The following is a 55,783-nucleotide window of genomic DNA, read 5'->3' on the forward strand; positions in this document are numbered from 1 at the left end:
CCATATTATGTAACACTTGTCGTGTGTGTGTCATAACTGCTGTTATGTTCTACAGTGGAAAAAATAAAATTATAAGGCAACTTGATCACTTCAATTACATTAAAATTTAAATTAGAAATAAATGGTCATCCAAATCCCATTAGAAATTCCTTTGGGACTAATTGATCATTGATCAGATTACATTAACTTCATTCTGTAAGACATTACAAACGCAAAGTGGATTCACATGGAGTCGCTGATAAACCCAGAAAGAGCCATAGGTTCTTGGAAGCTGCTGTTTATTTGGGACAAATGTGCAACAACCTGCTCTGAAGTTCCCTTGAGCTGTTATGAGAATTTCCATCAATAGAACGCTCCAACAAACCTGAGGAAGAAGCATGTTTTTGAAACAGGTTGTTACTTGGCTTGTGACACACTGGCTGCAGTTTAGGAGAAGGCTTTTACGAGGTGAGAGTTTTGGTCCAGAACTCCCCACCACCCACAGGATATGCATCAGGCATAACATCAGCAGCCAACCACAATGAAGAGTGAAGACAATTGCATTTTCTTTAAAAAAGAAGAGAGATCAGAGATATTTATATATATACACATATACATATATCCCCTAAATGCCCAACGCGTTGTCATCGCTTAAGGGCTTAACTGTAGGTAAAACTACGGGACTAAGTTTGGGCAATCTGCCAATACGCATTGGGCCAGCATGGCACATTAAGCCCTATTCCTTCTTCGTGGCAGTACAACAAAAAACACGGCCCTCATTCCCCGGAGGCCAAAGAGTCTCTGCCTATGGCAGCGGGCAGACAAGCTTGGCGGAAATGGGTGCTAAGAATCACCGGGTTAATTCTGGCTGCTTACGGACAACGGACTTGGCTAGGCTAGACCAGAATACGGTTAGTCCTACAAACATTTTAAGTCAAACCAAAGGACAATCTTTAGAAGTAGCAAGAAAGAAGCAAACGCACGAAATCTTATTTTTGGGACGCTCAACGTGCGAATGCTAAAGGACGATTCTCGATTAGAAGAGCTCGAAGCCATCAAATGGGATACAATTGGACTTGGTGAAATACGTCGGAAAGATGAAGCTATGTTGACTCTCGATAATGGCTATCTATTTTCTTACAGAGGATCAGAAAGCGGACCCAATGGTGGAGTTGGTGTCATTATTAATAAAAGTATCGGCAATTACTTTACCAGCGTCAAAAGTGTTTCCGATAGAATCGCCACATGTACCATCTCTATTACAAAGCGTTACTTCAATTGAAGAAAGAAAATATATGCGCCGACCATCAGCCACACCGACGATGAGGTGGTAGCATTTTACGAGGATTTATTCCGTCTTTATAGTCATCGAAGCACACATTTCAAATAGACATGGATGACTTTAACGCCAGGATTGGCCTTAACTCTGCCGAGAAATCAATTGGATCCTATGGAATGGGATCAGGAGACGAAAGAGGAGAACGCTTCATAGAATTTGCTGAACAAGAAGGCTTATACTTTATCAATTCGTTCTTTAACAAGAAATGGAACAGAAAGCCCCAAAGGTAACACTAGCATCATAGACTACTTCGTGTCCAACGATAAAGGGGTATTTACGGATTGCACCACCCTAAACAAATTTGACATTGGAAGTGACCACAGATTGGTTCAGGTCAAAGTGCAAATCAACTCCCAACTTGAACCAAAGAAACGTCTAAAGAGCAAGCTTACCAAATTAAACTTAATTCAAGAAAGAAGCGACGAGTTTAAAATACCTTTGGCTAATCGCTTTAAAGCTCTTCTAACGCTGGAAGACACAGATCTGTCAACACACAACGAAATTGTAAATGGGATTGTTCAAACTGCACACAAAGTCGCACCATCAACGAGAAAGACGACAACATCCAGAATATCTAAAGCTACTCTCGAAGTAATGAAAAAGCGATGAGAAATGAAGAAAAGGGGCAGCATTATCAACAAAATTGAATATGATGAATTGTGCAAAACGATTCGGAAGAAGATACGAGAAGAATTGAGAACTTACAATGTTCGGGTTGTTCACAAAACGCTTGAAGCTGGACACGGAATAAAAAACATAAAACGTGCATTAATTCGCCACAAGAAAATAATTTTTGCTTTGAAAATGGAAGATGGAATGATATGTCACAGCCGCCAAGAAATCGTACAACGAGTTAAAGAATTTTATACAAACCTATACAGTGACCCTCACCGAATGATTACTGGAAAGCTAGAAGCAGACTCAGTTCCATGTACCCTGAATGAAGCGGTTGAAAATGCTATTAGTTCACTTAAGGCCGGAAAAGCTTGTGGTCTGGATGAAATTTCTGTTGAAATGCTTAAAGCGGGAGGGAACAAACTTAATAAGATCCTTGTAAAACTATTTCAACGCTGCTTGGACTTGCGAGAAGTAACGGCGACATGGAAAGACGCAGAAATAATTTTACTATCGCTCAGGTCTGAAAATGAACAAAAGCAAAACGAAGGTCATGTTCAATCGTTACTGTCCACAAAAAGATATCAAAATGGAGGACTACGCTGTCGACAACTACATCTATTTAGGCCAACTTGTAACAATGCATGGAAATACAAGCACTGAAGTTGAACACCGCATAAAGCTTGCCTGGCATGCTTATGGAAGGCTTAGTGTTATATTCAAGAACAATCTTCCCATTTGCTTGAAAAGAAAAATTTGCGATCAATATATTTTACCAGTTCTCACTTACGGTAGTGAAAGTTGGACTACGAATGCCAAAGTTATACAAACACTATGTGTAACCCAAAGGAACATGGAGCGCCAAATATTAAAAATAAGCATTCGCGACAAGAAAAGATGCAGTTGGATAAGACGGCAGACGCGAGTTACCGACGTCATTCAAAAAATAAAAAGCCCTAAATGGAAATGGGCTGGCCACGTTGCCCGAAGAGCTGACAAAAGGTGCACCACAGAAACTATCAATTGGATACCACTGGACACAAAGCGACCACAGCGAAGACCTAAAAGTAGATGGATAGATGAAATCATTAAACACACCAGAATACACTGGCAACAAATTGCAAAATGTTGTAGTAGTTGGAAACGTGAAGAAGAGGCCTTCATCCTGCAGTGGATAGCTAATGGCTGATGATGATTATGATATATACATATATATATACATACCTTGTCACTATGAGTCAGTAGCAGCATAGTGTGAATACTGCATTGGTAATAAACAAGCAGTGTTGATGTTATTCATGTATGAATGATAACTACCTGGCAGGTAGGTATAAGTAAGGATGACTTCATTCTGGATTTTACACATGCCACAGGTGTCTTTCCTTCCTGCCTGTGTTGGACTGAAACCTGACGCATACCTCACCGGCCACTAAATTACGTGTCAAATGCTCAGCTGAAAACTAAGTGATGACAGATATAAGAGGTTATAAATAATATTATTGGTCTCTTTGGAATTCACCAGTGGCAGGCACATGCAGTGCGCAACAGAAATCTTTGATCAGTAAACTTTTTATCCAATTCTCAGTGAACACATAAACGCTTCCAAGAATATTGATAATGATCTGTGGTTGAATTCTTTGTTTTCTAATTCAACATTTATCTTTGTATACTTATTTTTGCAACACAAAACGAAGTGACATTGCCAAGTAGTATTTTGTAGTATAGTATGCATCTATTATACTATTCATTCTGAAAGCGAAGTCAATGTTTTTAACAAATCTGTTGGGGTTTCTCTCATCTTTGAATTACAGAACTGAGAAACATTTTCGCCATCACAGTATTTAACTTGGCAAATATAATAATCCAAGGCTATTTTTTATTTAAAAAAAAAACAAAAAGACAGATGGGGCATTAAACATGTTAAATGCAATCAAATAAATAACGTCATTACATACAGACGTTGCCAGCAACACTGTTGTGGTTATTTGCGCCTCATTGAATGACCTATTATCAAATTGGAGCCTGTATAATGAGGAACTCCAGTTTTGAGTTATATAAACTGTGAGTGTGAATGTTTGCTTATCTATGTTTCCTGTGATGGACAGTAATGAGACTACTTCAGAGCAACACAACATGGTAAAAAATAAAGACATTTTGTCAGAGAGGTGATCCAGATTCAGGTAATACTATTTGTGGGTGGCAAGATGGCAGTTGATGTTACTCTTCAATGACAAAGCTGTATATGCTCTCTACACTTCCTTGGAGAACAAGTCATGTTCTTACCAAAAGGTTATTCGGTCAAATATATACACACATACCGATAAGTGGTCCGGATTCGAGCATTTTTCCTCTCTTTTGATACAAGCTGGCAGTACATACTGTAAGTAACATTAAACAACATGAAACATTTGTCTTAGCTGAATAAAGCACCATTGCTTTATTATTTATGGGGAAAATCTTTCATCATAGTTATCATTTTAAATTAAGAAAGTCTTTGTACAGTACCCGGTTACTTCCCACCACAGGCTGTATGGTGGTGTGTGTGGTGAGCTGTTTTGGTCACATCGAGTACACCAGACATTAAGAGTATTAAGCATACATTTGCCACTTTTTTTTCCTCATGTGTGGTGTCTCTCACATTTTAAAAACTGTTAGTTTAAGTTAAAAGTTGGCATGTGAGTACTCCATTTAAATTGCTTGTTATTTTCAGAGGCGGGAAGAGTAGCCAAAAATTGTACTCAAGCAAGAGTACTGTTACTTTAGAATAATATGACTCAGGTAAAGGTAAAAAGTAGTCCTCCAAATAATTACTTGAGTAAGAGTAAGAAAGTATTCAGTTAAAAAACGACTCAAGTACTGAGTAACTATTGAGTAACTTATTTTTTAAATCAGAGCATGAGCTGCAAGTAAAATAAACTAAATAAAATATGAAGTGTAAATTCAGATATTGCCGAACAATATCACTTAATCTAGAACATAATAAATAAAATCTTTATGAAATAAAACATTTGTAAAATAACAAATTCAGGCAACTTCAGCTCCAAGAAATGGTATTATACTATATTGTTTCTACTTGTTAAACAGCACAATACTTTAGGCTCACCAGGCAGATTATAAAAACAAGAACAAGACTGCAACGGATATAAAAAGTATACACACCCCTGTTCAAATGCCAGGTTTATGTGTTGCAAAATAATTTTGACCAAGATAAATAATTTAAAAACTTTTTCCACCATTAATGTGACATAGAATTAGTACAACTCAATCTCCTTGAGAGGCGAGGTGAAAATTAAACAACTGAAATAAACTTGAATGTTACTGATTTGGACTTCACGTTTAACTTTCTGCCTTCTTGGCCAGGTCACCATTGCAAAAGAGATGTTCTGTTTTAACTGGTCTTTTACCAGGTTATATAAAGTTTAGACAAAATCAAAATAAATCTGGTTGCACAAGGACACACTCTTATAACTGGGATGTGGCTATGTTCAGAAGTAACAGATAACATTCAAAATCATGTTCAATGGGAGTCCAGACACACCTGCCACCATTTCAGTTTTTAAAATAAAATAAACAACATATGCATAGGGCCTTACATAAACATTATTTACATTATCCACTAAAATTACTCAATGAAGAAGCTGTTTGTTGACCAGACATATTGCTAGTGTGTCTGTGCCTGAAAGAGAGAGACAGAGAGAGAAAGAGGGAAAGTGAGAGAGAGAGAGAGAGAGAGAGAGAGAGAGAGAGAGAGAGAGAGAGAGTGAACAGAACATATCCCAAATGATGCATGTTTTACAGTTACTTGTGTCCATAAAATAGTGCAAATGTTGCATAGCACAGCCAAAACAACAGCAAAAACATCTGCAACTTACCGCAAGGTGTTTTCTCAAGTTAGAAGTGGGTTGAAATATCCAAGTTTAGGCAATGACAAAACTATGCTGCATGTTAAAGCTGTTGTTTTTCGTAGTCTGTAATGTAAACATGAGTCATGCATGGCTGTCACGACTCACTTTGATTGGCCCGCGAAGCCCAATAGAAGAATTTGTGTGCTGACGTGACTTTCTTGTGTCATGTGATTGGTGAACCAACGTCACTGTGGCAATCACGATGGATTGGAGCAACCGCACCCGATGCGGAAGTCAAAAACGAAAGTGTAAAAATAGATCCCGCGCACGCAATTATTGATAAATAAAAGCAGCGAGCGGCATGTAGGTTATTGTAACAAAGTAAAAGTACCTTTTCTTAACAAATACTCGAGTAAAGTAAAAAAGTATGCTCCATTATAACTACTCTAACAAGTACAATTTATCCAAAATGTTACTTGAGTAAATGTAACAGAGTAAATGTAGCGCATTCCTACCCACTTCTGGTTATTTTGCTGATCAAATTAGGTGTAGTGTGCGATTAGGTAACTAAAGACAAGCATATGTTCTTAATAAAACAGAAATTTATTGTTGTCTGAAAACAAACTGTCTGAACAGCACATTACAAGGGCATCGTTAAGATTTTTCTCCAAGGCTCAGTGATCACTTCCATACAGTACACTTGGTATGTACACAGCATCTCCTTCAAATTAAACAAAAAAGAAAACATAAACCAATAATTGAATTTGTCACCGAAAAAAAGCAATTGTCCATTCTCTAGCAAGATAACTCATTGTACAATCACCAAGTATTTTGGTTTGGTTCTAAGCCACACAGACCGCATCAGAATCACCTGACGACAGGAGGCACAACAGACAAGACAGAACACGAACATCCCAATTCATAGATTCTCTCTCAAGACTGACTGAGTTCCAGCTTCAGGTTGAGAAATGTTTAATAGTTCCTTGTGGTTTGGATTTTGGAAATTGGTACGTGTGTTTTTTAAGGGTGTGTTGGAACGCTACAATCAAAATCTGAATGCTGAATTTGCTAAATACATTAAAATCTGTTGGGTAACAAAAATGGCTCCTTTTCTCAACTTCTCCTTGACCCCTGCTGAACTTGTTCCCTTTCACGTTCATCACAACTATAGCCACAGACAAACACATTGACAGAGAAAACTGAGTGCTGGATTAAAAACAGGACTTGAAGAAAGTGGTTTGATTATAGGGCATGCAGGTCATGCAAAAGAGTCAAAAAATAAAGGGAGAAAGTGTGCGTTGAAAAATAATAATAAAGGGGTGAAAACAGAAAAAAAGACTTACACAGCTTTGCGTCTTTGGTTATAAAGTAGGTCCAACAAATTCACAGCTTTTCATCCCCCAACCAAGCCCCTAACCTTTTTTTTTGTGTTTGTTTGTTTTTTTACCCATTTAGACAAAGACCATCTAGAGAATTAAGTTTGCTTTATCAAAACCTCCCAGCACATATTCCATATCTTATCAGGTTCTCCCCTGTACTGTACATACCTTGTTCACTCTTAATACTTTACAAAATATACATTCAACCTGGATTTCACAACTCATGTAAATTCTGCTTTAGTGTTTTCTTCCAACTGTCTGCTCTATTTACTGACTTGTTTGTGAGAGAATACCGAAAAAACCTGACCGATTCTAAAAAGACTATAGATTTTTTGTCTTTTGTGACATTGTTTGTGACATTATGAAAATAGCAGCCCTGTAATAAATAAATCCAAATACTAAAAGTGAATTAATGATGAAAATGGTACATGTCACAGGATGGTGGCTCTGAGGAAACAACAACAAAAACTAACATAAGCTTTTTGTTGCAGCATATCATGAACGAGGCACTCGACTTGCTCCGCCGGACGCCTCCGCTGATGACTCATCCCTTGGTCACTTCCGGCCCTCATGAGCGATGTGGCATGTGGAAGCCTAGAGGCCATGCTGGACATTGCGGGAGCTCGATTTCCCACTGGGGATTTCCCGCATGTGATGCCCTGTCCTTTTGAACCACTTGTTGCCCCCCCTGCAGTGTTATGGCATGCTCCTTCTGCCTTGTCCTGCCATCTACTTCAGCCAGTAGGCACAATAAGACTTTTTAAGGGGTGATGACGGCTCTCTTTTAAGATTATGTCCTTATTTTCCTTAAATGGAGCATGTGTAACGCAGCGCTGTAGGGACGGTATACGTTTGTCTCTGCTCAAGAGAGGTGTGGAATTGAGCATGTGGATCAGTGGATGCGCTAGGGTGCGTGGGGGTGGGTCACGCCGAGGTGATGTTGGGCTGGTGGGGGACGCTCTGACTTCCCTCGTGGTGGGTCAAGGGGGCGCTGTTGTTTGTAATGGCTGAGTGTTGTTGCTGCTGCGGAGGAGGAGATGTGCTGCCATGGTTGGAAAGGTGGTTGAGCTGATCCGAGTTGGCCAATGACTTGAGCACGGCATTCTCCCGCTCTAGCATCGAGTTCCGCTCGTACAGCTCCTTGATCTGCTCCTTCAGCACTTCTACCTCCTCGCGGACGGCATACATCAGGTGACTTTTCACCAAATCCTGAAGAAAGAGAGATAATTATCATCATCATCATTATTATTCATACGACTTAAGCAGGGTACACACATACAGCGGTACTCTGACTTCCGGTTTTTCAAGCTACAAGCCATTGCTTGGTTGATTTTTTTGCTTTGTGTTCCGAGCCAAAATGTGAGTTATAATCGAGCATCACTATTTGCGGCTGGCCAGACGCCAGTTGATTTCCAGGAAAAAACTGTCACTATGCTGGCTACACTTCCTTAAGGCATCCTAATGAAAACTGGACAGTCCCTGTTTTTAACAAAGTTTATTTAGAGAAGCTGGTGCAAGTCAGCAAAGGGACGATTATCAGATTGCTTCAAGAGTATCGTGAAGGTTTATCAGCTTTGTGGATTTTGTGAAGAATATTTCCTCCCAGATTTACTGGGAAAACAGCCAGGGCTGACAATTGTAAATGTAAAAGCAGTTCAATATTTTCAATCATAAATTGTTTTGGCCGTGTTTGTGAAATAACACATAACAGCCAATTAGGAAGCGACCTGAAGCTCGTGCTTCTGGATGATATAAATAGAGGAACAACTGGTTGTGTTGAGTGTTTGAATAACTGGTCTCAAGTTATTTGGCGCAATAAAAATTAAAAGGAGAAGAATTTCCAACTGCGATGTAGTTACAAAATAAGACAACAGTTAGCATAGCTTTGTCTATTTCTTCTTCTATTACTAATTTCTTCTTCTTGGTATTTTCCCGCAGTCTGGATTCCCTTTGGCACCATGCTGCCTCCCACAGGTCAGATTTGGTACTAGGACAAACATCGAGTTTAGGGGAAGAGACTCACGATTGTCGGTGGAGATATCGTTATACTCTACATAATATTAGAGTTGTAAGCAACCACATACATGGTGATTTCTCACATTTAAAAACAAATGTTAAAAATCGGAATGCGTGTACCCTACTTACACTGTGTTGTGTGTGAGGGAAAAACTCACCATGGCCTGCTCGATCTTGTTGTCTATGGCGACTACGCTGGCACCGGATGCACTGGAAAGAAAAAAGAAAAAAAACATGAGAACCACACATCTTACTACATGCTTCACATCGATACTGTACAGAAGCCACATTCACATTATCACTTCCTTTGAGCAGCGCTCGACCAGCTGCTAGCGACTTAAGAGTTACACAAAGAGATTTATTGAGGATTTTGCTAGGAGTCGACATGAAGTCATGAATAAGGACACACACAAATAGTTATGTCATGGGTATATATATATATATATATATATATATATATATATATATATATATATATATATATATATATATATATATATATATATGTGTGTATATATGTGTATATATATATATATGTGTGTGTATATATATATATATATATATATGTATATATATATATGTATATGTATATGCGCCACACCTTGACAGCCGGTCTGTGAGAAAAAATGCCTACTTTAAACCGATCCGCGGTGCAAAAGAGGTTGGGGAACACTGATGTACAATCACCCTCTGTTTCTCAACAAAGATGTCGATGTAAAAAAAATAAAAAAAATAAAATGTTTTTAAATACAATGAATAAACTAAAATAAAAACATACATCCCCGACTGGGCAGTAGAACTAATTAAAATTTGTGGGACTTTTATATCAAGTTTAGTTTTATCAAAGTTTGTGTCAACACCAACATGAAGCCACACACGAAACAAATCCATTTCTACAATATCATTTCAGTGGAGTTGCTACATCAGAATCATCTTTATTTGCAAAGTATGTCCAAAAAACACACCAGGAATTTATCTCCGGTAGTTGGAGCCGCTCTAGTATGACAACAGACAGTCAATTGACAGAGAACACTTTTGAGACATAAAGACATTGAAAGTACAACACCAAGTCAGTCAACCCTGTGATGTGTCTACTACAGCAAATACAGAGCCTGACTTTTTCCCAGTTGACTTTGGGCGACAGGTGGGGGATCACCTAGTCGCCAGCCAATGGCAGCGAATAAAAACCCAAAACTATTGCCACAAATTGAAAGCATGAATAAAATGAAAATAATTTTCTGGCCAAAACAGAAGAGCCCAGGTTAATTAATCATTTTATTACTACAGATATTTGAGTCCATTCGCCATTCAATTGCTGTTGCACTTGTCCTCAATTAGGGTCACAGGCGCCTATCCCAGCTGGCTTTGTGTGAGAGGCAGGGTACACCCTGTACTGGTTGCCAGCCAATTGCAGGGTACTTACAGGATTTCACATTCCCACTTATGTACAATTTAGGCTTTAATGGACCTTTAGAATTTAGTGCAGTTCACAAAAATAACAAATGTATCCTCTCCACAACAAGTCAACTTTCAGATCAAATTTCTCTGTTCAAAACACAGACAAGATCCATGAGGGTGGAAAAGAACGACGCCTTTTAAAGCTGTAACTCCCAACCAGTGTGCTGTGAGAGATCATCACGTGTGCTCTGGAAAACAGCTAATTTCATTTAATTAGTCAGAAATGTATTTACTGAAAACACTATGTTTATCAATGCCAGTGATGTATAGTGACAGGCGGAATAATTACACTTTCACTAGATTGCAAAAGGTACAATTAACCTGTGTATCCACCTGCAGCTGTTCATAAACAGAATAATCTGTCACTTAGTTCAATTCTGCAAGCATATAAACTTTGTGTTCAATAAACAGGCCCAATTTCACACTATGCAGATTTGCAAGACACTTGAGACAGGTTAATCATTATTTGAAAATACTGTATGTACTTTTTTGACATTTTTATTCGGTGTTGTGCCAAGAGATGCATCTAGTGTAACATATTTGCTTGGCCCAAATACAGTTTGGAAACCAGAGTCACTTGAGCACTGATTGCCAACAACTGCACTGTGAAATTATCAGCTGTTCCTCAGGAAATCACCAAATTTCACTTAATTCTACTACATGGCATAAGAGCCAAAATTAACCTGTGTATCCACATTTTGTGACATTTTTGTTTGCTCACGTGCTGTGAGAGTTATCTAATGTAAAATACTGTATGTCAGTCTCAATAATGGTTGGGAATCACTGAAGTATAGGGCAAAGTTGCCACTAGGGGTAGTTGTGAGACATGATGGTGAGTGACAGGCACAAGGGTCATTCAAATTCCAAGTAGGGTTGCTGAAATAAATGGGGAGATTTTACTGTACGTGTATGCGTGTGTGTGTGTGGTGGTGGTGTGTGTGTGTGTGTGGGGGGGGGGGGGGGGGGGGGTGTTAATAAGTTGAAATGCAACGACTTTGGTTGTTTATTGAGTTAATATTTGAATGCTCGAATGTGAGCATTGATCAACATCAACAACAACACGCGGCGTGCTGGAGCGCTCACGTCGAGCGCGTTTGCACGACCACAGCACGGAACACGCGTAGAAGACCCTCTCACACACACACGCGCGCGCGCGCGCGCACACACACGCGCGCACACACACACACACGCGTGCATACACGGAGATTCAGGTTATACGGAGCGCGGCACAAATTATGAAAAGTCATTAACGTACACTGCGATAAAGGAGAAAGACATCTCAAAAGTATAAAGTAATGTGTGTGTGTTGTTTTTTTTTTTTTACCTGCCGCATCTCGCTCGATAGGACTTCAAGCGTCCCGAGTAAGTGGGAGAAGACTCCGGCGAGCACGATAGACTGTAGCTCATTATGCAGCGCATTTTCGTAGCGCTTCAAAAAAATAAATAATAATAATAATAATAAAATAAAAGGTTTCCAGCTAGTTTTCAGCTATTACTCAGCTACTCCGCCGTCCCGTCGCTGTGTGTGTATCCAACAGCCTGGTAGACGAGGGCTGTCTTAAAAGGCAGCTCGCGTGGTCACATGAGACGTCAACACAGGGGTGGAGCACAGGGAGCAGAACGCCTACCGTACACTGAAATTGATTTCTTTCGAACAGGTTAGATTTTTATTCAGCAGCTTGACAGAAATAGTCCATTGTGACTCCCGAGGCCAAGCGTGATTTGTTACTTTTTGATCTAACGTCCTTTTTTTCCCATTCAAAAGAACTACTTTGTTTTCTTATTGTCATGCCACAAACAACGATGTAGAGGGTCATTACTTAAAATATTCACTGTTCACATTTACATAACACTGAGTTAGGCTTAGTTTATTTTATTTCAATTTAAATGGCACAAATATAATTATACTTGTAATCTCATATTTCTGTGTAATGACACGATGTAATATATCGAGTATGTAATTAAATAAAATAATACATAGGTGCATCTCAAATGATAAATTACTTCAGTAGTTCAATTAAAAATTATTTTACTTTATAATAATTGATAATGAAAACCCCAATTTATAATATTAAAAAACAATATTTTTAGCATTGAAATTATGTAGAAATGGGCCATCTGAAGAGTATTTCAACGTGTTTAATGAACCTGTATTAATCTGTAGCTGGCTCCTGCGTTGGGTTCTGTTTTTGGTTGGGGCCCCCATGTTTTACGGGCATGGTGGGGCGGTGTCAGCAGTGGGGTACACTGGGTGAGGGTGTGGGGGATTGGGCGTGAGGGATGGTGGTCCGGTCCCCTTGCCTCTCTCCCTTGGGGGCTGGTCGGGACGCTTCATTTAGGGGGACCGCCCTGGGTCCTTGCGGGTGGAGGGGGCTGGGCCTTCCCTTCCTCAATGTGCCGGCACAGCAACTCCGTAGACCAGTTGACAAACATGCATGTGATATGGTGTTTATTCACTAATAAGTCCGGCGGGACTGTGAAGGTTGAAGGAGTGCGCGCCGGTGCGAGTGTGTACAGTAGCAAGTGCAGTGACGGCGACCGGTGAAGAGTAGCGATTAGCGGAGCTAATAAAGCCATTAAAGCAGCAAATCGGTGCTTCGTGCCTTTATTGTTGCCGCCACCCAGCTCAGCTGTGCAACGAGTGAAGGGAGTTAACCCCTGCGTCTACTGACCACGGTCAGGTGACCGTAGCAGCAAAGGTTAACACTTCGTATAAAGAAACTAAAATTAAAATAAAAAAAATAAGATGCTGTACTTACCATTACTGCTGAGAGTGTGAAAAAAGGAGAGGGAAAAAGGCAAAAATACTCCCGGCGCACAAACAGACAAGCACTATGCACTAGCTAAGCAGAAACACTATGGTGTTGGGACAAAATGGCGGACGAGGCATGGGCGTCGTAAAGTCGAAACATCGTAAGTCGAGTACGTCGTAACTCGAGGACTTCCTTTATAAAAGCATTCCACACCGCTCATCGGTAGCACTGCCTTGCTCATCTCCCATGTCCTGTCCTACCGACCCTACTCTGTGCTCTCTCATCTTGTCCTATGAGTGAACTATTGCACGTCCTCACCGGGTTTGCCCCCCCAATAATATATAATATTCAGCTTTTACTAAAGGCAATCATGTTCAGTTTTAATTGACATATTCAAAGATATCAGTTGAATACATTTATTACTGGGGTTAGTAGTAGGTAAGTTTGCAGTTGTGAACCGTACTGCATCATGCGAGCTGTGACCTCAATGAGTTATGAGTGTCAAGATTATTTGAAACAGCTCTCAGTACGATGCAATGAACCAATGTAAACTACAACCACATTAACACATTAAATAAATATTGGAATGGGATTAATTAAGTATTTACATCCTTCTGTGAAAATGAGGTTATTTTTGTTAAATGCACACCATGTGGAAAATGTGTCTGGGAAAATAGAATGGAAATGTCACAGCTGGTACACTTTAGGTTAGTAGTAGTAGTGGTGGTAGTACATTTTAAGTGTACCCTAATAATTGTAGTGGATGAGCTCCTTTTACACTGCCTGTAAAAGCTTCCATTTTTCCGTCCCACTGTTGTATATAAACAGCACCAACAGAGAATGGGGGGGAACATTGTCGACAAGGAATTTGAACACTTAACACATGCATGTCCTCTTTTTGAGAACATTTCCGTGTTTAAATGGGAACAAAAATAAATGTTTTTAGATCACTCACAGTTGACCAATTTGTCTCCAAAATGCCCGTCATACAAACAAGCCTCTAAAAATCACAAAAGTTCTGAGTTCATACAGTGTATTTGCATAATTTGAAGACAAAGCAAACGTGAGGAAGTAAAACATGACAAATAGCATCTAATTTTTAATCTCACCTGAGGATTTTTTTAACCCCATGCATGTTGACAGCAGGTTAAATGTGTCACATTTGGGAGTCTGATAAACAAGGCGAATACATTCCAGCCTTTTCTTTTTTCTTTTAAACATGTGGGTGTCAATGGGAGAGAAGAATGTAAACAACTTTGCTTGAAATGTGTTTTGTTTTGTAACAAAAGCGACTGACACACCAGTTGGATTTAAATTACTTTAGTGATTGAGGTGACGACACGGTGGGCGACTGGTTAGCAAATCTGCCTCACAGTTCAGTATTGAGTTGTTTTTTTGGGATCAATGGATCATTTGACAGTGGCACTTTGGACAACTGCGTCACGGTTCTGAGGACCTAGGTTCAAATCCGGCCGCGCCTGTGTGGAGTTTGTATGTTCTCCCCGTGCCTGCGTGGGTTTTCGCTGGGTGCTCCGGTTTCCTCCCACATCCCAAAAACATGCATGGTAGATTGACTAAAGACTCTAAATTGCCCATGGTGTGAATGTGAGTGCGACTGGTTGTTTCTTTGTGTGCTCTTTGCAATTGGCTGGCGACCAGTTCAGGGTGTACCCTGCCTCTTGCCCAGAGTCAGCAGGGATAGGCACCAGCACCCCCGCAACCCTAGTGAGGACAAGCGGCAAGGAAAATGGATGGATGAATGGATGTATGGATAGTGATTGAGATGCTTCTTGCCTAAAGGAAGACAAAATCCCCTCATCTAATTTGTTGCCATTCCGTTTCCAACAAAAACAAAGTACCCAGTACATTCTATTCAAGAGGGAAGACGTGGTGGTTTATATAAGGACCTCTTACTGCGCTAACCTCCACATGGGCCTGCCCTGCAGACTGCAGCGGCATCCACACACGCATCCTCCAACGGGGACCTTAGCACATTCCATCCGTGGACACCTCCGGCCTCAAGGCCAGTGCCTCTAGAGCCAGACATCTGTGTCAGAGCCAGCATCATGCTGTGACACAACACGGTAAGATCCTGCACAGAGTACTCGAGGGCATCCAAGGCAATTTGTTTCTACAAGCTTTTTAGTTCAGAACCAACTTTTCTAGAGAACGTATCTTTAGGAGACATGACCTCCAGGCACACTACAAGTTGACCACTGTAAATAGACTTCACACAAGTATGACAGGAGACAAGCACATGCCACCACATCACATGACTCACCATGGCGTCACATAAATCAACGAGCTCTCCACTATGCTACAGATGGACCAGCACACGTCCCCGTCCCAAAGCATACAAATACTCCCAGTGGGGGGGAGGCAGCTGGATAAATGAGACCTCAGTCTTTGAGAGATAACACCCCCAACAGTGACCTGATTTCAAAACAATAGTGGGAGGGTGGGGACGACATCAACAGAGGAGTACACTCACTGATGACTCACTGTTGCTCTTTTTCATTCTCTTCAAGGTGCAGTTTAGCTACATTACCATATGATGTCAGCAAAGTTTCCAATTATATGACCCAAAGTATGTCTTCCAATATTTATCACAATTATTCCTATGCCTAAAACCAGAGGGAAAAAATGTATTAAGGTGTTAAAACACGTCTTAGGTTTGTTCATGAGAACTTGAACATTAACGTCTAATAATACTTATTTGCATTTTGTGTTGATTATGGTGAACGACAGGTTAGCACATCTGCCTCACAGTTCTGAGGACCCGGGTTCATATCCGGCCTCGCCTGTGTGGATTTTGTATGTTCGCCCTGTGCCTGTGTGGGTTTTTACCGGGTACTCCAGTTGCCTCCCACATCCCAAAAACATGCGTGCTCGGTTAATTGAAGACTCTAAATTGCCCCGAGGTGTGAATGTGAGTGCGAGGGCTTGGTTGTTTATATGTGCCCTGTTTTGGCTGGCGACCAGTTCAGGGTGTACCCCGCCTCTCGCCCAAAAATAGCTAGGATAGGCTGCAGCAAGCCCTCGACCCTAGTGAGGATAAGCGGTATGGAAAATGGATGGTGTTATGTTTTTCAGAAAATGTAAATGCAATCGTAATGAATGACAAAAGATTACATAAACCAACCAAGCCAGGTCAAGTCTGACATTGGCTGCTTGGCGATGAATAATCTTATCAGGTAACAAGGAGACCATTTCTTAACGGGGGTCCTCAGAGCCCCTCATGTTTGCCAATTTTGCTAGATAAATACAACAGAGGCAGGGGGCGAACCCAGCCTTTCAACTTAGAAAATAGGTTTGAGTGAACGGAATCCTACAGGGTTTAGGAACCGCTTTGCACCGCGGGCTGTGGGCATGTTTGATGGTACAGAGAACATAAAAACACCTTGCAGTCACTGTGTAGCCAATGCATAGTGAAAGACGCTAAAATGTGAGAAGGCAAAGGCAATTTACAGAGAAAAATTAGACCGCAATGTCAGAGACTAACACTTGAGAAAAATAAACAATGGTTTGGATCGGTGCAAAATTTCAAATACAGAGTGGAGCAGTGACCTGGACCAATTACCTTTTCTGCGTAAGGCAGGTATTTTCACATACGTTGTGTGTGGGGTGAGTGCCTGGTGCTGGGATCAGCAACATGGCGCCTGTAGCCACCGGGTAGCCCCTAACGGCCATATGTGTAGCCTGCGGGCCCGTTTTAAAATTAGCCCACCAGTGAAGGGACATTGTGATTTTTCTAGGAATGTTGTAGAAGTGATCAAATGTAAAACGCTGCAGAGACTTATACAAACTGGACTATGACTGTTGTTGATAAATATTGTGAGAAAACATTAATATGATCAGTGTCTTCACATAGATACCATACCCAAGAAGTAGCTCTCTATGTCAAAAAGGTTGCTTTTTAGACCCTGTCCCCGAAAAGAATCAGAATCAAGAATTATTTGGAACCGGAATCGAAACAAGGAATCGGGACCGGAATTGTTCAAATTCAAACGATGGCCGACCCTAATCGGCGTAGAAAGCAACTGAAATCAGAAAAAAACAAGTTTCATTTGTTCTTTAAAATAAGCTGAAAAGTACCTTAACTTGAAATTGTATTTACGTCTTACAAGAAATTTCTCAAGGCTACTTATTAAAATACAACACTCAAACAATTTCATGTCTGAAGTACGAGTAATGTGGAGTTATTTTACTGACGTGTCATGGACATGATGCACACAACCTGAAAGTGTAGTCATTAAACAATTTTTTTTTAAAAACTGATTACAAACATTTGTTGAATAAATAACCTGTACAAACGGCTGCTGTCCTCAATGTAACATGAGGTTAACAATGACAATTGCAGGATGCTGCAACTAAGTTAATATGTGCCTATGAACAAAAGGATTGCTGGATGTGTTGTCTATCAAAAGGGGAGGTCCGAGTATAGACAGTAGAGACTAAACAAAAACTTACATGAGGGACGCCTTGTCTGAGGGTGTACGTTTTATTTTCCTTGCACAAAATCAAGTCGTTAATAGGTGTGCCTAAAGCCCCCAAAGCTTCCGCTCAAAATTATACAGAAGGAACGGTCCCACTAACCCCCTTGCTCTTTACATAATCCCCAGACTTGTGCATAAACAACGCCTTAGTGCTACATACTGTAAGTCTCAAAGCCCACCAATGAAACTCCCAAAGGACACAAGGACCGGATGATGAAGGGCATGAGAAATTCAGTAATCAAAACCCTTAAGTAGTCAATGAGCTGATAAAAATCAACAATTTTGAGAATGTGGATGAGCTTTCGCCATCATGTTGAATGGGTTATGTTAGGTCCTGTTATTTTAGACCCCTTGCATAGGGAGAGGAATGTTTGCAACTTGTGGGGGGGAAACGAAAAAATTAGCAGTTAGCACTCCACCACTTGGGCTCCTGAAGACGTGAGATGTTGTGTGACCATCAAGCTCCATTTGCAAACATAGCAGGGGTCTGTGTTTATGGTTGTTTAGCCTAAAGTCATCAATGTCAAAGTGGTGCTTGACTAAAACCAGGTCTGATTGAAACCCTACTGGAATCCATTAGCTGATACACCAAAGTTAATGTTGGGAAAATGCAGGGTTCACGGCAAAGGAGCATCTGTGCTCTGCAGCAGCATCACGGGATCAAGGATGTTCTCTGGGTACCCTCTCTCAAGAAGATGCATTGTCCGTCTAAAATCATTAGGCATGGCGTCCTAACATCTTAAACGAACGTTAGGTTGGATATTGCTTCAAAGTCACAAATAGAAATCGGTTTGTGAACAAATGTTTGATTCCTAAAATCTAAGGGTTTATGGAAATCTTTGCTAATTCCAAGATGCACAGAGAGAGAGTTTGCCAAAGGCTGAATAGAAACATCTATGCTTGTAATAGGTCTTTCATGAGCATCAAGGCCTTTAACTGACCAAGTGTGAGGCAATAGGATGCTGTAAGGAGGGCATGTGTGCGCAGTAAACGCTTGTGGTATAAATACAAGTCAAATGTCATCCAGGTTTCCAAAGATAAAGTTGACAAGATGCAAATGTTGCCTCCAATCAGTAGCAACTTTGAGACCTGTGGTCAGTTACGCAAGTGGACCGATTTGGGGGGATGGTTAAGATAACCGCCCATCAAGTCCTCCCTACAACTTAAAAGTCTTTGCTTGTTTAAAATCACAGTTTGGCACAATGTACAAAGGAGTGTACTTCAACCCCAGTAATCCGTTCAAAATTATGTACTGAAGGTCTTTGAAGAGTGTTTCAATTGAATTTGGTTGGGTACTTTAAGTATGCCCCACAGCCTGTTAGTAAATGTGCTTCTCATTTTTACAATGTGATTCCAATTCAGTTATGTTATTTCCAATTCAGTTATGTTATTTACATTCAATGTTATTTAGGCCAGTAGATCATCAGTGAAGCTGCTGATTTACAGCAACATAATACTATATGTTTAAATGTTTGTTACCTTAACTCATAACTGTAAATGGACATTTAGTAAATGTTAATTATATAAATCTTTTTACTGTTATTTATACACATTTCCAAAGTAAAATTCAAGCACTTAAAGTCCTTAACTCCTTTCCAGCATCCTTCTGTTGATGTAAAGCATAGATCATTTTATACTTGAGACTATAGGAGTCACAGGATGTATATATCTGGAAACAATGAGTACCAGCCCTAGAACAGTGAGTCCCTGGAACTTATCACGGAGTACAGATACAGCAATCCTCCGCTATATAACGGTTGTTGCTTCACGGTCCCGCTATATTGCAGATTTTTATTTGCACATTTGTACAGTGTTGTTTGTGTTATCCATTGCTCTTGCTCTCTCTCAGTATACCGTAATTTCTCGTGTTTCGTGAGGATAAGCGGTAGAGAAAATGGATGTATGGATGGATAACGCGCACCCATGTATAATACACACTCCCAAAGTTGACCACAAAGTTCTGGAAAACCCTTCTACCTTTGTATAATGCATTTTTAAAATGCATGATTTTGCTTCTACCCATATGATCAAAACAAAGTATTATCTGTATTTTGTTAGTTTTTTTAGCCCTACCTTTATTTAGTAAATTAGAAAACACACAGTTGTGCTCACATGTTTGATTACTCTGGCAGATTTGTAAGATGGGTACAATTCTTTAAAGAAAACATGGAGGACCAGGCAAAACACATTTAATTTTATATTAATGAGATTCAAATTAAACGGTCAAGCATTTCAGAAAGGCATTAGCATTAAACAAAACATAACCTTCAAGTAATGATGGTTGTTGTTCAGTTGTTTAAAAAAAAAACAATATTTCACAAATTCTGCCAGGGTATGTACACCTTTCTCATAACCTTAAGGTGGCGGTGGGATTTTGGAATGAAAGCGTACAGCTTTTTCATAACCTCTAGATGGTGGCATACATTTATAAAATTTTAAAGTTTTTTTCCATTTCCCCCTATACCTATGTATAATGCGCACTACTGACTTTTGACATTTTTTGGGGGGGGGGAAATGCGCATTATATATGAGAAATTACTGTATTATTGTTTCAACCTGCCACGATACCAAATTTTTTAGGGAGATATATTTTTCCAAAAACTATCACAATAAACAATAGTATCTATGTTTTTTATGCCACTGATAGAATGATATTATAGTGCATAGTAATTCAAGTAGATCCTTTTTCAGAACAATTATCTTTCAATTCTAAAGAAGGTTGACCATTGGCTTTGTAATGTAGAACAATAAATAAAATATCTTAACTAAACAAGACTCAGGCTCTGTTTGCAAAAACAGCACTTAAAACAAATATTAAACATTTAGCACATTGGTATAGAGTCATTAACCAACTAAAGAGATGCAAAAAATGTAGTCTTTGAATGAATTAAAAAAAATAATAATTATGTACTCGAAAGCATTTGGGATTTGTCACTGTTTTCAAATCAGACGCCATACATTTTAATATCACTGTTATTTTATAGTCTTTATTTTTATTTATTGATTGAATGTTGTCGTGTAATGTACTGTATAATTTCTGCTGCCTCTTGGCTTTTGAAAAAGAGATTGTATCTCTCAATAAGCTTTTACCTAGTTAAAGGATGAAATATAAAATAAGGCCTGCCCTCGAGCTGCTGGACTGTGATGTGAGACCACCTGTCAATCCAATGACGCTGAAAATGAGTTCGCTGAAGTCAACTACTCCCTGAATATTGATAACATGTTTATAAACAGTTAACTTTCACATATATGTGTGTACACACACACACGCGTGCACGCACTCAGACAGACATAAATAGGGTGAGTCTTAACCCATGAGTCTACAGACGCAGAATGAATATGCTTCTTGCGTGCCTGCTCATTTTTGGGATGGACATCAAATGAGAAGCCTATGTAAGTAATATTTACGAATGTAAAATTTAACTTGTGAAATGTTAGATTCATTTCATCTAATAAAGGACAGGCTGAATTTTTTTTTTTTTTTTTAAAGCGCTGGGAGGGAGCAAATATAGATTTCCAGGAATGCTTCTGTTTGCCCTCAAACACTTTTAGAGCTATCCCACTGCACCTCTCGCATGTCCAACCTTGCAAGTCCAACCTTGCAGATGACTTTTCCCCAGACAAAGGGAGGTTTAAAGAAGCAACCTCCTTTCCCTGCAATTAGGTGGAAGTCATAAATACAGTTCAAGTGTTAATCAGCAAGCCCACAGGCCACAAAGAGCTGGGTGTGAAAAGAAACATAACCACTAGTTTGTCAGGTAAAATGTCAGTCAACAATTCATGTTAAGACCCCCAACCAGCCATGAGACTGGACTGAATCATATATATATATATATATATATTTCCAAGTTAATAAAATCAACACTGATTTGGCCAAAAGTAACAAAATACCAGGTTCCATCCAAAAAAAAAATGGTATAATAATAATTTAGCTCGTCGTCTCGAGTATGCATAAAACCAAGGGCACAGTCACACTTGGCAACCTGTAACCGTGGTTAAGCAGACCTCTAAAGTCTGAAATGTTGAAAGTGTGAGTGATCAAGCACATGCGCAGGAGAGCAATATAGCAAAAATGGGACTCAAGCAATAGTGACTTGGACAGGAGTTGGCTCAAGTCATTGTGATTTAGACTCAATATGTCTCAAAACACTGTTTTGATTACTTTTGACTTGACAAAAACTACGCTGAGGTTGCGTTCACACCGCAGGTCAATTCTGATTTTCTTACCCAATCTGACATGTATCAAATGCTTCCATGTCAAAGTGAACAGTAAAATTATTTTTTTTTTCAAATCCGACCCAGGCCTCTTTCATATGTGGGTATAAATCGGATATTGTATCCGACGCAAGTGCAGTATGGACGCTCATGGGGCGCACATCTGACCTGTACATCAAATGGCGAAAAACGTCACAATTGTTGGACAAAACAGACACGCGACAAAAGCAAACGGCAGACGAAGGAGCAGAAGACAGCCAGTGGCGAAAAGAAGATGCTTTAGAACTGATAAATATACGAAAATGTCACCAGCTCTTCCAGCTCCTTCCCTCAGGTAGGCGCAACCGATCAATGCAAACTAGAACTAGAAGACATTCCAACAGCTTCTTCCCTCTTGTAATCAACTTCTTAAACACCTATCCTACAATTCCATTGCAACATGCTGGCAATTTTTTGTCTTTTTGCCTTGAGTTTGTTGTCACATTTCTGTCGGGCCAATTATATATTACTCGTGCACTCACTGTAGTAGTCTCACCATGCTGCACTATTTGCATTTCTGTTGTTGACCAATACTGGCCACTCATGCCAGAGTAACATTTGCCCCATTTGCATACTGACTGAGGAGTATCTGCAACATTTGCACAATCAACATTGTCCCAGACTATCGTACTACTCGCTTGAAGTCTCCTCCCTTACTAAAGACAAGCAACTTTGTCATGTCCACTGGAGCGGTAGGACAGTGTGATGTAAAACGGAAAGCCAGACTACATCATCAAACTTTGTTCACCATTTGAAGACCCATTTTGCAGAGTAAATATCTATAAATTCCATTGCTTGTTCTTAAAATCAGTCAGTAGTTAGCGAACGTTAGTTTGACACATGATAGGATACAAAGTTAAGGGTTGCTGACGTTCAGGCACTGACTCTCAAGCTGTGTGTAAATATGCTTTGAAATGGTCAGTTAACAATTGAGTGAACATAGTAATGGTTTTAAAATGGGGTTAGTCAGTTAAAAACAGTAGGCTACGTGGAAACAAAATTATTGTAAAGTTTAAAACAATAGGTAGTATAAATACGGTTTTAAAAATGAATTAATGAATTTAATAAATAAAAAACTAATTTCAAAACTCATCCAAAAACTATTTTTTGCAGTTGCAGTGCCAGAATGACACGCCCCAGTTGATCAAGTCTTCAGTCATGGTGGAATCATTATAAGGCCACATCATGCTTGGTTTGCAGGCAAGACCTTTTATATCAGTGGTACCCAACCACCGGGCCGTGGACCATCTGGTAAAGGGCCGCAAAGATACTGTAGGTTTGAAAAAAAAAATAAAAAATCAAAATAGTTTTTTGTGCGGAGCGGGAGACAGGGCCACCCCCACCCCGTCGGGGACACTCCGTCCACCCTCTCAGTCAACAATAAGCTTCATGATTAGTGTAAATGCAGCCATTTAAATTTGTTTTGAAATACATGCTTTGATTTTTAAAATATTTACAGCGAAGGGTTGACCTGCTACTGTATCGCCGTAAGCTTGACGCAGAGTGAGAAACACTTTGTCAACAATGTCCGAAATTAACTTTTTGACTCACCGACCAAGTTTGAAGTCCTGAGTATTTTTGGAGGTACAAGATGCAAAATAAACTGCACCCTCAGGGATAACAAAGATACCTTGAATCATAAACACGATCATTCTCCAGTTATGATTGTACATATCCTGTTAACATTATTGCTACTTTCATATGTGCATCATCTTTAATAACAATACAGATGAACTAGTTTTGGTCATTTTACAAACCACCTGAATAATGATGACACGATTTAGTGGCTAACTGCTAATGCTACTTGTGATGGCAACAGAAAACAACAGGCTGACTGCAATCGCATATTTTTATTTTTATTTTTTTGCTTTCCACATAATCACTAGGGTGGTACTTCTTCAAAAGAATAAACATAGTGTTGTCCGTTTTTGAGGGCGGCGACATACCTTACACATTGGCTAGCATTGCCCCACGTCGCTTTGGAGACACCACTACATAACCGACGTCGCCTCCATTACCGGCCCGAGGATGGGCCGCCACCGACTCAGGCTCGAACTCGCTATAAGGCAAGCCAGTCGAGGAGGTGCAGTTTCTGTTTACTCCCGCTACTTGCGAATGGAAGTGGATCATGAAAAGGACCTCTCTGATGAGCTGTCGCACACATTCATGTCATTTTAGGTCGAGGAAATATGCACATAGCTGATAACTGAGATCGCCGTTATTAGGAATCCCACACACTTTCCTGGCAGGACACGCCAATATTATATTAATATGCTCCAATATAACTTGCTCCAGGACACACACCGCTGCACTATGATTGGTGCGTGTATGTTTGTACACGTAGGTACAAACATTCACTCGCCACGTGGCGAGGAGCGCTCTGAGATGCACCCGCCAACGGATAATTTAGTCGCATTCTGCGCATGGCAACTGTTAATTTCGGACCCTGCTTGTCACATCACTTGCGTGTGAATTACTTTTCTCCCCCTTCATCATTGCTTGCTACAGCTGTGTGAATGTACATTATTAATAAGTTTGTTGAATATCATGTTTATCACTGTGAAGATTATTTCTGGGAGATGACTGCCATTGGTTGAGAAGCAGGCTTAAAAGGTCAAGTATTACTTTGCATTGGCTATCGCTATTAGCTTCAGTGCTAATTAAGCAATGCTAGCTTCGTCATAATTGTAATATCTTATGTTTTCCTTTTTTGTAAGTTTGAACTTTTAATTCTACGGTGTGGGGTGGTGTGTTGAAGTGTAAATAAACATATGTAAAGAAACTAAAGCGGTCAGCAAACCCCTAACCCCCCCTGGATGGTTGCTGGTCCGCGAATTAGATGTACATCCTTGAACCGGTTCATGACTGGAAGGTTGGGGACCACTGTTTTTTTTTATTAATATTACATCACAAACAGACAGATGTTGTTGTATTGTCATTTTTTTTTTTTTTTTTTGGAAGGAGAAAAAGAAGCTGAAGTTGTTTGGATTGTAAAACAAGTTTTGATTGACAAGGAAATCGCTGTGTATCATGACGAGAATGTATTGTACATAAACAAAGTAACCAAATATAAACATGGTTGAATCTCTTACAGTGTGAATGCAGGGCAGCGAGGAACAGCGGAAGGTGAGGGAGCCATGTGCTTCAGCAACAACTGGCCCAGTGTGATTATGGAACAAAACTGTCACAAAGGGTTGATCAACAACGTACTTAATTAACAGAGTTTGTAACTGCAAACTAAGACACACCTTTTGAATATTGAGCAGATGAGTTGATCAAGTCTTGTTTCTGCCAAAGTGGGCACACTCTAGTCACCACTCCTAATTCCAAAGGGGACAGCACAATGTGTTTCATGTTTCCCACAGGTGTCTCTCCATTCTTGTCCTTTATAAATATGTGCCTCGTCTATTTCTGATGGCAGCCATGCCTGAGCAGGATCTCAATCACGGGACTAGCACATGGCATAACTATGTAAACATAAACGATTGGCAGCAGTCCAAAATTCAACTGGTCAACTTTTTTTTTTCTTGTCAACACAGCAAAAAATATTTTACATCTCTCATTCATAACAGAACCTGAGTGCATATTCATTTTCTGCAGCCTACTCCCCAACACCCTCATTGCTCCCCAAAGCCTCACATATGAGGTATTCGTGTAACACAAGAGAACCAAAGCATAGGTACAAGGCTGGCTGGTATAACAGTTCAAGAATGCAACTCAAGTTATAATCAGCTTCTCATCTGAGAATAGAATACGGCACACTTCAGGAGAAAATACATGATCTATTACAGCCTTGGTCGTGTTGTTTTAATATGATCTCTTTGCCGTGCTAAAACCTCCTGGCTCTACGCTAGGCACATTGTAGGGAACGAGAAATCCAACCACCAGTGACTCGTGACTGACAAAACGTTATCACTGAGGCCTGACAAGCAGCCAGGAGTGTCACCGAATGCACTGACGTTCACGAGAGTGCTGTGCTATCTATCTCCATGCACTTTAAGAATTCAGTGACCGAAATACCCACCATGACAAGTCATTTCATTTGGCAACTAGCCCTTCAATAAACCTGAAATTCTATTAAAGGAGTAAACTGTTCCTAATAGTTGCTGAGTCCCAAAAATTATGAATGCAAATTCTAAAAATAATTGTGCAGTCATTTGTTAATAAAAATAAAAAAAAACACTTAACAAAAACACCACAACTACAGAATGGTGGGTAAAACCCATTAATAAAGTTTGTTAATCATACAAGTAAATCTAATACGTATACCATACTGCCATATTAAAAAAACAGAATGACAATACAGGTGAAAATAGTGAAACTCGCAACTGTTGACGTAGCCTGATAGTCCCTATTTAGCAACTGTCAACAAATAAAATTACATAAGATTTGTGACATAATATCTTGATCTGTTCTCACATTGTCAAATAAACTGATCTACTTGTTAGTAAATTACACCTTTGGATGACATAAATGTCAAAGTAATAGAATAGTAATGGTGGACAAATTTTAGTAGGTTGCATAAGTGCATTGAATGGGTTCTGAGCCACCCACTCCAGGTAACACAAACATGTAAACACACCCAAGCTCATACCTATCGTTGACAGGCTTTGAATCTCGCAGTCTGCTAGGCTGAAAAGCCTGGTAGAAAACCGTAGATGGGTTTCTGCATTTTTTTTTTAGGGGGTGAAAAAAAAAGGAGAAATATGAGTGAAGGAAGTGAGACATTCTTTGAACGTGAAGGGAAGAAAGTCAATGAGTAAGGATGCGAAAGATGCTGAAGCACCCCAGGAGGTCAGAGAAAATGGTGACGCAGCGCAAACGGCTTTCAAAAATTGCATAATATAAAACCAAATCCATCTCGGGCACATTTTCCATTTTTAAAAGCGATGAGTTGTTCCCTCACTATTTTTTTCTCATTAAAATATGAAGAGGGAGCTAATCCAAATGAGACATTTCTGTATTTGAGCAATTCACTGCACCACCACCATCTGTTCACAGTTTAAATGATGTGTTTTCACAGCAGCAGTGAAATGATCATCTGGCAGATTTGGTGCAGAATAACGACTATGAACCGCATGTTTTTTGTTTTTTTTAGTCCATCCTTAACTGGGAATCCCCCAAAAAGATGACTTATCTCCCAGGCTGCTATCAGAATCGAGTATTGAATAATATAAAATGTTATTGGTTTTTAACTTTGATGACTGCGTAATTATGGAACGCAAACTGGCATGCCATTTTATTGACACTATTAAGTTTACTGGGCTTTACACATTCAGGATTTTGGGGCCGATCACCAATCAGGGAGTTTAAAATAAAAATGATAACCGATCATTTCCGATCATGGAGCAATATGTCTATTTAAAAGACTTGCTCATTTACTGTATATATCTACATATACATCTACATATTTGCAACACGTTCCAAAAAAGCTGGCACAGGTGGCAAAAAAGACTGAGAAAGTTGAGGAATGCTTAGCCAAACACCTGTTTGGAACATCCCACAGGTGAACAGGCTAATTGGGAACAGGTGGGTGCCATAATTGGGTATAAAAGGAGCTTCCCTGAATTGCTCAGTCATTCACAAGCAAAGATGGGGCGAGGTTCACCTCTTTGTGAACAAGTGTGTGAGAAAATAGTCCAATATTTTAGGACAATATATATATATGTGTATATATATATATATGTATATATATATATATATATGTATATATATATATATATATATATATATATATATATGTGTATATATATATATATATATATGTGTATATATATATATATATATATATGTGTATATATATATATATATGTGTATATATATATATATATATATATATATATATATATATATATATATGTATATACCTCGCCCCATCTTTGCTTGCGAATGACTGAGCAATTCAGGGAAGCTCCTTTTATACCCAATTATGGCACCCACCTGTTCCCAATTAGCCTGTTCACCTGTGGGATGTTCCAAACAGGTGTTTGGCTAAGCATTCCTCAACTTTCTCAGTCTTTTTTGCCACCTGTGCCAGCTTTTTTGCAACGTGTTGCAGCCATAAAATTCTAAGTTCATGATTATTTCATAAAACAATAAAGTTTATCAGTTTGAACATTAAATATCTTGTCTTTGTAGTGTATTCAATTAAATATAGGTCGAACATGATTTGCAAATCATTGTAATCTGTTTTTATAAATGTTTAACACAACGTCCCAACTTCATTGGAATTGGGGTTGTAAAAATGGCGGCTTACGATGCAGTGTTTCCAAATTATATTTTAGAATACATACTTTGTAGATTTAAGTAAACTGGAAAAGATATACAAGATAAGGACATTTAGAATATAACAGGAAGTTTTTACCTCAGGGTTTACTTCCACTTTAAGTCATAACTGATATTTGTAAGAAAAAGACTTCTCTGACATAACTATAAAATAATCAATATAACTGAATCAAATAAAAAATAAGTTTGGCAGTGAGAGTATCTTCCTGTGACTGTCAGTTCTGAGTCACTTTCCACCAGAATTAATGGATTACTGAGATGTATTAATCGACTCGTAATCTTTTACACATCTGTGTATCTAATAATTATTGATTATTTCGCTCTTCCCTTTATAGTTATGATAAAATAAAATTATTATTATCCTTACCGTTGGTAAAATATCAAGATTGTATCAAAAGTTACCGAAATGAAAATAAGTGATCACCAATTGATTGTGAACATCCCTTGGAGAAGGTGTGACATTCACATTGGACTGGAAAATCACGTAGGGTTCAACATAGCTCTACCTAGGTAGCAAGAACAGGCTGGTAACAAGCAGCTGTCAATTTCTCTTTGGGCTGAGGACTCCCTTTGAAATGAGCTAGGCATACTTAACATACTTTAACCACTCAAAAGAGGGGTCGAACCAGTTCTGGCTTAAGAGCATTTCGGAAAAGCCAATAAACACCAGTGGTTTACACATAATTCTCATTCCTGGAACAGCATGCAGGATATTCAAAGACCTGGAGCCTTGTGTACAAAGACTTGCGTGGATTCTCTACTGAAACATGGCATACGCTCAAATCCATAAAACGTCGTACGCACAAAAATATCCATATGTATGAATCTGTGCGTAAGCATGAATCCAAGCACATTTCCTTCGTACATCCCAATCACCGTAGAATTGAGCGCACGTGTTAAGAGTAGTTGACCTCTCCCTGTCCACGCCCACATTTAAATATGCAAATCATATTTAAATGAACCCTGCACCTGTGATCCTGATCTCTGCATGATCAGAAAAAAAGGAAAATGAGCAAGGTAATGAAGAAAAATATTTTTTATGAATGGGAAGTTGCTCAATGAAGTGGAGGTGCGGAAGAAAATCCACTTTTGGCACGCTGTCCTCCGGTGTTAGCAACAAGCGAAAGAGGAGTGAATGGAACAGCGTGTGTGCGGCTGTCAATGCTGTGGAATCAGAATAGCGCACACAAAAAAAACAAGTGGTCAGACATTAAGGTGGATGTGAAGCGGAGGACAGCTGCCCACCGCCAAAGTGTGGCCAAAACAGGCGGAAGAACCGGCGCGGAGGGCCTCACCCCGTTTGACAAGAGAGTCGGTGCAATCATGGGGGACACTACTCTCACATGTGGCTGACTCGGATTACCCCAAGGTAAATACCATATATTTTTATAACTCACAACAGAAGTGTTCATACAGTAACCTACACTCAGCCCTATGAGAGAAAGGTCCAATGTGTAAATGTTGTATGTATGGTATTTGTAATAAATCTTTTGAATTCAAATAGAAGTAAGAAAAAATATCAGCAGAACGAAAAAATAAATTACACATATACGTAGATAGCTGGTCACCTTTCCTCAACATGCTAAATCTAGACTCTTGATTCCTTTGCCTGAGTAGGGTGCCATCTGACATTTGACAATAGCAAGACTATTTTCATAAGTATGAAAGTAAACAATGGACTTCTATATTCTTTGTTGTCGAGGTTGTTGTTGTTTTATTATTCTATTTATTTCCTTTTATTTTCACACATTTTAGATCGGTTTGCATGGTGAAAAGACACATGCATGCTGTGGGGATCTTCTCCTCTTGTCCCTGTGTTTGCTGTTCCGGAGTCTGTGGGGGCGGGACTTTTCTTTCACTCCTTCCTGATCTCGGGGGTCGGGGGGAACCACTGGGGTGACCTCCTGGGGAGTAATGGTGGTGGGATGGTGACTCGCCCATGTTCCGTGGGTGCTCCGTTCCTTCGTCCCGCTGCGGTCGCCTCTTCCTCTTCCCGTGGGGGAGACGGGCGGTCCCCTGCGGGCTGTGGGGTTCTTTTCCCTGCCTGGTTTGTGGGGCGGGGGGGTCCAGCTCCTACGCTCAGGGGCGGGTAGTGGGTGCTGGCGGGGTTGGTGCTGCGGGTCTGGGTGGGATGGCCCTCTTCATCGGTGGTTGTCCGGCCTAATGGGCCCGACCTGAGAGCCATGCCTGTTAATCACTCACTTAGCACACACTCACACCATTCACTGTATATATTTCTCACTAATCACATCTGGGCACATACACATATCAAAGGGTTCCTGGGGGACTGGTATGGGATCGGGAGCCTGTGGGTGTCGGATTGGGTTTCACCACGTCTGTGCTGTTTCCCGGTCCGTTCGCCTTGCCCCTCCGCCCTGCCTCCCCCCCTGGATTTTAAATACATCACACACACTCCCTATGTTTTAATACACCACATACACCTATCTCTGGGGGGCGGTGGGTCGTGGGTTTGGGGGGGTGGGGTACATGGGGTAGGGCCAATGACTGCCAGTCGGGGAACTGACAGTCATAGTAACGGGGGGGAGGTGGATCTCACTTAGTTGCATGGCCCTGCTCCTGAGGCCGGGCCCCCCTGGGCTGGATGACTGCTTGGTGTTGGGGCTGACCTCTCGTGCCCTGCGGCTGCTCCTTGGGTTCCCCCCCACGCCCCACCTTAATTGTTCCCTTGTCGGGTGCCCCTATCCGCCCTCCATTCCAACCAACAAGGGACACTCTCCCGCCCTCGGGGTGGGCGGGGACTGGCTGCATCGCGGGCCCTGCGGGTTGTGGGGGGGCCGTGGGGGTCGGTGGGTGGGGTGGGGTGGTTGGCTTGGAGGGTGGCATTGGGTCTCTGCGGCCCCCGCTGGGTGGCCAGTTTTCGGGGCGACTCGGTTCCTCAGCCGCGGCAGTGCGGCCACAGCAATTACAGGACACTTCTGTCAGTCTTTGTGCATGTAAACTGGTATCAATTTACTTGCATGTATCCGCAGGCACACACCCCTCAGACTCTTTCACTGGGTGTGGGGTCACGCACTGCAAGAAATAACTCATGAATATGCAAATCGCTTGTGTATCCCCTCTCTTATACTCTCACTCTGTAGACTTTTATAACTTACATAATTAATGCCACCGCACTTCAGTTGTACAGCCAGGTTCACGACACTTGTCCTGCATGCTTCTTCTCCTGTCCTTGTCCTGTTCTATCTTGTCCTGTCCTTCCCTCACAGGGTGTAGCACTACAGTCCCATGCAACACTCATATTTAATGTTTCATTGTTGTAGATAATGTAATGATTTACTTCTCTCATCCTGTTTACAATTAGTGCTTTGTCTTTTGTCTTTGTTTCTCTCTCCCTTCTAGAAACTTTGTTCTGTTCGACTGATCAAGTCTGATTCTCAATAAACCTCAATTATAATACCACAGCGGAAGCTTAAAAACTCCACTGTGACACAGTAAAACTGTTCCGGCATTAAAGGGATACAGATTTTCCATTCTGCTTGACCTAACAGCCGAACAGGACAAAAAAAAAAAAAAACACACAAATAGAAGCATGTCAGCATATTAAATAGGTTATCAAAAACTTTGACTCCTGTTTCATTACTCGATTTATTATTTGAATACACAGGAGAGGTCACGCAGTCGAAGCCACGCGCTACATGTTCAGAGGATTCGTCAACATTCCCCGGTGTCTCTATAGTGTCATAGACGGGGGATGCATCCACCGTTCTTGCCGTCTCCTCCGGCATCCCCAGCGTCTACGACGCTCCAACAACCGGCTGCTACTGCCCGCCCGACTGGCCGTGTCCTCACCCATGCACACTGATAAAGAGTCCTTTGAATTTACTTAATGTGAACATGTACATCGGTTGCACATGATTAAAATGTGTTAAAATGACATAATTGACGCCTTTTCTCCAAAATGTAATTTTAACACATTTTAATCATGTGCAAGCAATATACATGTTCACATAAAGTAAATTCAAAGGACTCTTTTTTTTTTTTTTTTTTTCCCAGTGCATGTGCTAGAGTCACAAGAAGCGATTGTGAGGGCAACAGGAGGCATAATTGAGCGCCTTGATCAATTAATAGGTGTCCTTACAAATATCAGTGATTCATTAAATACACTAGTTAACAAATAATTTCTGAGTCCTTGCCTCTTTTACATTGTTGAAATCAAATGTTGCCGGGTATTAATTGTTCATCAGTCCTAATTGTTCACGTGTCTCTGATGTGCAGATTTATTATAACAGTTTCCCAGCATAACCTCTAAGTGTCGCCAAAACACCAAAAGCTGTAGAAACGTGCGTACGCCAGCGATGAAGTTGGCGTGATGCACCGCACATTTCCTCGGTCATTTCTTGATACAACTGAACTTTGCCGTGAAAAAGAACGTACGGCACATTTTTGTGCGGACGCACCTTTTGTACATGAGGCCCCAGCTTCACTACAAAGAGAGGTAGTTATAATGGGCTCTTAGTTGTTTACTCACTTTGGCTGGTCCAGTCTAATTGGACGTAAACCCTGATACCTTGCTGACATAATCGGGCAGGTGCTGTGATCAGAAATTATTCAACCACTGATCTGTTTGGAGCTTTAACATACTGTATACACTACAGTGTTTACATGTAGGGGGCAAGTTTAAGAATGTGGCCTAAGGCGACAAATTTAATTAGCCCCAGAGGCCCAGCAAAGGGTTATGGAGTGACTTTTGCCCCATTTACAGCTAAGGCACACATACACACAAACACAATCTGGCTGCTTTTGTCCAGATTTTGCCCCTTCCTGACAAAGGATGTCAAATGCCAGACTATATTATGTTTTATAAGATCATCCTATAAGATTATCCTTAAATTTGAGGTATGTTAAGAGTGGATTTGTCTAGATAAGTTTCCGAAACGGGCCGGGGCCGACAATCCCAAATAATAAATGTGTTCAATATTTACAACCCAAATTCCTCGTGTGTGTGGGCAAAGTCGACTACTCTCAAGTCATGAATCCGTGAACTGCAACATGGTACGGAATATAAAGTGGTAGCCCTGACTTACGAACACGTTAACAACCTTAAATAAAAACAGACTTTTTACCTAATCTCTTTTTTTTTGTATAAAAGTGGGTTCCCCGGACAGCAAGAAGTATTTTCCGCAATTTTGCATGGTCCGGCCTTGGGCAACCTTGAGAAACACTCTGGAAACATCAACTCATATTCACAAGACAAAAGGTAGAAGCCACGTTATATATACAATACTGCAGATCAACTAGAGTAAAGTAGAGAGTGTTTCAGAAGAATTAGGACTATGGGGGGTATATCAGATTAGCCACATTCGGCCAGTGTCCCAAAATCAAACTGGTAGAGATCCATTAGCTCAAGCTGACAATCCATGCCATTCAAGGCTCCAGGAATTTGTCCCATGGAAGTTAACACAGTCAGGCTATCAGTGGAAAATGAGATACTCCCTTGTGTATATGCCATAGCAGCAACCCATTTATCAACCATAACACATGTCCCCAGTTTGAATGTCCACTGCACCCCATCCACACACCCTCCCCCTAAACTGTCAAACTGCCAAGAGGGAGAATGGAGGGAGGGGCAGGCACGACATTATAAATACATAACATGCACATTCTGATACCCCAACCTTTTCCTCATATTTTTGAGATTGTAGGGTGAAAGCTGCAGCTGGACCAGTGTGGACTGAATGGGTGGCAACAATGGGGAAATGAAATACCAGTATTTTGAGGGTAATAGCCCGTCAGGAACATAATGAAAAAAAAGAACTATGAACTAGTTTGTTTTTGGACTGGTGAACTTAGTTCAAAATTCTAAATTATGAACTATTAACTGAACTAGTTCATTTTGGAACAATGAACTGAACTTTGAACTAGTTTGCGTAGAAAATGAACTTTCCCAACGCTGATCCTGTATTATTTCACATCGCAATAATATATCGCAGGTTTAAAAAAAACAAAAACGCAATGTCATTTTTTACAATACCGTGCAGCCCTAGAATATACTGAGAAAAAACTTTTTACCATTGTATATTTGGCAAGGCAATGCAAAATATACAGTTTTTAGCAACTTGGAGTCAGTCCATCACAGAAGAAACTAAAAACTACTGTGGTGACACAGGATCCTTGTGGCCATATTAGTTGTTGCTGCCTTAAATGGCCATTATTAAAGATCTCAATGTTTCCCCTGTATTCACCATCCCAATTAACCTCAAGTTAAACAACAGCAAAATCAAGACAAGCTCACACCTTCCACTGTGATCATGGAACCCAGTTTGCAACTTGACATTTCAAAACACTCCTTATCAGACTGGAACTTTTCTTGACATTCAGTACATGTGGATGTGCAAGGTTTCGTGGTGACATCACACGCCAGCTATCACATATGTCTGGGCCCAAGTTCATTGCCTTGTGGGTGGAAGACTTAACCTGAGCTCAATCATTTTAATGTAATTGTTCTGGTGGTTTGTTCTATCCCACCCTGGATAGAAAGGGAAACTTAACCTTTGCACAGGCATTGATAGATGTTGATTGCTGGCCGAATATGTGCTGGGACACTCAGGTTTAAATGAGTATTTATGCGCAAATATATTTAGTTATAATTTCTTTAAAAACCTGCACAATTACTTTGAAAATATCTGGTTTGAACGATATTCCCAGGAGGCCATTTACAACAGAATTCCAGCTTTTTTAGCAGAACCTGGATGGACACAGTAACCGATTTTTCATTTAATCAAGTGTTAAGTATTTTGTCAATTGGCTGGAATTGATTTTGTAATGGTGGCTTGAGGGAAATGAGGAAAAATGGAGTGCGCCACTTGGCTGCAACCAGCAAAGACCCTGTTGATTCAGTCTGAACTAGTTTGTGGCCGAAAGAATATGACAACTGCGAAGGCATAAAATCAGCAGCTCAGAAAACTAAGGGGAAAATAAGAGAACAGTGTGAGTTTATCCAGGCTTTAGAACGCAGGCTAACAAAGCTACCTCGTCAGTATCTCATCATTATTTCAAATGTTTTTACTCGGTTACTTGTTTAATTTCTGGTGACTCTATACTTTGTTCATGTTGTTTTGCTAAAATGTCTCAATTGTAAACAGGTGTAGTTCCGGCTCAAGCTTAGCTGTTTTGATTATATTTTTTTTTTTTTAGTTAGAAAGTATTTAATGTAGCTGAAATGTACATTTTATCCAGCCAGCCATCCATTTTCTTTCCGGGTCACGGGAGCAGTAGCTTTAGCAGGGAAGAACAAATTATTTGATAATCCTTAACAGAAGAGTGGCACGGTGGACAGCTGGTTAGAGCCTCTGCCTCACAGTTCTGAGGACCGTGCTTCAATCCCCGGCCCCGCCTGTGTGGAGTTTGCATGTTCTCCCTGTGACTGCGTGGGTTTTCTCCGGGCACTCCGGTTTCCTCCCACATCCCAAAAACATGCATGGTAGGTTAATTGACAACTCTGAATTGCCCGTAGGTGTGACTGTGAGTGCGAATGGTTGTTTGTTTATATGTGCTCTGCGATTGGCTGGCGACCAGATCAGGGTGTACCCCGCCTCCTGCCCGATAATAGCTGGGATAGGCTCCAGCACGCCCGCGACCCTAGTGAAGAGAAGCGGCTCAGAAAATGGATGGATGGATGGATTAAAAGAAGACAAGTTCCTGTGCCAAAACTCAGAAAAGGTGATGTCAAACTAAACTTTGACAAGACTGACAAATTACAATGTCCAGACAATTTTGAAAAAAAATCTGTCATGAATAAGTCAACACCTAGTTACGCTGTCAACAAAAACACTATGACGACTTGATTTGAGCATCAGACCACAGACCAGACATCATCCTGCCATGTCATCCTATACTCATGCACACATGCGCGCACACACGCACAAACAAACTTTAGATGCTCACTGTGGTCCTCATTGATGTGTGCATGTGTGTGTGAGTTATTTAAAAGTGATCTCGCTCTCTCTACGGCCATTAAATGCCCTGTCCAGCTGCCAACATCGTCATAGCTACACAGGCATGCAGTGTTGTCAGTCCACTTTCCGCTCTTTCCCTGTCTTTCCGAACAACAAAGGGGCACCGGTTGTTCCTTTTATGAATATATGGGGCAACACACAGACACAGTTCCTGACTTGTGCACATTATCAAGTCAGTTGCAGTGATGCTGCAGGGAGAAAGTATCTTAGTAAACAACAATAAGCTTCAACAGTATCTAGAGCCAAGGGTGTCAAACTCATTTTTGTCACAGGTCACATTGTAGTTATGGCTTCCTTCGGAGGGCCGTTATGACTGTGAACCCATATAAAATATTGTCTCATATAATGACATATACACAACAGATTGATGGATAACTAGTTTCAAAATCAGAAGCCAATAAATTTTTTTTATTTATTTTATTTATTTCAAAAAGGTGACTGTTAACATAAAATGCTTACAATATCTCAACATTATACAAGACACCAATTTTGGTATTTTCACAAGAAACATGAAGTCGACACACATGATTTGCTTTCGCGGGCCACATAAAATGATGTTGCGGGCCGGATCTGGCCCCCTGGCCACCAGTTTGAGACCTGTGATCTAGACAGTGGACAATACAGAGCAGGCCTCCCTCCACCTTTGAAAACTTAACCCTCCTCCTTTTCCTATGGCTGTACCAATTGATTAAGCACTAAAGAACAGACCATTGGTTAACATGTACAGGACGCACATATTTATGATTTGCCAACTGTGAAATTTGTGGTATCAACATCCTTTTTTCCAGCTAATTTTTACTGCCAAATAAAGTGTGGCAAGTGGCAACATTTTAGTTCAAGGAGTATGGGAGCCCTGTGAAAGCCCCTAAAAATAGCTGCTGTGTGTGTGAAGGGGTATTGTAAGCAAGTAAAGACTCGACATTCACATGGTTTTACAGCTAATAGGGCAGAATAGTGTCTCTCATAGTCACACTCGGAAATACAAATAAAAATCAGGCCCTTAAATACTTCCTGCTGTGTATCTTGCTTGTTAACACCTCTCTAAACTCCACCCACCCATGGCTGAATAGAGTTTTGCATGAGGGGGCTGAGAAGATCTAAAAAGGATATGTTAACCATGCAGTGCTTTGAACCTTTTTAATGTCAAAGACTGAAAATTCCTCCCGTCTCTGCCAGTTTCATTGGAGCATCAATCAATCATGACCCCCTTCAACACAACAGCAGAAAAATGCCTATGTCTTGAGGAATAACCCCAGTACTTTCAGTGTGCCTAATTATGGTTGTGGTCAAAAGAGAGGCATGTAAGGCATGCCCACACTGCTGAAGAAAGAAATGACAGCATTTAAATTGTTGGCATCTCCCCAGATACATACACACATACATACATACACACACACACCCACACACACATACAGCGGCTGAAATATTAATTTTACACGTCACCATTTTTCTCACTAAATATACTTCCAAAGGTGACCTGAAAATCTCACCAGAAGTTGGGAACAACCCATGTAATCCATACATAAAAATATGGTAAAAAAAAATGTAACTGAGAAATTAAGTTGTGTGTAAAAATGACAAATGACAGAGAAAAATTACTGAACACATGACGAAAGAGGGCGCCACGGTGGACGACTGGTTAGAGCGTCAACCTCACAGTTCTGAGGAGCGGGGTTCAATCCTCGGTCCCGCCTGTGTGGAGTTTGCATGTTCGCCCCGTGCCTGCGTGGAGTTTCTCCGGGCACTCCGGTTTCCTCCCACATCACAAAAACATGCATGAATTGGAGACTCTAAATTGCCCATAGGTGTGAATGTGAGTGCGAATGCTTGTATGTGCCCTGCGATTGGCTGGCAACCAATTCAGGGTGTACCCCGCCTCCTGCCCGATGATAGCTGGGATAGGCCCCAGCACGCACGCGACCCTAGTGAGGAGAAGCGGCTCAGAAAATGGATGGATGACGAAAGGGAGGTGCAAAAAGGCATGGAAACCAAGACAACCCCAAAAATCTATCAATAATCAAACAGCAACCCAGCCCCTTGTCAGTGCCAATGAATATCAGCTGGTTCAGTCCTAATTGATGGCCTACAAAAAGGTCTTATTGCCAGGGTGTGAGTCAAGACACATCACATGATGGGTAAGAGCAGAGAGCTGTCGCAAGACGATCGCAAATTTAACTGTTGCAAAACATAATGATGGCATTGGTTACAAGCGCATAACTAAGCTTCTGAACGTTACAGTGAGCACGGTTGGGGCCATAATACGCAAGTAGAAAGCCAATCATACACCATAAATTTGCCTCGCAAGATTTCTGATAGAGGAGTGCAAAGAATTATCAGAAGAGTTGTCTAAGAGCCAAGGACTGTCTGTCTCCTGTCTGGGAGAATATAGTCTGGTCGGATGAGAGCAAAATGTAACTGTTTTGATGCCATAATGCACACCACATTTGGAGGAGAAATGGCACTCCACATCACCCTCAAAACACCATACCAACAGTGAAGTTTGGGGGTGGGAACATGATGGTGTGGGCCTGCTTTTCAGCAAATGGTACTGGTAAACTTCACATTATTGAAGTAAGGATGAATGGGCAAATGTACCAAGACATTCTTGACAAATATCTGCTGCCATCTACGAGGATGATGAAAATGAAACGAGGGTGGACATTTCAGCAGTATAATGATCCAAAACATACTGCTAAGGAAACTCTCAATTGGTTTCAAATAAATAAAATAAAGCTGCTGGAATGGCCCAGCCAATCACCTGACTCGAATCCAATCGAAAATCTATGGAAAGAACAGAAACTCAAGGTCCATAAAAGAAGATTTGAAGACTGCTTGTGTGGAGGAATGGGCCAAAATCACACCAGAGCAATGCATGCAACTGGTTTCTACATATATGAGGCGTCTTGAAGCTGTCATTGCAAAAAAAGGCTTTTGTGCAAAGTATTTACTAAATACCAGTCGGTGTATTCAATACTTTTTCCCTGTATCATTTCACATTATTACACACAACTTAATTTCTGAGTATATTTGTTCTACTTTCTTTGTATGTGTGGATTACTTGGGTTGTTTTCAGGTCAATGGCAAATTTGGAAATATACTTAATGAGAAAATGGTGACGTGTTAAATACTTATTTCAGCTGCTGTACATACATACATGCATATATATATACAGTATAAATATATATACATACATACAACGCGAATCACACGCAAAGCGCCAGGTGAATCGACTGAATGCTTAATCTATATTGATTAGCGCGGCAGAGAATTGCAATGCATTGACGAATTGATATATTTTTACTCTATGACTGCAGAGCTGCCAACCTATAGAAATTAACATCATCAATTAGTTTGAATTTCCATATTTTTAAAATTATGTCAAGAACATTACCATGAGAAAGTTATTCCAGTATGTTTTATAGTAGGATAAAAATAATTCTCCATACTGTTCAGTTTCACAACATAATCATTACTCTATAATTGTAATAGTTAATAAATTATACCTTCAATGTTATTTTACTGTATTTATTGCATAAATCTTGTAATGGTGGACGCATTTGCAGCCAAATGTCTTCTCTTTCATGCTTTTTTTGTATTTCCTGTATCCACTATTTGCTGAAGCACTTCAGCAACACACACACACACACACACATACACACACACACAGGTAAGCAATGCTTGGCAGATTGATCATGTTTTATGCGACCCTGCTCATTTTTGCGCGTCTCGGAAGCAGGACCCACATCAACGAGATCCTTGCATATAGGTTGTTTTTTTTTGAGGGGGGGGGGTAGAGAGAGAGAGAGAGAGAGATTAGAAAATACAATTTTGATTAAAACTCCCAAAATAATCCATCAATCATTGCTTTTCCTGTTCAAGGCTGCAGGGAGGTGGAGTCTAGCCGAAGTCAGCCAGGATTGATCACAGTCAATCACAGGCCACATATCGAGAGAGACAACCATCAACACTCAAATTCACACCATCACTGTGTGACAAGTGAACCCAAGCTGCCTGCAAGGGACTCAGGCGAGGGAACTACTAAACCATCAGTGACTCCCAAAACAATCTCTTTGTTATACTATAACAATTTCAACAGCCTAACATATATGATCACAACACAACTTCTTACCTGTCCTCATCGCCATCCATGGTTATATGGATGCCAAACAGGCTGTTGACAGCAGGACTGGGAAGGCCGAGACCCTCCGTGATGAAAGGCTTCATATTGTCTTTCCCTGGCAACACACTGCCACTGGGCTGAGGTAGGACTTCAGATTTGGGCTGACCATTTTCTGCCTGGTTACTGAATCCAGTGAGAAGGCCTGTGGTGGCACCTCCATGGGCCCCTTGGGGCTGAATAATGATGAAAGGCGCCTGACTCGCCCCACCTGTAGGGGTACTGGTGGTAGTGGGCAATGTGACAGGCACATTCAGGACACCGCTGGTGGCAGAGGATTTGGGAGCAAGGCCTAACCCTCCTGAGGGCTGTGTATGGTTGACCAGCTGCTGCTGACCACCGCGTGGTGCCATGTGCAGCAGGAGGCCCTGGGCAGAGGGTGCCTCGACCCCTAGTCCCTGGGCTAAGGAGCCAGCTGGCAAGATAAGAGATGAGGGGCCCACAGAATGAGGAGTTATTGGAAGAGGGTTTGAACCAAACTGCTGTTGACGGTAATCTGGCTGGCCCACGGGATGGTTAGAATATGGAAAGTGCTGGACTTGTGTGGCAGGAGGCGGGATGGGAGACTTCTGCTGTAGGGAACCCTGGTGCACACCCTTGAGGTTATTTGAGAGGAAAGTTTGGGGGGCAGCAGGTTGCATACTGACCAGCGCGTGTTGCGTTTGCTTTGATGATATTGTTGAGTAACCTGTGGGCTGGAAGGCACTTGCCCCACTCCCAATCTGGGGGACCAAGCCAAAGCCTTGCTGCACAGTCTCAGAAGAATGAGTGGGATTTGTAGCCGTGTGGCCGCTGTCCACAGCATTCTCCAAAGCCTGGGAGGAGGAAGCACTGCTTGAGAGAGCGATGTTACTGGTGGTCCCTATTCCACTGTCCCGTTCTACACTGTGATCAAGAGTTACAGTTGGTTTGATGCTATCCACAGTCCGATTGCCATTTGAATCTGAGTCTTTGTCATGGAACTCAGTGCAAGTCCATCTCCCTCTTCTAAAGGGCTCTCCGGTACCGTGGTCTAATTTAATGACCCTGAAGCGAGAGCTGCAGGTATTCACAGGAGCAACAGTGGTACTAGGGACAGTGGCAGCAGGAGCAGCAATTGGCTGAGCTGTTGCTGCTGCTGCAGACACATTTGTTGCTGAATGATGCGGGGCCAAAACACCGCCGACTGCACTTTTATTATTGGGGAGACCCTCATTGACAGAAGCTGTCAAAGCGGCCTGACCCTCTTGCGTGTCTCCCACGTTATTTAATGTTTCCTCGGATGAGTTCCTATCACACACAGCGAGGTCGACTCGTGAAACATCGAATATTTCCGACGACACATCCTCTGTTCGGGACTCGTCTGGGTCGTCCAGACTCTCGGTGTCGTCTGCAGTGTTGCTGGCCGCCACCTGAGCCTGCGTAACACTCGTGATCTGGAAACAACTCTTTTTTTTCGCTGGCATTTTCGACATGTTGGCTAGCTCTGTCGATTCAGTGTATTCCCACATGAAACGAAGCGCCGCACGTCGGTTCTTACTGGTCAGTTCACTGGTTGAGGATGAGAAACGGAGACGTACCAACACAGTACTTTTCCATATCGTTTATCTCTCGCCAAGTCCACCCGTTGAGAAGTCACAAGCACAGTCCAAGATTCTCCCAAACTCCTGAGACGTTGTGCAGTGTCCAGTCACTGCACTCCTCCCCGGCCTCTCTCTGACACCCGGTCAGCCGCCCTTGCGTCCTACGGAGTCCACAACAAGCAGCCCCTTGTCGCACTTATTCAGCAGCTGTCCCCGGGACTTCAATCGGAGGCAGGCCCGGGTTTGTGAGGCCACCTCTCCCTCTTTCTCGATATGCCGAGTTAGCTCAAGTGAGCTAGTTTCGCCTGCCCCAATACCAACAGGTGTGGAATCATAATGTAAACATTCCTCTCGGGTCCTTCGAATAAGAAAGTATAATCCAGCGGCGGAGAGAAAAAAAAATACGTCAAAGTCGTTGAAGTCTGGCCTCTTAGTGTCGTAAGTGACTTGTGGCTGTTAGCTGACAGATAGCCACTGGAAGCTTTCGGCTACTTGCTACTTGCTACTTGCTACTTGCTGCTTGCTGCTTGCTGCTTGCTGCTTGCTGCTTGCTGCTGCTAGCTGCTGCCTGCCTCTCGTCCACCAGACAAGATGGCAAAAGCCAAGTGCATCCTGGGTAAACAGGTCAAATACATATTACCCCGAGCGTAATAAATATTTTTCAATAATGCAACTAAAAATAATGTGTTACTTTTACTGAGAATAATTTTCTTTTACGGAGACAACGAATTATACTAAATTACTAATACGGAAAAGTAATTAACGTGTCGTCACTTCCGGTATGTGTTTTACCGAGTCGTACGTACTTTATATATCTTAAGTACAGTATTACATGTGATAAAGGGTATATAAATCCAAGGTGCTTTCCAGAATGTGTACGGGTCATTTATGGCCGTTGGTACTTATTCAGTTCCCATGGAAAGAGTTGTATTATTTTACTTCAATATAAATAAAATAGGCGATCATGCTGGAACGGTGGACGGCTGGTTAGAGCGTCAGCCTCACAGTTCTGAGGACCCGGGTTCAATCCCCGGCCCCGCCTGTGTGGAGTTTGCATGTTCTCCCCGTGCCTGCGTGGGTTTTCTCCGGGCACTCCGGTTTCCTCCCACATCCCAAAAACATGCATTAATTGGAGACTCTAAATTGCCCATAGGCATGACTGTGAGTGCGAATGGTTGTTTGTTTCGATGTGCCCTGGGATTGGCTGGCAACCAGTTCAGGGTGTACCCCGCCTCCTGCCCGATGACAGCTGGGATGGGCTCCAGCACGCCCGCGACCCGGGTGAGGAGAAGCGGCTCAGAAAATGGATGGATAAATAAAATAGGCGATTATGCTGGAACGGTGGACGACTGGTTAGAACATCGGCCTCACAGTTCTGTGGACCAGGGTTCAAATCCCGGCCACCGCCTGTGTGGAGTTTGCATGGTCTCCCCGTGCCTGCATGGGGTTTCTCGGGGTACTTGGGTTTCCTCCCACATCCCAAAAACATGCGTGCTAGGTTAATTGAAGACTAAATTGCCTGTAGGTGTGAATGTGAGTGTGAATGGTTGTTTGTTTATATGTGCCCGCCTCTCGCCCGAAGATAGCTGGGATAGGCTCCAGCACACCCACGACCCTAGTGAGGATAAGCGGTGCAGAAAATGGATGGATAAATAAAGTGCGGGCGGCACGTTTTGAGGACTCGCGTTCAAATCCGGCCTCGCCTGTGTGGAGTTTTCATGTTCTCCCCGTGCCTGCGTGGGTTTTCTCCGGGTACTCCGGTTTTCTCCCACATCCCAAAAACATGTGTGATAGGTTAATTCTCTAAATTGCCCGTAGGTGTGAATGGTTGTTTGTTTAAATCTACCCTGCGATTGGCTTGCGACCAGTTTCTTGTGTACCCCGCCTCTCGCCCGAAGATAGCTGGGATTGGCTCCAGCACACCCTAGTGAGAATTGGCGGTTCAGGAAATGGAAGGATGGATAAATAAAATGCTTACTGTGAAAACATTGATGGTCTTCATCAATCACAAAATGGCTGTAAAATGTCTTTTTATGGATGTACTTGTAGTAACAAACTTGTTTGTTGAGCCCAGATTTCCGTTTAAATGAGGGTTAACCAACTTCTTTTCTGAAAGCTACTTCTTGAATTAATGCAAGGGGCTAACACTTTGATATACATCTGAAATGTGCTCAAATTACCTTTAATTATATGCTATTGTTAATAATTCTGATAATTATCTGTGAAGTTACAGATTTTGTTCATGATTTTTCCCAATAATTATCAACAATGAATTTACAAGGTAGCCTACCTTGTTAATTCATTGTTGATAATTATTGCATATTTGGGCCATCATATCGCTCTGATATGCGCTTATCTTATCAACCCTCGTGTGTCCTGAGGTACACTGGCACTGGCACTTTGAAATATTCCAAAAAGTAGAACAGAAAACCACGGAGAGGCTGCATTCCGCCATTACAGCCCACGCCTCTGGAACAGCCTGCCAGAGGGCATCAAGAATGCAGAGACTGTTTATGCTTTTAAAACAAGGCTCAAGGCTCACCTGTTTGGTTTCTCTTTTAACTGATTTTTCTCAGGTTTTTACTAATTGATTTATTATTAATGTATTGATCTACTCATATTCTTATTCATTTAACCATTTATTTATTTCTAATTTTACTCATTTATCTATTTATATCTATTCTATTTTCTTGTTTCTCTTATTGCCCTTCAGTTTCTATCCTGTCCTATTGTCTCCTTTAGACTTTTTAAGTTTTACTCCAGTCTCGTCATGGAAGCCCCCATGCTGGTAGGTGTACTGTGTTGGGTGATCATGGCACTGGTGTTTGGCTGGTGAAATTCTTCTGACATATGACTCTTGACAGCCCTCAAGAGGAAAGCACAAAATGAAACACATTGAGGTGCTGAGAAAAAATATGTCGTATTTTTTACTGTATTTATTTGCATAATATTTGATTTGTATGTTAAGTACCAATTTGTTAAGTACAATGCTCCTGACTTACAGTTATATCCAAAATATTGAGGCTACATGACCACTGACACTTATAGACACTTGATTATTTTATTATTCAAAATATTAACCCGTGTATTCCAAGAACACGACACAAGACTTGAGGCATGACTTCCAAGACAACAACAAAACAAAAAAAATGACAGGAAGTGGAACATAGGCCTATGACACGTCTCTTATCAAGTCAGGAACGTCACCCTCTGGTGATTTCACAATCAATTGAACAATCAACTTAAATTCATGTGACCACGCTGAGTCACAATCATCTTTCACAACAGGATAAGAACATCACTGCATGACAGTGCTGTTAATTATTTGGGCACTATGTTTTCAACATCATACTCACGATAGTAATGCTTCCATTCAAAAGAGTGGCTTTATTAGTTCTATATAGTTTATTAGTCATTTATGCAACAGTCTGTTGACTGCTGCTCGGTTATTGTGTAACAGTCGACCGCAGAACATTTTATCACAAGATCGGGGCATGACATTGGCAAAAAAGGAAAGGTTTATACTGTGTATTCTCTCCCTAGTGATGGTAGTTGGCATGATATCAATGCATTTGTTGTTTATCTTCACCACAAGGGTCATGTTTTCATTCCACTCTGTCTGTTGTTTCACAGGGTTCCGATCAATTTTGAGATACGATTTGCTTAAAATACATGAAGCTTTTATCAGTTTGACTGTCTTACCATGAACCTGTCTTGACCCTGTGAACTTGCCTTGTCTGTTTGTTTTTTTTCCAGTGGATGTCAAGAAGGGGCGAAGCATCCTGTGCGCACCTGTCATGCATTGCGATCAGCTTGGTTTTAAAGCACAGGAGTAACAGGGGATAGTCGCTGGTCTATTATCTGCTCACCACTAGTTGCTTCGTGCTTTTCTTGTCGTGCTAGTATAAGTATTTGCTCTTCTTCCCTTCTCCAAGTCTTGGTCATTGACTCATAGTTAAGTAATTTTATGTCTCTTTGCTTCTAGCTTGCTACTTGTAGCTTCTGTTAGTGTGTGTGTGTGTTAGTGAGTGTGTATGTGTGTGTGTGTGCACGCTTGTGTGTGTGTGCATGCTTGTGTATGTGTGTGTGTGTGTGTGTGAGATATATACACACACTGCAATTGCACACCACGTATTATGACTGCTCCTACCAAATAATGTAGCAGTATCAGGTGTGTACAATGACATGGTACGTTGTGGTCGCATGTAACATTCTTCATTAATGTGGGTGGCTTCAATTCAGTCAGTTCAAGATTCAAGAGGGTTTTATTGTCATTTCAGCCATTTACACATACGTAGTGCAATGAGTTATATACTAGTAAAGTATGTTTCTGTTAGATGTTTCAAAAGCTTGCTGCATGTGCCCCTGTTTAACTTAGAGCACCTGCCCCTCCAAAAGTCTCTGCATGCCCCTGCTCAAATATAGTTTTCATTTTGCCAGTATGAGGCAATTCCCTCTTTATCCAAAGCTGGGGAGAAATTGCTATGGCATACAGTATTGCTCCCCCAACATGACGCACTAATCATCAAATTACATGGTTACATAATGTGCCAACTCACAAGGTCTGTCTGACAAAACAATTTTATGCAGTCCAAAGCTAAGATATTGGAGAAGGAAAACAACTCAATACACGTCTTGGAAGCCCATGATAATCAAGGAGATCTCAATGCAAGTGAAATAAGAAATCTTTAAAAGAGATGAGCAAAAAACACATGTGAACAAATTATTAAGTTATAATTATTCAATAAATAATATAATAGTGTTGTACTTATTTTTATGAAAATACATTTAATAAACTTAATATTAAGTTTATTAATTAAATTTAGTATTTTTAGGCAGTAGTTATTGACATGTAAGAATTTATTTTGGGTATTACAGTATTTAGATATTAATTGGTACATTGAATGCGGTAGTGTTCTTGGGTCTGTGTGAGTGTGGACATTGCTTTTAGAGCTGCACAAGGAAATGTTGTTTTACTGTGCGATGACACTAAATATGATTCTGATTCTCAAATGATCTGTTTGGTAGGTTCTTTGAAAACTCCCAAATGAGCTCCTCTAAAGGCTTAGAACTATAATACTAAAGTAGCTCATCAAGGAATGCTTTTCTTTGTGAATTAAACAACATTTCATCCATCCATTTTCTGTGCCGTTTATCCTCACTGTAGGGTCACGGGTGAGCTATTATCAACAAAAGTCAAGAATATACCATAGAAGGTAAGTGTATTGTCAAAATTTACAACTAAGAGACCCATTCATGGATTTAAATACAGACAATAACAACAAAACACAAGTCAGATTAGACTTGTTACAAAATTAGATTCTTTAGACAGAAGAAACCAGGGTCAACTTGCATCAGAATGACAGAAGAGAAAAGTATGGGGAAGGAAAGGAGCAAGTCTTGATCCAAAGCATACTACCTAATGTGTCAAGCATGATGTAGGAAGCATTACAACGTGGGCATGATCCGCCTGTCGATCTCCAGTTCCATTCTTCCCTCACTCGTGAACAAGACCCCAAGATCCTCCACTTGGGGCAGGATCTCATCCCCGACCTGGAGAGGGCACGCCACCCTTTTCCGACTGAGGACCATGGTCTCAGATTTGGAGGTGCTGATTCTCATCCCAACCGCTTCACACTCGGCTGCGAACTGCTCCAGTGCAAGTTGGAGATCACGGCTTGATGAAGGCAACAGAACCACATCATCTGCAAAAAGCAGAGATGCAATACTGAGGCCACCAAACCAGACCCCTCTTCGCCTTGACTACGCCTTGAAATTCTGTCCGTAACATTTATGAACAGAATCGGTGACAAAGGGCAGCCTTGGCGGAGTCCAACCCTCACTGGAAATAAGTCCGACTTACTGCCGGATATGCGGACCAAACTCTGACTCCGGTCATACAGGGAATGAACAGCCCATATCAGGGGGTTCGGTACCCCATACTCCCGAAGCACCCCCCACAGGATCCCCCGAGGGACACGGTTCAAACGCCTTCTCCAAGTCAATAAAACACATGTAGACTGGTTGGGCGAACTCCCATGCACCCTCGAGGATCCTGCCGAGGGTGTAGAGCTGGTCCACTGTTCCACGGCCAGGACGAAAACCACACTACTCCTCCTGAATCGTTTTCCCGACGGACCCTCCTCTCCAGCACCCCTAAATAGACCTTACCAGGGAGGCTGAGGAGTGTGATCCACCTGTAGTTGGAACACACCCTTCTTAAAAAGGGGGACCACCACCCCAGTCTGCCAATCCAGAGGCACGGTCCCCGATGTCCAGGCAATGTTGCAGAGGCGTGTCAACCAGGACAGCCCCACAACATCCAGAGCCGAATCTCATCCACCCCCGGGGCCTTGCCACCGAGGAGCTTTTTCCCCACCTCGGTGACCTCAACCCCAGCGATAGGAGAGCCCGCCTCAGAGACCCCAGACTCTGCTTCCGCATGGGAAGATGTGTCGGTGGAATTGAGGAGGTCTTCGAAGTATTCTCCCCACTGGCTCACAACGTCCCGAGTCGAGGTCAGCAGCGCCCCATCCCCACTATACACAGTGTTGATTGTGCACTGCTTCCCCCTCCTGAGATGCTGGATGGTGGACCAGAATTTCCTCGAAGCCATCCGGAAGTCTTTCTCCATGGCCTCACCAAACTCCTCCCATGCCCGAGTTTTTGTTTCAGCGACCACCAAAGCTGCATTCCGCTTGGCCACACCACTCGGGTTCTGATCGAGGTGGGCTGTTCCTTCCAATCACGCCCTTCCAGGTCTCACTGTCATTGCCCACGTGAGCATTGAAGTCCCCCAGCAGAACGATGGAGTCCCCAGCGGGAGCGCTCTCCAGCACCCCATCTAAGGACTCCAAAAAGGGTGGGTATTCTGAACTGCTGTTTGGTGCATAGGCACAAACAACAGTCAGGACCCGTCCCCCCCACCCGAAGGCGGAGGGAGGCTACCCTCTCGTCCACCGGGGTGAACCCCAATGTACAGGCGCCGAGCTGGGGGGAAAAAAGTATACCCACACCTGCTCGGCGTCTCTCTCCGTGAGCAACTCCAGAGTGAAAGAGAGTCCAACCCCTCTCGAAAGGACTGGTACCAGAGCCCAAGCTGTGTGTGGAGGAGAGTCCGACTATATCTAGTCGGAACTTCTCGACCTCACACACCAGCTCGGGCTCCTTCCCTGGCAGAGAGGTGACATTCCACGTCCCTAGAGCCAGCTTCTGTAGCCGGGGATCAGATCGTCAAGGTCCCTGCCTTCGACCACCACCCAGCTCACACTGCACCCAACCCCTATGGCCCCTCCCACAGGTGGTGAGCCCATGGGAAGGGGGACCCACGTTACCCTTTCGGGCTGTGCCCAGCCGGGCCCCATGGGTGCAGGCCCGGCCACCAGGCACTCGGCCTCGAGCCCCACTTCCATGCCCGGCTCCAGAGGGGGGCCCCGGTGACCTGCATACGGGCAAGGGAAACCTAGATACATTTAATGTATTCTTCATAGGGGTCTTGGGAGCCGTGCTTTGTCTGGTCCCTCACCTCGGACCTGTTTGCCATGGGTGACCCTACCAGGGCCGTGAAGCCCCAGACAACTTAGCTCCTAGGATAATTGGGACACACAAACCCCTCCACCACGATAAGGTGACGGCTTCCAGGAGGGGTAGAACCCATCAATATACAAAAATTCAAAATAACAGAACGTAACTGGCAAATGACAAAACATAAAACAGAACACTAATGACCAGAGATGCTGATTATTCAATGTATTAATGTGTGCAGATCGCTACAAACTTGTTTTGCTTGTCGAACTTGACTGTTTAACACATTTTGCTTCGACCAACCAATCAGAGGACAGAAAAATGCTGATGTTGTCAGCCAACACTACTGATTCTGAAGGCCTTAGGTGGATCAACTTGACATGGCAGCACATAGAGGCTGAAATCTGATTGGACAAAAAATATAAAAATCACTTACACGTACATGAAGCAGTGCAGCCAAGGGAAACACTACCAATTGAAAAGATTAGACTGTTGGGAATAAAATAATACACTTTCCTGGAACAAATGCTTCTGATAGTATTTAGCAAGTTGTCAGAACCAGCAAGGCCTTCTCTGATGGTCTACAACTGATTTTTTTTTAAACATTTATTTATTACACTATGTAAACGTCATCCAAATTTTTCTGGCCTCAACTGTATACATATTAACAAATAGTTTGTAAAGGCAGTATTGCAACATTATATCAGTCAGTCCGTATATATTTAGGCTCCCTGCTTGCCTTTGCATTTCCCTGCTCCAGACCATATGTTTGTGTAGCTGTGTGTGTTTATTTATCCTGCGCCGAGGCTCAAGACTACCAGGCTGTGCTTGCAGCGCGTCACAAGCTGAAACGCAGGTCACTTTCAGCGAACCACCGCAGAAACAAGACAAACGTTGTGCTGTCTGTATTTTGGGGCCCGAGGGTCCGGGCCAGTGGTCACTTACAGCAGCCCCAACTTGGGAGACCTGTGGCTTTTAGCAAAGCAGCGTTGGTGCACGATGAATAAACAAAGTGACCAAACCACTCAAGACTTGCTAAAAACGGCTTCCCTGAAGGAAAGTGTACACAGGCTTCGTTCAGGACTTGACCAGTAAAACACCAAAATAATGGGGGGGAAATGCATGTGAACATTGTGTGTGGTGTTTTTGGCATGTTTTCCAGTGGCATGTTCATTCTGACCTGGATGATTCATTTCCCACTGTCTGACCACTAATCAAGACGGCAAAACTGAAATTACCGTAGGCCTCAAGGTGTGTCTCTGTTCTCATAAGCTCTGAACACACAATTCCCAAAACAGGCTTAGTTAAAGTCTGGTGTGTTTTGGGAGATCATCGGGTGTATTTTTTGTTTCACACTGACGTGTTCCCTTGGATATTTTTTGACAACCTCACGAATTCTTTCACTTTTCACAACAATGAGCAGCTATTACATAAAAGTGGGTGTGATGGTAATGAGCATAAACATACTGGTATTGGTCTAAAAACAATACACAGTTGCCAAGTAGTAGCCATCCCTGTCAAACATCAAATTGGTCATCAGGTGCAATGTGTGAAGTGTTTTTATCATGTTAAAGAACCAGCAAGTGCACCAGCTCTGACTTGGGCCTGCACTGCATCACATCAAATGGGTTAAAATCATAATTTAATTTTTTTTTTAACCATGTACAAGACAATAACGGGGTGGACATTTATGGCTAATATTAGCAATTTATGACCATGGACCTTCACTCATAGCAACATGACACAGCAAGCTGGTGCCGTACTGTTCAACAAACATATTTCACATTTTTTAAAGGTTTTTGTATCACTTAGTATTTCACTATCACAGAGTGGAAATGTTAACCTTGTCAACATCCAAATACACACATATGATAAAAATTATGTAACACAAGCGTAAATATTTACACTGTTTCAGCCTGTGTTGAAGAAAGACAAAATGCTGGTAGTAATGTCACTGAAAACATCAGAGGGGTTCTTAAAGAAGCAGTTACCCCATAATGACAGGGACATTAGCAAAATGTTCAATATTATCATTAAAATGGAAAATACATGATTAAAATGACTTTTTTAATCCAAGATCCAATAAAACAATTATTTTGTTTTTGATTCTTTTTTTTTCAGTATCATTTAACCACTTATTACACACACTGTCACAGCAGAGCAGTACATTCCATGAAAAAAAAAAGTTATGAAATGAAGGAAACACATTTTGAGAGACTTTTTATTGTACTGGTATGTGTGCAAATGTTTGGTATCTTATAATCAGACCATCCATCCATCCATTTTCTTTGCTGCTTATCCTCACTAGGGTCACGGGGTGCTGGAGCCTATCCCAGCTATCTTCGGGCGGGAGGCAGGGTACACCCTGAACCGGTCGCCACCCAATCGCAGGGCACATAGAAACAAACAACCATTCACATTCACATTCACACCTACGGGCAATTTAGAGTCTACAGTCAACATACCACGCATGTTTTTGGGATGTGGGAGGAAACCGGAGTGCCCGGAGAAAACCCACCTAGGCACGGGGAGAACATGCAAACTCCACACAGGCGGGGCCGGGATTTGAACCCCGGTGTGCTAACCAGTCGTCCACCGTTCCAGCATAATCAGACCAGAGTTTCATTATTTATTCCGCTACATTTTCATGATGACTGGGCATGCGTTTGTGTGTGTTTAGGCATAGAAACAGTAGGACTAATGAATGGCAACACACCCACAATGTAATATTTTGATAGGAATGTTCAAAGCTGTGGTGCAACAATGCAAGACTAAATCTAGAAAAACGGTTTGAGCTGTTTCATCTTTGGATTGCTTTGATTTTAAGCTTCTCTATGATGTAATTCTTCAGGTCAGAGAGTATAAACAAGCTTTTCTGGGAAAAGGGGGAAGAAAAATGTGGACTTGCAAGATATTAGCTCAATAGAATCCTTTTGTTCAAACTGTTTTGACAACAATGATGTGGTGAAGTATTTCTTGTTCCCTCCCTCAGACAGTGTTGACTGCTTTGTTGACAAGACTTAATGAGGATTGTCTCCTGATCAATTAGCCTTTTAACACCATGAAGTTGGATTAGCTAACACATTGTGGCGTTTGGACCACATCGTAATGTCCTCTGTACACATCTAAATGACAACTGGCTAAATAAGTCATTTATAACCATCTTATTTAATGCTGTCTACGTTTTATTTCTGATCAATGCGGTATATGTGCAACCTACTTCTGCATTCCGCAAAATAGGTCGAAACTCTTCCTCCCATCGGGTGAATGGCGATGGGGACCATGACAAAGTACTCGTAGGAACGTTTAACATCTACAAATGTCTTTTTTGTAACACAAAATGTCACCACAGAGCAACCAAAGATGACAATAGCTGATGTTTAGGCTTCGTTTGTTTTTACATATATCAGATTTGTATAAATAAATGATATCCATGTGTTTAACATTTGTCTTCAGACACCAGCCATAAAGAAAACAACATTTTGTAAGCTCAGCTTCAAACAATCATGACATAAAATCGTAGTTATGCTTGTTAGAGTAGCATACACAGGAAGTCCGCTTACGTGTTTTCCGGGTTTCCTCACATTACGTTCCGCATATCGCAGATTGATATCATCATATTATAATAAGCGTCCCATCTTTTTTGAATGGTAGAAGAGAAACTCCCGTACATGTTTGTTTTAGTTAGCAGAGTGTATTTGGCAAAATAAACTCCGCCATGCCGATGTCTGTAGGAGCTTTGTGTTGGTACTCGTTTACTTAACGTTGTTGTCTCCTATCATGTTCACAAGGAAGCTTTAAGTTGTTGCCTCAACTCACCGTGACGAATCTGAAGGTGAAAATGCATTACTTTAGTGACAGTAGAAATGTGTCATTTTCAAGGCTCTCTCACAAGTTTCTGTATCAAATGAATATGACTTAAAGCAACTTCTGGTGCTGCACGGTTTTGCTGATGGCTTTGTAGTCTGGTTCAAACGTGATGGTTTCACGCAGGCGTTGAGGCTTCCAACCGTTAAATGTGATCGTGGGTTGGTCTTGATCTTTTTTAAATATGATAACGACTGTTCACATATATACGTAGAGCCAAACATGTTTAATCACCCTGAGGTGGGATGAATGGCTATGTCTGTCAACACATCCAAAGTGAGGGAAACGTACGGCGGGCACTGCATTTATGTCCTTCACTTGTGTTTCCTCCACTTGATTTGCCATCATGATGGTATGATTGTGAACAGTTCTTGCTGACAGAGGCTTGTCTTTTATTCTTTTGAGTACCATTATCCGAAAAGTCATCAAAAAGTTCATTGGCCACATCAAGCATGAATGTTTTGGCATACTCGCCATCTGTGAATGGCTCTCTGTTCCTCACTATTGCTAAAGAACCAGCAAAGATAGTCAAATTCCAGCCACCTTGTTGGGTCCATACACGGAGTTGCTGCTGACTACCTTGCACTCTGCACTGTAGCGCTTGGCATGCCTTCTTCCTGCAGTTCATGGTGTACCCCGCCTCTCGCCCGAAGATAGCTGGGATTGGCTCCAGCATGCCCACAACCCTTGTGGGGATAAAGCGGTACAGAAGATGGATGGATGGATAGATGAGTTCATGTGACACACAAACACTTCACATTACATTCTGCCTAGAATACAGTAGTTATGTTTACAGTATGTCATTTTTCATAGCTTCCAACAATGAAATCCAGTCAGTGTGATTAACTGCACCAAGTGGGACCAAACCCTGTCTGTTGACTTAGTTCTGAGCAAACTAGACTAGCAGAATGGTATGTCCCTGGCTTCAGGTATTAAATGATGTGTGTCACTTTGAACACCCTCTTTGCCATCTTGCAAAACGACTTCTATCCCTGAGCTGAGGGGCATCCATGTGGTAATAATTCATAAGAATTGTATGTTAAAACTCCTTCTCAAGGCTTAGACACCCTAAACCCAAGCCTCAACTGGTAAACCCACACCTCCACCAGTCTTTAAGCAGCCAGAATGCTATGATGACCTGCAGCCTGAGTCCGGCCGTGTGTATGCAAGATTAACAACTTGAAACAAGTGAAATAGTTTAATCTCAATGGTATTTCCAGGTCAGAACAACAAATTTGGCAAACCAAGTGGCCCGGGCTTACTCATAACAGTGGGGGGAAGTAAAAATACTTAATTACTGTACTTAAGTAGATTTTCCAGGTATAGTACCTTTACATGAGTGTTTTTCTGAACATTTTTAACTTGTACTCCCTATATTTGAACAGAGATATCTGTATGTTCTACTTCTTACTTTGTGAAAATAGGCTCGTTACTTTTTGGATGATGCCACGATGTAAAAAAGACAACGAAATAGAGGGACCGCAGTTGAGATCTTGGGCACTTAGAGTATCAGGCACAACAAATTTGGAGAAGCAAGATATTTATCAGTTGATCTTATCAACTACAATTGGTCGTAACTAATGCGTTGTGTCTTGTGCCAGCCTAAACCACCAGCTACGAGCATTAAAAGATTCTTTGTTGGGACATAAACACCTACGTACAGCAAGTCATGAAGTAATGAAAGGTGACCAGTAGTGCGGTAATACTGATACAATGACCATTGTGTAAATGATCCAGAGAGGCATCAAGAAATTTAAAGTGACCATTCACTCATTCTACAGAATTATCTTTAAAGTCCCAGCAAAGTACCAATAAAAATTTGACACACCGCAGAGAAGAATGCTGTTAACAGGGCTGCCAATTTTGAATGAATAAAAATACATCCAATACGTCATGGCCTCTTTTGGTGTTGTATGCGGGTCCACATAACAAAAACACATCAGGGAAAGTTAATCGTGTGGCTCACACGATAGACAAGCCTGAATAATCACAAAATACATAACATTTGGGAATTTAAATAACAACACCTTGTAGGCCTAGCTTGCTTGTTAACTGAACACTGGAGAGCTGGAAATTGGCATTGCAATAAAAATTTCTGATAATTAATCCACCATTGCACAGGAAAGCCACTGATGCGAGAAGGCACTCATGTTTTTACACAGTGGGGGAGGGCCCCTCATGTGTCCAGTAGTGCAGTAATTCTGATCGGCAAAAATATGATGCATCTGCTACAATGAATATATAGTAGTACAGTAGAG

At 41.6% G+C, this 55,783-nt stretch overlaps 1 protein-coding gene across 2 annotated transcripts; it reads right to left on the reverse strand.

The window, feature by feature from the left end:
• Positions 1-6,360: 6,360 nt before the first annotated feature.
• On the reverse strand, positions 6,361-42,738 carry tsc22d2 (TSC22 domain family 2). Of its 2 annotated transcripts, XM_061779117.1 has the most exons (4): positions 40,525-42,738; positions 26,729-26,800; positions 9,332-9,383; positions 6,361-8,366 (listed from the first exon to the last, which is right to left on the reverse strand). In XM_061779117.1, the coding sequence occupies exons 1-4, from the start codon at positions 42,060-42,062 to the stop codon at positions 8,082-8,084; spliced, it is 1,947 nt and encodes a 648-aa protein (XP_061635101.1). In that variant the 5' UTR covers positions 42,063-42,738; the 3' UTR covers positions 6,361-8,081. The 2 variants fall into 2 exon arrangements, with proteins under 2 accessions (XP_061635101.1, XP_061635102.1); XM_061779118.1 differs by lacking the exon at positions 26,729-26,800 and having other exon boundaries at positions 40,525-42,737.
• Between the last annotated feature and the right edge of the window lie 13,045 nt (positions 42,739-55,783).

Source organism: Phyllopteryx taeniolatus, chromosome 7, assembly GCF_024500385.1.
Source record: "Phyllopteryx taeniolatus isolate TA_2022b chromosome 7, UOR_Ptae_1.2, whole genome shotgun sequence".
Taxonomy (NCBI): domain Eukaryota; kingdom Metazoa; phylum Chordata; class Actinopteri; order Syngnathiformes; family Syngnathidae; genus Phyllopteryx; species Phyllopteryx taeniolatus.

Coding starts and splice junctions, on each gene's coding strand:
- tsc22d2 (XM_061779117.1), bottom strand. CDS start 42,062: ATGTGGGAATACACTGAATCGACAGAGCTAGCCAACATGTCGAAAATG. Junction 9,384..26,728: donor TCAAAGCCTGTCAACGATAG/GTATGAGCTTGG, acceptor TTTTCTTTCCAG/TGCATCCGGTGCCAGCGTAG. Junction 8,367..9,331: donor ACAAGATCGAGCAGGCCATG/GTGAGTTTTTCC, acceptor CTCTTTCTTCAG/GATTTGGTGAAAAGTCACCT.